The following is a 72,089-nucleotide window of genomic DNA, read 5'->3' as shown; positions in this document are numbered from 1 at the left end:
GGTTCTGTGGTTCAGGGGTTAAGATGCCGACTATGAATAACAGACATCATGGGTTTTATCACCATCACTAATCACTATCTAATAAATGCATAAAATGTCTGTGTTAAAGTTTTCTACAATGTCAGGAATAAAAAAAATCTATTAGCGCAAGAAATTTATAGCTATATTCATCATTTATCAGGCTGATAAACTGTTTGTTTGTTAGAAGCGGTTTTAATTATGTTGTATCTGCTACATAGTTTCATTCAGAGTGTTTTTATCCTCAAAGCCTTCATTAGAAACAGATGTGTGTTAAAATCCAGCCAATACAGTATCATCACTTTTCTTTCTCTTATTAAAGTTTGAACAGACAGAAACATCCAAATCAGTCACAATATACAGTGTGACATTTTTTAAAATGTTTTATTCAAATGTTTGAACAGAAATGATGAAGAACTGCCTGAAATTACATGATAACCTGCAAGTGCATCATCATTTAACATGAACATACATGAACTTTCAGTACAATCAGTTCAGTATGAAACTGTACCTGACTGATTCTGGCTGAGCACATTAAAAATACAAAGAAATAACACATGCTTGATCAAAACAAAATAAGCCACATTTTATTCAATTTTAGCTGCAAAACATTCACATTTATTCAAAGCATAACAGCAGGCTTTAGCTCAGTGAAGTCTTATATTTTTCTGTATGCCCAAGTCAGTGAGGATCTTTAAGAGCTACAAGCAGTATGATAATATTTGCTAAATCAACTGCATTTATATAGTAATTTTATGCAAATTTTTCTCTCATTCATCCATCAACACTCACAAACACACTGATGGCAGTGAGCTATCATGCAGGCTGCTGGTCTAAACATCAGCAGTAATTTGGGGTTCAGTGTTTTGCTCAAAGACACTTTGACATGATGACAGGAGCAGCAGGGATCAAACCAGACCACATTTCAACTTTATCTTTTAAAGTCCGAGTGACTACGATGGTTGTTTATTTCAGCTGAGGATCACAGATAAAATGTAGTCGATCCTGAATATAACAGTTCTCATTATTCATTGATATTTCTTAATAATGTTATAATAGTCAAGCTACAAGTGACATCATAAATGTTTTAATCTCTTCTGAGCTGCAGCCTGAAATCCTCAGTCAGGAGTCTCCTGGTTGTTTCCATCAAGTCAGCTGATTGTCCAGGATGACTGAACTTTTATTGGTCTGAGACCCTTAAAAATCAGAACATAAATCAATATGATCTTTAAAATCCCTAAAAACTCACTTTCATCACAAGACCTTCTCCTAGTTTGGTCCTTTTAATTTGGCCCATTTTAATTCTGTTGTTTCTTTTATTGTTTTATTTCAATGATTATTTGATTATCCTGCTTTGCTGCCTCATTAACACATTTTTTATTTTTCACACTGTTTATTTTTAAAGCCCAAAATGACATTTAAAGATTAGTTTTGGATATTTTCATGTCTATCCTTTAATGTCAGTGTTTGTTTTTTCATTAATTATTCGAACAAAATGTTTGTGAGGTTACTATAGTTTTAGTAAGTATGATGAAGTTAAATGTTTGGGATTGTAGTTATGAAAAAACAAGTTTATAGTTCTTGCAGCTGAAACTGTTCTGTCCTCTGTTTGAGGTATTTTAGTCTTTTATATTTGATATCATGTTGTTGCTACACTGCCTCCTCCTGGTCCTGCTGCAGTCAGACAGGAAGTTTAATCTTTCAGTTAACAGGTTTATACAGTCGTCTATTTCTATCTTTAACCCTGAAACCACCTCAACTTCAGAAACCATCCTTTGGATAAATGAGGACAAGACAAAATGACCCAACTGCTCCAAAATGTCTTCACTCTTTGGTCTAAAGCTCAAACTGGTCCTCACAAAAATAAAGATACAACAGCACACACACACTTCAGCAGCCAGCATCAAGGCACGTGTCAAGCAAGAAAACCTCCTGTTGATTATGTGGACTGGTTTCTTCTTAATGATCTCAGCCTGCAGAAGCAACAGAAACAACAGATAAGGTCATGATTTCTGATTATGAAATTATCTTTCAATCTAAAACTTCAGTCTTTGCTGGTTTAATAGTCACAATTACTACAATTATAAAATGATAAATGTTAGACATTAACATTTTTCATCATTTCACTGAAACAGGGTGAATAAGTAAAAACCTAGTTTTTAATTTAAGGTATTTTATTAACTTTGTATAAATAACAGTAATCGTATAATGTTAGTGTCACAGAAAACATTTCAAATAATAATGTTTTAAGATAATTTTGTACCAGAACAAATTATGCAAAAAGTTGAATGATGTCTAAACATTATATTTTATTCAGTGTTAATGTTAAGTGTTTCACAGAGAAACTGAGAGGTTGTTGTTTTATTTACTGGAGAAGAATCTGAGCTCAGCCAATTTACACTTCGTACTTCTGCTGAATCACATCTGACTGTAAATCACAGGTGTGTGTATCACACTAAACCTCCATTCTGTGTCCACTTTGTTTCAGCCTTATGTTTAATCAAACACTTATAAATGGTTGAATTGTACTACATGCTTTAATGAGCTGCACAGTGTTAAATATAAAATAAACCACAAGTCAAATGTTGGTAAATGTGAGACGTGAACATTTGTTAACTCCTGGTTTCAGGTCCAGACAGAGGAGGATGATTCTACTCAGATGTAAAAGTCAGAATGTAGAAAGGTTCCCTGTTGTTTTCATATTAATCTTCACTTAAATAATCACAACGTAATGCTGGATTTGAAGTTAGTTCTGCTTGTAATGAACCAACATCCAGCTGTTCCACAAGCAGTGAATGAAGCGTCAGGAAGTCACATGATCATAAACATGTTTGTCATCTACGATTCTCACTGCAATAGATGAAGATAAAGTTTTACTATTTTTAAACCCAAAACCTTTTTGTATTAAATTAAAGCTCCTTAGTGAGCGTCAGTCTGTTTTAGTTCACTTGTGGTACATTCATACTTCAGTTTCATAACCTTTTTGTATTTGTGGCATGAAAATTAAATCGGGTCTAATGAATTAAATCATAAAATTGCAACTTTAAAACATAATGAATATCTTTACTGGTAAAGTCCATATTACTGTGTTATTTATTTACCAGTAAACATCTGTAGCTGCAATCAGAAAGTCATCAACAATGTAAACACAGAAATCATTTCAGCATCACAACTTATAATCAAACTGAAAACAAGACGAAGGCTGTTTCTGACATCACTTCCTGTTTACTATGTAGTGCACTATACTGACTGTCCACCATTTTATTTGAGTGTCTGAGTTTGTACATTAATCCATTTTTAATTATATTTTATATATTAATCTATATTTTTTTTCCACTTAAATTCTCACCATGGAATAAAAAAGTAGAGTCCATGACACATTCACTACTTTATGTTACAAATTCACAACACAAAGCTCCACATTGTATAAATGTGAAAATTACCACTGTGAGACTCTACAGCTGTCAGTGATGAAGCTAAATGATGATGATGAGTGAAATCTCAGTTTATTACTATTTATTGATGTAAAGGGAATATTGAATGAGTGAATGAGGAAGTGATTTCAGACACAGACAAAGAGTCCAAGAGCTAAATGCTAAAAACGACAACGCTAACATGATCATGTTTATCAGGTTGCCATGTTAGCATGTTAGCATGTTAGCATTTGCTAATCAGTGATAAACAGCTGAGGCTGATGGGAACGTCATTAGTTTTACAGCTATTTTTGCTTGAACCAAATTATTTGACAAATTAAATTTTGACCTGATGTTGGTGATAAATGAAAACTGAAAATCATCAAATGTATTATGATTCATCCTGACGGGACATGAATGAATCCATCCAATAGTTTTTGAGATATTTCAGTTTGGACAAAGAGATGGACCAATCAGCACTGCCTTCCAAGAGCCACGACACCAGTGTGGCTAAAAATAAGCTTCAGGAGGCCAAGTGATAGAAAACTTAGCTGTTAATACTTTGTAAGATACAGTTTGTGTATTTCTTTGTTGTGTGTGTGAATAATATGTATTTATGCCATTTAAAATGAGAGGAAAATTACACAACTAATGAACATTAATGAGTAATTTATTTATTATCAATATTTAACATAAATCACACCAATGTCTTTAACATTCAGGCATATTGAACTGGAGCAGAGCTGGTTAGAATCTGTGATGATGATGATTCAGTTTATTATTATTATCACTCTTCACAGTCTGACAACAAGTGGAGCTTGTATACTGTAACTCTAAACTACAACACTTTACATTGTTGTCAGATAAATATTTTTACTGTTATTTATTACGTCTTGAACTATATTGTCCATTCTGTTGTAGGCTGGTTGTGTCATTAGGTGTAAATATTTCATAAGAACTAGTTTTTGTGGTTTAACTTCAGTGATGAATAAATCTCTACTGGAACCAGTTCTGTTCTAACTGGTCACATCAAGTCTGAACTTACAACCAGCTGCAGCAGCTGACTACAGGAAACTAATCTTAACATGACTCACTGAAAACAGACACAGTTCAAGCAGCTGGTGGATCTATTTTGAAATGTAATAAGTGAAGAGAATATTTGTGAATTTCAAGTTTACATTTTCCAGTAAACACTGCAGTTTCAAAGCCTTTATGTGTCTTCATGGTTCATGGTATCATATTATTACCAGGCTCTGTCATTGTATATATTTAGACTTTGGTCCTAGTTTTTAGTTTCAGTTCAGTTTCTAGTTAAGAAATAAAATAATAAAATCATAAATAACTAAAATCTTTGAGTCTTATGTTGTTTGTTGTGTGATTCATGTGTGACTTGGCTGCTGTAACACTGTAATTTATCATCGGGATTAATAAAACACTCTATCTCTCTATCTAGTCGATCTGTCTAATTACAGCTAATAAGAAGTTCAGTGAGCTTCAGTATATTTTGGTGACACATTAACTATCTACTAACTACTATCAATGTAAGACCCTTTTTTATTTTTATTTATAACATGAAACTTTTACTGATTCTAAGGATTTCAGTCTCTAAATCAGCCATGTTGTGACAACCATTTATAAATCTATTACAGGGTTTGTGTGTGAATTATTTAACACATTTTTAATAACGACTAATTAGTGTCAGACCAGTGATTTAACTGGGTTTTACCATTCAAGTTAAATGAATGTCTGAGTGGAGCCTTTTGTAATGTGTAAACTGGTTTTCAGGAAACATTTGTTTCACCATCAACAAACCAAATGCAGAAGTTATTACAGCATCACAAGCTGCAACATAACTTACTAAAATATGTTTTAAGATGTCAGGAGATATTAAACCTAACAGCTAATTGTAACTGTAAAGGTACATCAGGTATTAATTTGGTTTTAATCTTTCTAGATGCATTTATGGAGGAATGTTTTAGTTTAAGAATAATGTGCATCAATACAGTTTAGAGTGAGAGTGAAATATCAGATGATGCTACATAAAAAACATAACTGACTCATTTAGTTTAATGTTATTATTGTCATAACTTCTTTGAAATACAATTTAACTTAAAGTGTGTAGGAGGACAACCACTTGTTCTTTAATTCTGTTAACTAATCTTTGATTCTTAAATAAAAATAAGAGACAGACTCCCTGGATTCCTAAGTTTGTAAGAGCTGACCCTCGGCCTGCAAAACTGACCTTTGTAACCATCTAAGTGGGGATTTGATCAGTGATGCTCAACAGACTCAGAGAGACCTCCTAAGAAACCGTTTCGATAAGTTGAATTACGACATGAACTAAAAGCATGAAATGACCCTAAAGACCACTTGGACTGGAGAAAAACAACTCCCACCTTATAGATGGAAGACAGACTCTTATCAACAAAGCCATAAACTTCATGTAAATTAAATGTCTGATCATTATGCAACTTCTATCATGTTATTTGTCATGTAAATACACGACGAATGGTATAACTTTCATAGGTGTATGACTATCTACTAAAGAGATATAAGACTTAGATTTTATTATCCTTTTATATTACAGGTAACAATACTACTCCTCTATTGACCAGAGTTAAATTCCCTTATGTGAAGAGTTAATGAATGTTTGATAACCATGTATTTGTATTTTAAGTGTTTAACTTGTGATCTATTAACCTCATAGACAATCATATTCTAGTAGTTAAATTAGACAAGTAGTTATTGTGAAAGAATGAAGTTTCTAAAATAATAGGAATGTAAAGATAATATTTGAAGGATGTGAGTTTAAGGTTTTCTTTTATTGTTAAACAATAGTCACATTCAGGGCCGGCCCCTGGCATAAACACTCGGTCAACTGCGGTTGTTTAAGGCCACAACCGCCAGGGGGGGCCACGCGATCAGTGTGACTTTCTGTGTGGCTCACCACACTGCAGTGCAGGACTTTTAATCTAAATGAGCGTCCATTACATTTAAACCCTTACCAAACAAGTTCACACAATGCTGATAAAGCTTATCAATGCCAGATAAATCTCTCTGTAGATCACACCAAGAGTTTTTAAATCTGAAATCTGTGGCGACTTTCTCGTACTGGCCGGATGAATGTAGCCAGAGACGTCCGCCGGCCGAGCAGCTAACTTCCGGTTAGCCCTCTGCTAACTTGAACGGGAATAAAATAATTTAATCGTGCGGCTCTTCTAGACTTTTCAGCTGTTAACGGACTGAATGGATCAAACTCTGACGGTGAGATGGGTCATTTCGCGGGGGTTGTGTGATGCTGAAAACAATTTATCCACCGTTTTACAGCCGCGACAGTAGCAACGGACTCAGTGTGTTGCCATGGTAACTTAGCAGCATTGTAGGTAACGTTTGGTCAACCGTTTGTTGTTATGCAGCAGCGCCATCTTGTTGAGTCTGCTGCTGGTTAATGCGGCAATAAATCTCCTTTTGCAATTAATTTAGTTGAACCGAGTAACGTTGCATGAATCGCGCCTAAAAGAAAATGTAGGAGTGGCGCTCAAGGGCGAAAGAAGAGGAAATTGGAGATGGAAAAATAACACATTATAAAGGTATGTTATTGTTTATTGAATCTATTTGAATGAATTTGACAGTCGTTTTTCTTGCAACATTTAAGTCATGTTTTTGAACGAATTAAACTGAACATAGCCACAATATTTTAACTTGGCAAGCTGGCTAGAAAACAGTGAATATAGTAGTATTATTAATTTTAGCTGAAATGTTTTTCATTAGAACAAGCTTGATTTCCTGCCATTTGCTTGCTAGCTAACATGAGTAGGATTGTAAGCATCAGTTATAATTCATAAAGGCCAGCTTTCCTTGTTAACTAGCAACCAGTTTTCTTGCAACATTAGATTGGTTTTGACTTATTATTTTAATATGTAACATATTAAGTGTCCAAATTACCCTAAATTGTTTCAGGCTAACCATTAGCTTTCTAGCTATGTTAAATTGTATCTTTGTAGATCATATTTGGAAATACTTATAATAATTGGATAATTTGCATAATTGGATAAAATTGCGTTTGTTGTGTGGTTTAATAAATATGCCTGGAAGATACACGTAACATACCTATGTAATGTCTTACAGCCTATATTTTAAAAATCTTAATGATCTCATATATAATCGTTTGAGGGGCGTTATTGAAATATTTTGGAGGAATTTCCACTGCACCAGGACCATCTACCTCATCAGCTGATAGACTGCTGCTGAGGGGACATCGACAGAGACTTCAGGGGCATCTACTCCCTCTTCTGATGTGACTGCAGCTACAGAGGTCATAACAGAGGTACCACAGCCTTCTACATCCACCTCCAACATGACTGCGTCTGCAGTGTTTGAAACACTTGGGAAAGTTAAAAGCAAGTTTGGGGTACTACTAAACTTCCCAACCTTGGATGATGAAGCACTGGAGAAACAATGTGAGGAGCTTGAGAACACACTGAGTGGAGAGGAAGCCGACATTTATGGGAGAGAGCTGGCCATGGAAATCAGAAACTTTCCTCAGTTACAAACAGGATGACTGCATTTGAACTGCTGGACTTTGTCCAGAAGAAGGAACTGACAGAATTGTATCCAAATCTTTATATATCCCTGAGGATTGCCTTTACCCTGCCAGTGACTTTTGTAGCGTTCACTTTATTTAGAATTTATTTAGAATATTTTATTTCATTGCAATTTTATTTGGCAAAATATTTTTGGTTTTATTGGTTCATTTGTCATTGTCTTTTTTATAGACCTTGTTATGTGCAGGTTTGTTGCTTTTTATAGTTTAAATATATTGACTTTATTATTTAGAATACTTTGTAATTGTTAATTGTATTTTAAATTCTCAAGTTTTAATATATTTTTTATATATTTTAGTATAACATTTTTAATAGACATTGTTTTGTTCGTGTTCATTCAGTTATGAGCAGTGTGTGTGATTTGGTGGTTGCACTGGGAGTGTTTTGGGGCCACAAACAAAGTTTTGTTTAGGGCCACCAAAATCCTAGGGCCGGCCCTGGTCACACTGAATGCTTTTATATTATGAAGTAAGTTATGTCAACTTATATTTAAATATGTTTCTAAAAGTAATCTAATCATATAAGTGTTTCAGAACTTTATTTCCTTTCACTGTAGTTTTAAACTTTATTTCAGTAGATGGTTTAAGATGTGTAGATAGTTTGAGAAGGTTGAACCAGTGAAGGTTGTATGCTTAGACATCATGAAGTGTTAATATGAAGGTTAATGTTTGTTATTAGAAGAACTGACTTATCATGAATCGTGTAAACTGTTTAACTGTTTCTTGAATGGTTTTACAAATATGATACAAGCTGACAGGACTGTTAATCAGAAATATCATGAATGCTTGGACATTATGAAAAGAATGTGTTTACAGCTTTAATGTGAAATAATAAGCAACAGTGACTTGAAGTGTAAGTTTTTGCATGTAAAAACTCAGAATTTGATTCCTCCAAATTCCTTTATTTCAGGAGGCGCAGGCTGCAAACCTTTAGAATATTCATCAATAATTCGGCTCGAACCTCTTTAGAACACACCCAAAACTCCTCCTGCTTTATTCTAACTTATAAAAACAGCCTCAAAGAGATTCCTCTTTGAGCTGGTCTCCAAGAACTCAAGAAAATTCTTAGGGACATCTCTATTATCAGATGTATCCGTATCTTTTATTGCAACAAGTTAATTTGTTTCTGTTTTATTAGTAACATTAAGTCTTGTATTTCCACATATAGTAATTGAATTTGAAGTGAACACGTACAGTATTTTATTTTGAGGTAGACGCCACTGAAGGTTTGAGCGTAGTTAGACTAAACTTTATTCGAAACTCAACTTAAGTTACTACAAGCCAACTAAACGTCTGAATCTGCAACTCAAACTCCAGAAGAAAAGAAGAAGAAAAAGAAGAAGAAGAAGAACGCTTGAAACTGAACCTCTACCTGCTCTCTGAGAGCATGACTGCAACCCAGAAGTGAAGCCGGCCTAAAGACTCTTTCAGAGCAGTCTGAAGCAGCTTGATTCTTTACCGGCATTCAATGAAAAACTGACCATCAGATTAGTTGTAGTTCTTCTTTAGTAGCCGACAGCAGCTGATCAAACATTTAACTGGAGGTTTTTATTTTCTCACACAGGAAGGAGAGCATTATTGTTTTAAACTAAAAACTACAGGTTTGTTCATGTTTTATAATCTCAATTCCTCCTAAAACCTAAAATCCATTAAAATTAAGATTCAATTTTCATCAAATATTTTATATGAACCATATTAAGCTCTAATGAGACAAGAGGTAAACCTACATTTTAATACCATATTCTTCATTTCTTTGATGTAAACTCTGTTTAAAAGTGATCTGTTTATATAATAGTCTATAGACTTTACTGAACAACATATCAATAATGAATCAATAACACCACCTATATTCTGACTAACTGTTTCATCACAGTCTCAGATTGAATCCATCCATACAGATGCAATACCAATAGTTGCTCTGCAGATGTCGCTATTTTGACTGAATCAAATGCTTCACAACAGTGAACCATTTTCAACACAACTGCTTCATATTGATCCAGAGCTTCAGAAATCTGTTTCCCCGATCAATACACTAAACTAATATAAAACTGTCTCATGATGCTCAGATCTCATATTCAGGTTGTGGCTACAGGTTTGAGACACTGACTAACACTCAGATTAGCTGCAATTCTTCCATTTTAGCAAAAACAATCTGATAAACAATCACACTGTAATTTATTTAATTCTGGAAAATGTTTAAGGAGATCATGATCATTTATTTTGTTTTTCATCTTAAACTCTTGATTTCTGAATCTGAATTGATCTTACATCCTAAAATCCTTTAAGATTCCTCAGAGATCAGTGATCAGCTTTTCCTGATGACACATCTAAACAGTAAATAAGTTGAACAGTTTTCTTTATTACTTTAGTGTAACAGAAAACACTGCTGAGATCTCAGACAACATATTTCAAATAAGAGAATTTCAGGATGATTTTGTAATAAAACAAATTTTTTAAAAAGTTGAAGAATAAACAAACTTTTATAAATCACTGCTCGTTCAATAATAAACCTACCAGTGTGATTATTGTGCTGAGAGAAACAGAAAGAGAGAGGTTGTTGTTTTATTTGCTGAGAAGAATATTTACACATTAATTCTGCTGTGAGGAAGCTGCCAGACAGCACTTAGAAATATACAAACACCTGACTGTAACACAGACAAAAACTCACCAGTGCAAACACTATTTCCAGTAAACACATATAACACATATATAGTGTAAAGAAGTTTGAATTCTTGTATAAACAGTCATTATGTAAAACTTGTTATTGGTGTAGAAATGTCTCCACTCATAAGTGATGTGAAATTAGACTCAAGTAAAAATACAAGAATGATCCCTGATCTGTTTCACAGTTATACAGATTTTCTAGTTTGTGAATGATTGAGGCCTGTAGGAGTCAAAGTTACAGCAGGTGTCAGATGTAGAGACAGTGACGTCATCACAATCAGGACTCACCTGGATTTTCAGCTGTTCTGTCTCCAAACATGCCACCTAAAAGAAAACATAGTTATGTTAGAAGGTTTGTATGATATCATCAACATGGCAGACAGGTAGACTAATACTGGGAAAAACAGAACTTTGCTGCCTGTTTATTGAACAGAACTGATTGGAGGAAAAAAAGAAACCACAGTCTCAGATTTCACAAACATCCTGGTTTAAACTGGCCGCACATTCACAGACACGACTGCTTTGTGTCAGTCCCAGATGGGTTAAGGCTGGAGTTCACTTGAAATGAACTACTGTAGGTCTTACAACGTGTCATCTAAAGGTAAAAGTGTTTATAGCTGCTCTGAACTGAGTGTAAAGCCTGGTGTTATAGAGAGGGGCGAGACGTGATAATCATTTAAATGGTGATAACAGCTCACACTTTCATACAGTCTCCCCTTCAAGACATCCATGCTGTTAAAATCAGGAGTTTGAGAGAGAAGTTTCTCTTTCTTACCTCCACACACCTGGACAATCACTGCATGAAGCTGGATGTACTTAATAGGTTTAAGAAAGTTACAAAATTTGTTGGATGCAGTGACACAAACTGCAATGTGTCTCAAATATCCATCTTGTTTGATAAAGAGGGAATCTCTCCATACATGGTTGCAGCGCTGTGGGGACGAGGCCCTGCCAGATGTGTTTTCTGACTATTTGACTTGAGTCCATCTGAGACTCTTAAACCAGTCACATCAGGAAATTAGTGTTTTATAAAAACACTCACCAACATGAAGCTTAATGTGGAATATTTGTCTTGGCTGAAGTTGTGGAAATTCACAGGTGTAGTTTCCACTGTCAGCCACCTTCGTATATCAGATACACATTATTGTTCCAAGCAGAGTATTTTTACATGTCTGGAGAAGATCTTTAATTACCATAATTGATCATGATCACTATAAACTAAATAAAAAGACAATAACAACAAATCTCTGAACTCCACTCAGATAGCGAGCACACCCAGAGTTCATCTACTATACTGCAGAAATATCACTGTCCACAAATATAAAGCATGTTTGATACAGAAGATGGAGTTTCCACAGACACAGCTGCTCCACCATGAGGACGACGCCCCCACCTGTTTCTAGATCTGATGGATCATTATAGATACTGTAGAAAAGGTCCTGATGTGAACTTGATCCCAGTAAGAATGTATGGCTTCATTATAGTAGTAAAGATTTCAGTGGTTATATCAGAGGACTGTTGAGGCTAAACTGCTGTCTCGTCAGAGCTCTGAGTCTTGATTGGCTGAGACACACAAACCTGCCAGAGGTTAGTTGGACTGCAGGTTATCAGGAGGACACAGGCAGCATTAGACCTCAGCAGAGCCTCAATCAACCACAAGCTCACTGATACTGGTTTCTCTCTTGTTGGGACTCGTGTGTAAAAATTGAGGAAATAAGACTTTTCCGCTCATCAACCTTTATTTCAGTCACACTTCCGAGAGCCGTGGTGGCGCTTTCTGTTGTGGCAATACTACGTGATTTTTAACAAGCTTTGTACCGTAACGCGTGAGAACGCCGATCTTGACTTCATGGTGCATTCAAGTGCACCTTGTAAAGTCAGAAATCTATACTCGAATGGAACAGAAGGTTGCTAAAAAAAAAAAAACCGCAAAGTTGAATTTTTTTTCATATTTTTTGTTGTTGAAATACATACACCTGTCATTACTTTCTTGTTCTGTCACTACAGCATCTTTAATAATTAGATGCTAAAATCATAACAATATCCCGTTGATTTCTACATACAGATATGACAGATTTTAAAAATTCTATTTAAAAAAAATCAAATCCAGTTGTTTTCAGCAAACTCCACCATATTCTTGTACAACATGTTCAAAGTACCTCTGTGATGATTTTCAAGTTTTACTGCAGCATTTATTAACAATACATTTGATAAGGCTGGAGTCCACGGAGATCCCCTCATCTTTCTGTCTCAATTTCTTTCTTTCTGCAGAATTTTTGTTTTCCTCCAATGTGTGTCTGAGATGTAGACAGTATTTTCTATCACACTAAAGTCATATAAACATTGTGTTATAAAATATGAATCATAGGTTCTTGTAAAGTATGTTTGAGCCTTTGTGTTATCAGAGTTTAATTGTGTCAGTGAGAAACATTTGATCAACAGTCTCAAGCTGCCAGAATGAAAAACTGACCATCAGATTAGTTGTAGTTCTTCTTTAGTAGCCGACAGCAGCTGATCAAACATTTAACTGGAGGTTTTTATTTTCTCACACAGGAAGGAGAGCATTATTGTTTTAAACTAAAAACTACAGGTTTGTTCATGTTTTATAATCTGAATTCCTCCTAAAACCTAAAATCCATTAAAATTAAGATTCAATTTTCATCAAATATTTAATATGAACCAAATGAAGCTCTAATGAGACAAGAGGTAAACCTACATTTTAATACCATATTCTTCATTTCTTTGCTGTAAACTCTGTTTAAAAGTGATCTGTTTATATAATAGTCTATAGACTTTACTGAACAACATACCAATAATGAATCAATAACACCACCTATATTCTGACTAACTGTTTCATCACAGTCTCAGATTGAATCCATCCATACAGATGCAATACCAATAGTTGCTCTGCAGATGTCGCTATTTTGACTGAATCAAATGCTTCAGAACAGTGAACCATTTTCAACACAACTGCTTCATATTGATCCAGAGCTTCAGAAATCTGTTTCCCCGATCAATACACTAAACTAATATAAAACTGTCTCATGATGCTCAGATCTCATATTCAGGTTGTGGCTACAGGTTTGAGACACTGACTAACACTCAGATTAGCTGCAATTCTTCCATTTTAGCAAAAACTATCTGATAAACAATCACACTGTAATTTATTTAATTCTGGAAAATGTTTAAGGAGATCATGATCATTTATCTTGTTTTTCATCTTAAACTCTTGATTTCTGAATCTGAATTGATCTTACATCCTAAAATCCTTTAAGATTCCTCAGAGATCGGTGATCAGCTTTTCCTGATGACACATCTAAACAGTAAATAAGTTGAACAGTTTTCTTTATTACTTTAGTGTAACAGAAAACACTGCTGAGATCTCAGACAACATATTTCAAATAAGAGAATTTTAAGATGATTTTGTAGCAAAACAAACTGAGCAAAAAGTTGAAGAATAAACAAACTTTTATAAATCACTGCTTGTTCAATAATAAACCTACCAGTGTGATTATTGTGCTGAGAGAAACAGAAAGAGAGAGGTTGTTGTTTTATTTGCTGAGAAGAATATTTACACATTAATTCTGCTGTGAGGAAGCTGCCAGACAGCACTTAGAAATATACAAACACCTGACTGTAACACAGACAAAAACTCACCAGTGCAAACACTATTTCCAGTAAACACATATAACACATATATAGTGTAAAGAAGTTTGAATTCTTGTATAAACAGTCATTATGTAAAACTTGTTATTGGTGTAGAAATGTCTCCACTCATAAGTGATGTGAAATTAGATTCATATAACATCACATTCACAGACACGACTGCTTTGTGTCAGTCCCAGATGGGTTAAGGCTGGAGTTCACTTGAAATGAACTACTGTAGGTCTTACAACGTGTCATCTAAAGGTAAAAGTGTTTATAGCTGCTCTGAACTGAGTGTAAAGCCTGGCGTTATAGAGAGGGGCGAGATGTGATAATCATTTAAATGGTGATAACAGCTCACACTTTCATACAGTCTCCCCTTCAAGACATCTATGCTGTTAAAATCAGGAGTTTGAGAGAGAAGTTTCACTTTCTTACCTCCACACACCTGGACAATCACTGCATGAAGCTGGATGTACTTAATAGGTTTAAGAAAGTTACAAAATTTGTTGGATGCAGTGACACAAACTGCAATGTGTCTCAAATATCCATCATGTTTGATAAAGAGGGAATCTCTCCATACATGGTTGCAGCGCTGTGGGGACGAGGCCCTGCCAGATGTGTTTTCTGACTATTTGACTTGAGTCCATCTGAGACTCTTAAACCAGTCACATCAGGAAATAAGAGTTTTATAAAAACACTCACCAACATGAAGCTTAATGTGGAATATTTGTTTTATGTGTTGTGGAAATTCACAGGTGTAGTTTCCACTGTCAGCCACCTTCGTATATCAGATACACATTATTGTTCCAAGCAGAGTATTTTTACATCTGGAGAAGATCTTTAATTACCATAATTGATCATGATCACTATAAACTAAATAAAAAGACAATAACAACAAATTTCTGAACTCCACTCAGATAGCGAGCACACCCAGAGTTCATCTACTATACTGCAGAAATATCACTGTCCACAAATATAAAGCATGTTTGATACAGAAGATGGAGTTTCCACAGACACAGCTGCTCCACCATGAGGACGACGCCCCCACCTGTTTCTAGATCTGATGGATCATTATAGATACTGTAGAAAAGGTCCTGATGTGAACTTGATCCCAGTAAGAATGTATGGCTTCATTATAGTAGTAAAGATTTCAGTGGTTATATCAGAGGACTGTTGAGGCTAAACTGCTGTCTCGTCAGAGCTCTGAGTCCTGATTGGCTGAGACACACAAACTTGCCAGAGGTTAGTTGGACTGCAGGTTATCAGGAGGACACAGGCAGCATTAGACCTCAGCAGAGCCTCAGTCCACCACCAGCCCACTGATACTGGTTTCTCTCTTGTTGGGACTCGTGTGTAAAAATTGAGGAAATAAGACTTTTCTGCTTATCAACCTTTATTTCAGTCACACTTCCGAGAGCCGTGGTGGCGCTTTCTGTTGTGGCAATACTACGTGATTTTTAACACGCTTTGTACCGTAAAGCGTGAGAACGCCGATCTTGACTTCATGGTGCATTCAAGTGCACCTCGTAAAGTCAGAAATCTATACTCGAATGGAACAGATGGTTGCTAAAAAAAAAAAAAAAAAAAAAAAAGAAACCGGAAAGTTGAATTTTTTTTTTCATATTTTTTGTTGTTGAAATACATACACCTGTCATTACTTTCTTGTTCTGTCACTACAGCATCTTTAATAATTAGATGCTAAAATCATAACAATATCCCGTTGATTTCTACATACAGATATGACAGATTTTAAAAATTCTATTTTATTCTGTGATGATTTTCAAGTTTTACTGCAGCATTTATTAACTATACATTCAATAAGGCTGGAGTCCAGTGACATCCCCTCATCTTTCTTTCTCTCAATCTCTTTTTTTTTTTTTTTTAATTTTTGTTTTCCTCCAATGTGTGTGTGTGTGTGTGTGTGTGTGTGTGTGTGTGTGTGTGTTCAGATCCCATATAGTACATCAGTCCTCCCTGCACCAGCCCAAATCACCTGGTTTCTCTGTTTCCAGCTACCCACATGCTCCACCTCATCTGCACCTTCTTTCCACCTCTCATCAGTCTATTCTATAGAATAATACCTACTTTTCATGGGCCTGGTGAGTTTTGCAGTCGCGTAATTCTACATTAATACAAGGACAGAGTAACGAGGAGCAAGCAAGTGAAAAGCAAGAATGGTGAATGACTGTTAATTAAAATGAATAATATTTATCATAAATCAGCCAGTAAAGCAGGTTTTACTGAGAACAGTTCTGCATCTAAACAGAGACTGAACAAGGAGGAGTGATACAACAAGGACTGCAAAAATGCTAGAAAAAAATAAGACAGCAGTTCAACTTAAAACACCGTCAGCCACAAAACACAGACCTGCAACACAATTATGTTGAAACATAGAATACAAACACATAATAAAACATAAGAAAAAACAACATCATGATCAGAAACTAAGAGGAACTGAGGAATCCACTGATCAAAATCAGTTCTGGCAGAGATGGAACAACTTCAACAACTAAAAGACAACCTGGCCCTATAAAATGGAACATTTTGAAAAACTGTGTGAGCAAATTTCACCGAACAATCTCAATCATGAACCGAAACAAATTAGAGAAAAATTGACAATCCTTGAATCAGCAATCAAAAATAATCAGAACCCCCTTGATTACCTAATTACAATGAAAAAATTAGAAAATAGCATTAAAAAAAAATAGGACCTGGGAAAGCATGTTGAACTAATGGCATCAGGACAGAGATGCTGAAACACAGCAGCCCTGAGCTGAAACAGGCTCTGCTTCAGTTGTTCAATCTCATTCTTCAATCAGGTTGCTTTCCTGAGATCTGGAGCTGGAGGCTTATTTCCCCGATACATAAGAGTGGAGATAAATTGGACCCTAATGACTACTGAGGCATCTGTGTCAGCAGTAATCTGGGGAAGGTTTTTTGCAGCATTATCAATAAGCGGATGCTGGCCTTCCTTATTGAACACAATGTCCTGAGTAAAGGACAAATTGGCTTTTTACCAAATCACCGCACTACTGACCACATTTACACTCTGATTAATCATCACGTACATCAAAAAAACAAGGGGAACATTTTTGCAGGTTTCATTGATCTTTAAAAAGGCTTTTGATTCTATTTGGCAAGAGAGATCATGTTATAAAATTCTCCAAAGTGGTTTAGGGGATAAACTTTATGATATAATTAAGTTGATGTATGTCAGGAATAAATGTGGAGTAAAAACTGGCAACACAACTACAGATCTGTTCACTCAAGGAGAGGTGTCTTTCAGGGCAACAGCTGAACTGTCCAACTCTGTTTAACATCCACATTAATGACTTAGCAGTACTGTTAGAGCAGTTTGGAACACCTGGCCTAACCCTTAACAATAAGGAAGTTAACTTCCTGCTCTGTGCTGATGACCTGCTGTTGCTGTCGCCCACACAACAAGGACTACAGCAGCACCTGAACCTCCTGGAGCACAACTGTCAGAACTGGACCCTGACAGTCAACTTTAACAAATCTAACATAATATGTGGAACTGAGTGGGATATTGTTTTTATTTATTGGTTTTAGCATTTAGTGATTAAAAATGCTGCAGTGAATCAACATGGAAAATCAATTGGTTTTGCTTTGCTATGTGATTATTAAAAAATACTGTAGTGAAAGAACAAGAAAATAATGACAGATGTTTGAATTTCAACAAAGGAAAATTAATGGGAAAGAATTAACCTTCCCTGTTCTTCGTGGCCGTTCGAGTATAGATTTATGAGTTTACAAGCTGCACTTGAATGCACCATGATCAGCAGTTGCTGTGGGAAGAAAATAAAACTTCGATCTGTAATTGGTTTCTAATTTGCATAAATTTAAACTCTTGGCGCTGCCATCGCGCTGCTCGGTGATGCCAAGGCGTCTGAAGGCCTTCATCACCAGCTGGCATTAGAAATGAATGACTGTCGGCTGCTTTTGTCGCTTATGAATCTTTCCTAACTGGACGCGATGCGAACGAGCGAACATCAGATTGTCTCTGAGGTGAAGATGACGTCACCGCAGAGAAACAAAGCATTCAATAAAGTAAAAGATAAAAACATGCAAACCTGCTCACAGAATATGTGGGTTATAGAATACGGTGTAACACCTGTTTTCTACCAATTATGAGACAGTAAGTCATAATTAAGAGAAGAAGTTCTTTAGTGAAAGTAACACATTTCTGTAACTTTATAATTCAGTTTAATCATCAATTTAAATAGTTTTCTTACCGTTTTCATCACCAAACGTTACTTCAAACCCAGTCAGGAGAGAGAAAAACACGAGAAGAAGAAGCTTCATAGTTATCGATGATGTCTGAAGATTCAAAGTCACTTTAACACCACTTAACGAAGACTTCACGACTCGAGACAGAATAACGGTCTCACCCGAAATATACTTTTGGTTTCTCAACTTCCGGCAGCAGCAACACTGTCGTCGTTATACCACTGCTTCCTACTTTATTTTACACATTTGTAACTGTGTAAGACACAAAAAGGAACACAGAGCCAGGGCAACAGAAAACACCACAGAACAGTCCTGATTGATTGATTGATTGATTGATTGATTGATTGATTGATTGATTGATTTGACCTTCACTGTATCAACAGAAACTAAACCTTTTCAGTGTCTACAACACTATCAGATAGACATCTATCGAGGACATTTTTGTCTAATGGTGTGTAATCCAGTAATAGGAATTCAAAAGTTATTAAAAAATGATCTGATAAAATAGGATTTTGTGGAAAAATTATTAAATGTTCAATTTCAATCCCATAAGCCAGAACAAGGTCTAGGGTGTGGTTAAGACGGTGAGTGGGATTATTTACACACTGAGAGAAGCCAATTGAGTCTAATAATGAGAGAAATGCAGTGCTGAGACTGTCATTATCAACGTCCACATGAATATTAAAATCACCTACAATAATTACTTTATCTGTACTAAGGACTAAATATGACAAAAACTCTGAGAATTCAGATAGGAATTCAGAGTACGGGCCAGGAGGACGATACACTATAACAAATAGAACTGGCTGTAAAGTTTTCCAGGTTGGCTGAGAGAGACTAAGAACAAGGCTTTCAAATGAGTTATAATTAAATTTAGGTCTAGGGTTGATGATTAGGCTTGAGTTGAAAATGGCTGCAACTCCTCCTCCTCGGCCAGTGTCTCGAGGAATATGAGTATTAATATGACTGGGGGGAGTGGATTCATTTAGGCTGACATATTCTTCATGACACAACCAGGTTTCAGTAAGACAAAATAAATCAATATAATGATCTGAAATTAAATCGTTTACTAAAACAGTTTAAGATGACAGAGATCTAATGTTCAAGAGTCCACATTTAATTATCTTATTTTGTTGTACTATTGCAGTAGTGGTTTTAATTTTTACTAGATTTTCATGAATGACTCTTCTTTTGTTTACTTTGGATTTAATTGATTTAAGTGGTCGGGGGACAGACACAGTCTCTATGTAGTTTTGGGTGGGTAACTGCTGTAACAGAAGTGCAGAGAAGCGTGTAGGACTGCAGCTCTGCCTCCTGGTCTCAACTCTGGGTTGTCATGGTTTTGGTTTACTAATAAACTCAGCCATATTTCTAGATATGAGAGCAGCTCCATCCAAAGTGGGATGTATGCCGTCTCTCCTAATCAGACCAGGTCTTCCCCAGAAAGTCTGCCAATTATCTATGAAGCCCACATCGTTTGCTGGACACCACCTTGACAACCAGCGGTTGAATTGTGACATGCGGCTATACATGTCATCACTGGTCAGATTAGGCAGCGGTCCAGAGGAAATTACGGAGTCTGACATTGTTTTTGCAAATGTACACACTGACTCAACATTAATTTTGGTGACCTCCGATTGGCGTTATCGGGAGTCGTTGCCGCCAACATGGATGACAATCATACCATATTTACCATATTATTCTTAGCCAGCAGTTTTAAATTTGACTCAATGTCGCCCGCTCTGGCCCCAGGAATACATTTAACTATAGCTGCTGGTGTCGCTAACTTCACGTTTCTGACTATGGAGCTGCCAATAATCAGAGTTTGTTTCTCAGCGGGTGTGTTGCTGAGTGGGGAGAACCTGTTAGAAACATGAACTGGTTGGTGATGAACCATGGGCTTCTGCTTAGGGCTATGCTTCCTTCGGACAGTCACCCAGCCACCGTGGCTTCCCGGCTGCTTGGGAACTACCGGGGGAGTAGGAGCTACGCTAGGTCGGCCCGCACCGGATACTGGGGGCTGGCTAACTACATTAGCTGCTGATTGTTTTTCCATGGTGCAGAGCCGCGCTTCCAATTCACTGAGCCTCGCCTCCAGCACTGCGAATAAACTACACTTATTACACGTACCACTATCACTAACGGAGGCAGAGGAATAACTAAACATTTTACACACCGAGCAAGAGAGAGCAGGAGAACGAGAGGGAGAGAGAGAAGCCATCGCTAACTGCTTAGTTTAAGTTAGCTGCTAATGCTAGCTGCAGAGCTAAAATAACTAACAACTGTGCGATTAGCGAGAAAAGTCGCTAAGAGAAAAGCGCTGAGAGTGCTTGTGTAGAACTAGCGAAAGTTTAAATATACATCAGGTATTAATCCACAGTAATGTGATATATAGCAAAATCAACTGAGTTGAGAGCAGCAACAACGCTATCAGTAAACACAGTCGGCAACCGGAAATGACACAATACGCTTACATACACATCAGACCGTTATATGATTATTATCTCATTCTGACACCTTCATCTGCTGCTATAACAGCCTCTTCTCTTCTGGTTTCAGTCTTTCCAGCAGATGTTGGAACCTGGCTGCAGGGATTTGCTCCCATTCAGCCACAAGAGCATCAGTGAGGTCAATACTGATGTTGGTGATAAGGTCGAGTTCACAATCAGTGTTTCAGTTCATCCCAAAGGTGTCGGACGGGGTTGAGGTCAGTACTCTGAGCAGGCCAGTCCACTTCTTAAGCACCAAACTGGAGAAACCTTTTCTTTATGGAGCTTTATGCATAAAAAAAGCCTTAAAAAAAGAAAAGAATGCCTGATGATCTTTCTGACCAAAATATTGTATTTACAGTCATGTGTGAAATTGTTTTTCCTAAGAACAGGCAACATAAATAAACAAGTTTTATTCATAATCATCATCTCATTGAGTCTAAAAAGTCTCCTCATGTTGTCCTGAGTGCCAGAGATCCAATAAAACAATAAAAGCTGGGCTGCCTCTGTGGTTTAGGGGTTAAGACGTCAAATATGAACCACAACAACACCAGTTCAAACCAGACAAGGACCTGTGTTACATCTCTCTCTCCCTTGTTTCCTGTCATCTCTTCAATATCTAATTAAGGCATAAAATGTCCACAAATATATATTTTAAAAGTGTAAAAGTTGTCTACACTGTCAGGAATGAAGGAATTTCATGTATTTTCACCAGTGTTGAGATCTATAAAAGTTATCTGACTAAATTATAAACTGAGACTTGTCTTTGTTCCTCAGATTCTCCTTTTTTCCACAAACGCTGGCTCTGACAGAAGCATGTGAACGATACTTCATAATCAGTGGGATCAACAATGGAAAGACTAAACCATCTTGCTTTTAGTTCTCCACTAATGTATCTGTGCAGACTTTGACTCGTGTGCTTTGTCAACTACTCTGAGTTTTTTTAGTCCTGAAGGTTGAACATGAACCCTTAAAAATATGGAAATGCAGATGCTGAATCAGGATCAGCTGGCTGCTAAACTGTGTATTAAAAAGTGGAGTGTGGCGCCCTCTGCAGGCCCAAGGTGGAGCCTCACTGACGTTAAAACTTCTCTTACCGGAGTATCCTGGTCAAGACAGCAGCACCACATAGAACATGTGGAGTCTCACTGACATTATAATACTCTAGATGGCATCACCCTGGCCTCCAGCACCACTGTAAGGAATCTGGGAGTTATTTTTTTAATCAGTATATGTCCTTTAACTCCCACATAAAACAAATTTCAAGGACTGCCTTTTTCAGTTAAGTAAAATTGCAAAAATCAGACACATTCTTTCTCAAAAAGATGCAGAAAAAGTAGTCCACGCATGTGTTACTTTTAGGCTGGATTATTACAATTCCTTATGATCAGGCTGTCCTAACAAGTCTCTAAAGACTCTCCAGCTGGTCCAGAATGCAGCTGCACGTGTACCAACAAAAACTAGAAAAAGAGATCATATTTCTCCCATTTTAGCTTCTCTGCATTGGCTTCCAGAAAAACCCAGAATTTAATTTAAAATCCTTCTCTTCGCCTACAAAGCCCACCTAGAGTCCAGTTCTGCTTGAGATTTCTTCCCATTAAAGGGGAGTTTTTCCTTACTGTTGTCACCAAGTGTTTGCTCATGGGGGGAATCTTTGGGTCTCTGTAAATTAAAGAGAACGGTCTGGACCTGCTCTATGTGAAAAGTGCCCTGAGATCACTTTTGTTGTGATATGGCGCTATATCAATAAATTTGAATTGAATAAAATTGAATTGAATTATAGCAGCAGATTAAGCTGTCTGAGTAAAATAATAATCATATATCGGTCTGATGTGTGAGCGTTCACATACTTTTGGCCATATAGTGTATGTGAACAGGACCTAGTAATTAAATTCTAGGTCTGTCCTGCTGACAATAATCTGGATAAAGCTTTCTGAATAAACTCCATCATTCTGTTTGTTTGTCCAACAGTTAAACACAAGAGCATCAAGCTGTGTGTCTTTCTGTCTCTTTATCCCCTTTTTTATCTCCTCAGCTCTGGACTGTCTGTCGTCTCAGGACTTCCCCACATTTATGTTTATAAACTAAAAACTTGCAACAGTGTGATGACACATGTTGTGCATTAACTGTAAAAGATCACCTGTGTTGTGAACACTGCTGTGTACAATTTATAGTACAAAATTATTCATCCATTGTCTGCTTTTCCTTTTGTGAGTTTCTGGAGCCAATCCCTGCACATGTTAGGTGAGAGAGGGTCCATCCTGGACAGATGACCAGTTGTTGTTGAGTTAACACACAGACAACAACACAGCTAAGAGCTCATGTTTCATATTCAACTTGTATGTTTCTGGACTGAGAGAAAGAAGGACCCATCAATGCAAACATGGGAAGAACATGTGATGTCCACATATAAGATGACCAGCTGGTTGTAGCTTTTGAATCCAGGATGTTCTTGCTGTGAGGTGACAGTATCAACCATAAAGTCTTGTACAAAACAATCATCTTCTTTCAAGGATTTAAAAGAGTCTTTATATAAACTGAAACAGGAAAGTTACAACCACCAATTATATTATAACAACTGTGAGGCTGCATTTTGCTGTGTCCTTCCTGTAGATTTATGGAGATAATACTTTATTCTGAAGAAAGCACACTGAAAAGGTTTAGTTTCTGTTGATTCAGTGCAGGTCAAATCAATCAATCAATCAATTAATCAATTAATCAATCAATCAATCAATCAATCAATTAAGCAATCAATTAATCAATCAGGACTGTTCTGTGGTGTTTTCTATCGCCCTGGCTCTGTGTTTATTTTTTATTCTTACACAGTTACAGATTAAATGTGTAAAATAAAGTAGGAGTGGTATGAATAGAAGTAATGACGTCAGTGCCGTTGCTGCTCCCGAAAGCTGAGAAACGAAACTAGTGTTCAGATGAGACCGTTATTCCGCCACGAGTGGTTCAGTCTTCATTGAGTGTTAAAATGATGTTTAATCTTCAGACGTCCTCGACAACTATGAAGCTTCTTCTTCTCGTGTTTCCTCTCCTCTGTTTTGAAGTAACGTTTGGTGACATAAGCGGTAAGAAAACTATTTAGACCAGGGGTATTCAACTAAAATTTAAAGAGGTCCAGTTAGAGAAAATTTCTTGAAGCAAAGGTCCGGGGGATCATAATGTCTAACTATTTAGTGTGATATATATATTTAAGTAGTCTTGTAGTTGTATCTACATCTGCATGTAATCAATACCTGACTGTCAAATCAAATGAATTCAGTACAATTCAAATACTTTTTGACAATATTTATTGTCACGTAACATAGAACTGAACATGTATGTATGACTGCTGATATGTTTAATGTAATAATAATAATAATAATGATCTCATTTACTAAATAATTTTCTCTGTCTCACTCGTCTTTTTCTCAACCTTCACCGTCTCATCTGTCTTGTCTTGCCTCTCTCTCTCATCTGTCTGCACTCATACTTTATTCTGAAGAAACCACACTGAAAAGGTTTAGTGTGTTGATACGGTGCAGGTCAAATCAATCAATCAATCAATCAATCAATCAATCAATCAATCAATCAATCAGGACTGTTCTGTGGTATTTTCTATCGCCCTGGCTGTTTTTTTTATTCTTACACAGTTACAGATGAAATGTGTAAAATAAAGTAGGAGTGGTATGAATAGAAGTAATGACGTCAGTGCCGTTGCTGCTCTCGAAAGCTGAGAAACGAAACTAGTGTTCAGATGAGACCATTATTCCGCCAAATCTTAAATCTTCATTTAGTGTTAAAATGATGTTTAATCTTCAGACGTCCAACAACTATGAAGCTTCTTCTTCTCGTGTTTCCCCTCGTCTGTTTTGAAGTAACGTCTGGTGACATAAGCGGTAAGAAAACTATTTAGACTGATGATCTCCCGATGGCTCCCGGTCCACAGCTTCCGATTGGATTTTCCCGGTGCACCTTAAATGTCTCATACCGCCTGCAGATGGCGGTATTCAGTCGTTTTCAGTCTTTCAGTCTTATTGCCATCTCTGCCCTTTTTGCTGTGGTCTAAGATTTACAGTATTGCTACAACCCAGCCTTTGTTATCTGAAATTCAAAGTAGAAGTCCACATCTCTACAAGATAGGTGTTTGAGACATGGTTGGTCCCACCTAATCGGGCTTGTTGCTCCAGAAAAGTAAGCAGGACTGAGTAATTATTAATATTTGAGTGTATTTAATTCATTGTCTCTGGCGAGGAGCAGCCCCACTTTACTTTTGGGGGACGGTGGGTCCCAATCATCTTTGATGATGATACCCAGCTGGACAGGATTGTAAAATACCTGTCAGACTTCCTCTACAACTGTGACACCTTCTTTGCTGATGTCAGCAACATGGTTTCTTCTGACAGGATCAAATACATCCTGAATGTGATGCTGTCAGAGGTAGGTCGACAGCAGTTTTAACTTATATCCCTGAACAGATTTTTTTGTGGTTATGGTATTAGTGGTTAAGATTAAACTTGGTAGATATGTGTATTTTCCTGAGTATATTTTCCTTTTTTTAAAAAAAAACGTTTACTATTTAAGTATATTTACTTTGTAATTAAAACAGAAATAATACTCCACCTAGACAATAACGACAGGCAACATCTTGGTATCATTATATACACCAACCTGTCATAACATTTTTTTTTCTTACTTTCACACCGCAACTAAAAAGTAGAAAAGAAGTATTCACCATCTGGAACAATGTGCCATTGCAGGAATTGGAATAAATTGTAGAAATTTAGTTTGAGAAAAATTTGGTTTCAGGTCAGGTTGGTCGTGCTTGTTTACTTTGTAAACAAATCTAATCCACTAAATCTGTATTGTCACTGTGTTTTCTATACGGAGCATAAAGGATAAAACACAAATTTGTGAAGGAGGGGCAGAAGAAAAAAGGGAGAGAAGGAAGGACATAAAGAGTGAAGGAAAGGCAGTGAGGAATAATAGCAAAGGACAAGTAAACAGGAAAAGTACAGAGAATTGGTGGGAAAAATAAAAGAAATTAGAAGGAAGATGGAAGTATAAAGAGAAAAGTAGAATGACAGATAAAGAACAATAGGGACAGATTGTAAGCTATGTATATGACTATGAGAAACGCAGGAATATGGAAGAGAGGAGATAGAAAGAAGGACGGAAAAAAGTAAGTAAGATAGGCAGAAATGTCCAGAATGGAAGTGGGCCAGACAGTAAGACTGAAGGACACTGAGACAAAAGCAGGACATTCAAATGACAGTTGATCTGGAAAGAAGCAAGAAGATATCAGGAAGAAACAAAGACTGAGTTACATATGGAGGTTTTAGTAGTAGTTAAAGGGCTCCATAGGTACTTGAAACATTAGTAATAGTATTAGTTATATTAGGAATGCAACCAAAAGTTGTAGAAGTACTTTCAAGCAATAGTGACGGTAAGAGGATGGGAAACTGAGAAATACTACTTTTGACCCAAAGGCACACTCACAGACTCAAAAAGTAGGATGATTATGAAAAGAATTTACTTTGTCAGCAGGGACAACACAGGACACCAACAGGTTAAACAGGTAAAAGGTTAATAATAATAATGATGATAATGTATTTATTTGTTTAAATAGAACTTTTAAAAACAAATGTTACAAAGTGTTTCAAAAAGCAATAAAAAGTTAAGGCAGGCAGGAAAAAGCAAAAAATAACAAGCGTTACTTGAAAACTAGAAACTAGAAAGACTAGAAAAGGGCTGCAACGCTATGACTAGAAGACATGATAGACACTGTGGCTAATGACGAGGATACTGTGTGGGTCCACAGTATAAACTCTGGATAATAGGGTAATGAGGATCATGTCTGCAGGCAGGTGCAAGGTCAGGTGAATGGAAAAAGTAGGAACACAATAAGAACAACTGGTGGACAGGAGGAGAATAACAGGGTCTGAAATGATGGAAAATGTTAATGAACATTCAATCAAATGTTGATAACCGTAACAAAGTATTGAAAGAAAGCTCTTTATGAAAATGTCTTCATATATACATCTATATATATCTATATATCTATATACATATAGATATATAGATAGATAGATAAATGAAGAAGAAGCACACTTGAGACTGAATTATGGTACTTCTAACACAGGCCACGGTACAGGCTTTGGCAAAAGTGAGGAGACTAACATTGGCAGAAGCAGTGAGAGAGGTTGACCATGGCCAATTAGAGGAACAATGGTAATTTTGTTGAAGTAAGAATAAAAAATAACTTTTCTACTTTTGTTTTGAAGTCAGAAAGAGCAAGTCTTCATGGCAGTCTGAAATGAAACGGAGAGACATGGACTTCTGCTTTAAATTTCAGATAACAAAGGCTGGGCTGTGGCAATATTGTAAATCATTAACATTGCCATTTTCCCAAGTAGAATAAAGGTTTCATAAATCAGAAACTGATTTTAAGACACTTCAGCCACTCTGAGATAATCTAGTCCAGATTTGACAGTTCTAAAAATAATGTTTTTTGATCTGGACCTGGTCTAATGTGGTCTGGATGGGAAAAAAACAGTGAAATCGCCCCTTTTTGCACTTTCACAAATAGAATAAAGGATTCACAGATTAGAAACTGTGTTTTAATGAGTCTCTGGAGTCTCCATGATAATCTAGTCCAGATTTGACAGGTCTAAGTAACAACCGCCATCTACAGGCGTTATGCGACATTTAAGGTGGAAATTCCACTCGGAAGCTGTGATCGGAAGCCAACTTCAGCCTCCAGGTTTCAGGTTTAGATTTGCATGTTTTATCTTTTACTTTATTTAATGCTTTGTTTCGATAATTGTTAGCAAATGGCTCCACATTGTTTCGACAGAAAAGCGTTTTGACAGCTTGACACCTCTTCCTAACATTAAGCGAGCAAACTCTAGCGGACGCAGCGCGGAAAATTGTCCAGATATACTACGAGCTGTTCCCGGGTTTTATTCCTCCAAAAACTCCGGCTCTGCCCCCGGCTCTCTCCTCCAGAGCGCCCCGGTGCTCTGTCCCTGAGCAACGGCTCTGTTCCTCCGCTCCGTCCGGTCCTCCACACACACACTCAGCGCTGCGACATCGCTTCCTAGTAGAAGAAAAATATCTCTTCCCTTAATACTGTGTTTGGACAGTGTTTTGTATCTTATAGTATGTTCTGACTTTACGGTCCTCATCCCATTTTTTCTGCCAATGTTCCAATAATTTCTTTTTAATTAGTGCTTTACCTTGTCCTTTTCCAAACGGAATGTCTATTGTATATTTAGTGCTCTTTTTTTGCCGTCCTATCTGAAAATTCTTTACCCTTTAATCCCGCATGTGCAGGCATCCAACAAAATTCTACCACTATTCCCATTCTCTGAATTCTAAATAAATATTGTAAAATTTCAAACAATAGAGCTTCCCTGATTGATTTCAAGCTTTGTAAACTCAGACGCACTGCAGCAGAGTTTACACACAGGACAACCCTGTCAGGTCTTGCCTCTTCTATCCACTGCAGACCAATAATCACCACCATCATCTCAGCTGTATAAACCGTTAACTTGTCTGTTATTCTATTTGCTATATGAATCTGAAAATGAGGGATATAGACTCCTGTTCCTACATGATCTCTCTGGTGTTTTGAGCTATCAGTAAATATCTGTAAGCAGTTATAAAATTTGTTTCTTATATACTGGTTTGCACATACCGATTTTTGTATATGTAAGTTTCACGTGGCATGGGCGCTGCTTTGTTGAAATATTGTAGGGGGCGCTGTCTAGCCATTCTGCCACACCCATGCCTACCACCTATACAGTATTACAGACTTTAAGACATGTCGTGCGTGTGCAAAGTTTTGAGAGTTTTCAAGCATGTCTAGCCCCTTAAAAACATCTTTGTACTTTGGGGCGAAGAATGTGTCGCCATGGCAACAGCATTTGGTTATGGGTCATGAGCTGCTGAATGTAGCATCACCAAGGTTTTACATCTTAGCTGAGTCAATTTCAAGTGCATCGGCCAAATTTACCAGGAGTAATTAGACAAAGTATGACGCATGTTACTTCATGTCGACAGTAGGTGGAGCTATGACTGTCACTAAATATGGGCCTTTACATGTCTTCAGATCGGGACATTTAACAAGCATATGAAATTTGGAAAAGATCAGATTATGTGGAGTCAAGTTATAAGGCTTTGAAATTTCATGGCGAGACATCGAAATCAGCCGCGTTGTCATGGCAACACCTTTCAACAGAGAGTCACCAACTTCAGAATTTACAATCTCCAAGGTCTTGAGGCTATTCTGAGTAAATCTGAGGTGGATCCAATCACCGTGCTACTCACAGGGCGTCAAAATGTAAAACATGTAACTTCCTGTTGCCAGTAGGTGGCGCTATGACTCAGATCCAGTATTGACACATGGACTCTTATCAAGCACAAAAGGTTTGGGTCTCTTAGGATCATGTATACCGGAATTACGACCATTTTAATTTTCATGGCGAAGGATCAAAATTCACCGCCCGGCCACGCCCCCCTGGCAATGTCGAAAACTCACCGTTTTCATAACTTTTCATCTCCAAGGTCTTTAGATGATGCTGACTGAATTTGAAGTTTCTGAGGTCAAATCTCTAGGAGGAGTTCGTTAAAGTACGCGGGCTGGAAATGGCAAAATTCATTTGAACTTTAAATGAGTCACGAGACTTTGACTTACAAATCTTGAATTTACGTGTTTTTTCTGTCTTTTACTGTTTTTGAGATATTAGATATTATTAGATTTTCTTGCTCCTCCTGTGATTTTATAATGAGTGTGTATTGCAGAATGTTTCACAGTACTGAGGGAGTGACATCACCAGGAGCAGATGGAAAGGAGGATTTTAGAGTACGCTTCTTGTGAAATCTCCTCATAAATCCCATGACTTTGGGCAAATCTTACATTAAAAATCATATTTTAGTAGGAAATTTCGTCGTGAATCCATTGATACAGGTTTGAAAGGTTACTAGTTACTATCTTTTTATTTAGTTTATATTAATCATGATGAATTATGGTAAATTAAGTTTCACTTAAAAAATATTCCCAAGTGCAAATATATAATGTGCAGGGCAGAGCAAAGGATTTGTTGAAGACAATGTTCCAGACGACAAGGGGAAACAAGAAAAGTTTCCTGTTACAACATAAGTTGATATGTTGCTATGACAACAAACTTCCATATGTCTGTCTTAACCTGATTATTCTGCATGTAAACATACTGATTAATACATGTTTTTGTCCTCCAGAGCCAGATGTCATCAAAGTGACCGTGGAAGACGGAAGTGATGTCATTTTACCCTGTTCACTCAGCAGCAAGGAGAGCATTATGTTTCAATTGTTTGTCTGGACGAGAGATCATCAGAAGACGGTGTTCGTGCATTATCCATACTTTCATAACCGTTACGGCTATTCAACTCAAGATGAGCAGTTCATAGGACGAGTCTCACATTTTGATGATGAACTGAAGTCAGGAAACGCCTCCATAATCATCAGACATACGATGGTGGCTGACAGTGGAGACTACACCTGTGAATTTCCACAACTTCAGCCAAGACAAATATTCCACATTAAGCTTGTCGTTGGTGAGTGTTTTTATAAAATGTTTATTTACTGATGTGACTGGTTTAAGAGTCTCAGATGGACTCAAGTCAAATAGTCAGAAAACACATCTGGCAGGGCCTCGTCCCCACAGCGCTGCAACCATGTATGGAGAGATTCCTTCTTTATCAAACATGATGGATATTTGAGACACATTGCAGTTTGTGTCACTGCGTCCAATAAATTTTGTAACTTTCTTAAACCTATTAAGTACATCCAGCTTCATGCAGTGATTGTCCAGGTGTGTGGAGGTAAGAAAGAGAAACTTCTCTCTCAAACTCCTGATTTTAACAGCATGGATGTCTTGAAGGGGAGACTGTATGAAAGTGTGAGCTGTTATCACCATTTAAATGATTATCACGTCTCGTCCCTCTCTATAACGCCAGGCTTTACACTCAGTTCAGAGCAGCTATAAACACTTTTACCTTTAGATGACACATTATAAGACCTACAGTAGTTCATTTCAAGTGAACTCCAGCCTTAACCCATCTGGGACTGACACAAAGCAGTCGTGTCTGTGAATGTGCGGCCAGTTTAAACCAGGATGTTTGTGAAATCTGAGACTGTGGTTTCTTTTTTTCCTCCAATCAGTTCTGTTCAATAAACAGGCAGCAAAGTTCTGTTTTTCCCAGTATTAGTCTACCTGTCTGCCATGTTGATTATATCATACAAACCTTCTAACATAACTATGTTTTCTTTTTAGGTGGTGTCTTTAAAGACAGAACAGCTGAAAACCTAGGTGAGTCCTGATTGTGATGACGTCACTGTCTCTACATCTGACACCTGCTGTAACTTTGACTCCTACAGGCCTCAATCATTCACAAACTAGAAAATCTGTATAACTGTGAAACAGATCAGGGATCATTCTTGTATTTTTACGTGAGTCTAATTTCACATCACTTATGAGTGGAGACATTTAGACATTTTCTTTTTTTTAAATTTGTTTTGCTACAAAATCATCCTGAAATTCTTTTATTTGAAATATGTTGTCTAAGATCTCAGCAGTGTTTTCTGTTTCTATTTGTGAAGCACTGGATCAATATGAAGTAGTTGTTTTGAAAATGGTTCACTGTTTTGAAGCATTTGATTCAGTCAAAATAGCGACATCTGCAGAGCAACTATTGGTATTGCATCTGTATGGATGGATTCAATCTGAGACTGTGATGAAACAGTTAGTCAGAATATAGGTGGTGTTATTGATTCATTATTGGTATGTTGTTCAGTAAAGTCTATAGACTATTATATAAACAGATCACTTTTAAACAGAGTTTACAGCAAAGATATTGTGTCAGATTGAGAAGCACACCCTGTATCCAAAACCAGCACAACACCTCTCAGGTACGAGTGTGATGTAACGAGGCGTCTGCAGGGTGGTCACATGATTTTTGGCGTAGTGAAGCGAAGCATTGAAACGTCGTGCTGCGATACATTTGCTTTGAAAGGTTGATATGATATTGAGTCGTCTGCATCGAGTGTAACATCACTAGTTTAGTGTCGTACAGAATATTGTATGAATCTCAGACTTCATTGTTATTGTTTATTTAATAATAAACATTTGCTTTGGAAAAGTTTGGACACCACTTTAAGTTTTGCACAATTACTTTGGAGCCAAATTTCTTCACATTTATTTGCTTTCTGAGATTTATACAATATTTAAGTCCAAGCTGAGATAACACTGATGACATTACTCTGGTTATTGTTAAAGACTAAAGCTGCTCCAGAGCCTCAGAAGACATTAAACAACAGTTTAACAGGCTGAGTCGTCCTCCTCATGACCAGTAAACTCATCTTTGACATCAGTAAAGTGTCTCTTTACACACAAATGAAGAATATGGTATTAAAATGTAGGTTTACCTCTTGTCTCATCAGAGCTTCATTTGGTTCATATAAAATATTTGATGAAAATTGAATCTTAATTTTAATGGATTTTAGGTTTTAGGAGGAATTGAGATTATAAAACATGAACAAACCTGTAGTTTTTAGTTTAAAACAATAATGCTCTCCTTCCTGTGTGAGAAAATAAAAACCTCCAGTTAAATGTTTGATCAGCTGCTGTCGGCTACTAAAGAAGAACTACAACTAATCTGATGGTCAGTTTTTCATTCTGGCAGCTTGAGACTGTTGATCAAATGTTTCTCACTGACACAATTAAACTCTGATAACACAAAGGCTCAAACATGCTTTACAAGAACCTATGATTCATATTTTATAACACAATGTTTATATGACTTTAGTGTGATAGAAAATACTGTCTACATCTCAGACAACAAATTACACCTGATTTCATTTTTATTTTTGTAGCTCAAGAAACTGAACAGAAATTCAAGTTTTGTCCAAACTTCTTCACTGTATGTGTCTCTGTCATGATGTGAGTCAGAAATAGTGTTTGCAGTGGTGATAAGTTACCAAATATTTAGTTGAAACTTGTTTGAAATATGTTCTATCAAACATTCCTGAGATGTGTAGTTAAGGCTGATGTGCTTTTCTATTTCACTGTTTCTCTGTTTTTCTTCTGAAATATGATCATATACAAGCAGAGACAGGTTGAACAAAACATCCCAGTATTACAGTTCATGTCTGATCCTGTAATTGTTCTTTACAAGTTATTGTTTTATACTTTGTTCACAGGTTTAGCTACAAAGCCATATGTCACGGTAGTCGATCAAACAGCAGACTGGGCGCTGCTGCAGTGTGAAGTTCAAGGTTCTTTTCCAAAACCTAAATTACGCTGGCAGGACAGTGATGGAAAAAAACTTCCAGCTGAAGAACCAAAGGAGACAGAAAGAGGAGGCCACTACGACGTCATCCTCCAAATCAATGTGACCAAGACCGACAACTATCGCTGTGTTGCTACGCAGAAGGAAATCAGCCATCAGATTTATGCTGAAACATATGTTTATATCCATGGTGAGTTTCTTCCTAATCATATTTTAATATCCAAATGATTTTAATTGTTAGAATGTTTTTAGTTTTGAATAAATTTCAATGTGTGCTCAGACTGAACACAAAGTGAATGAACTCAAAGAACTGGAGTTAGTGATACATTCTGAGATCAGTTTGAACTGTTGTTTGAACTGAACTTTGTGTTCAGTCTGAAACTCACAGTATGAAAACACAAGTTATTCCATCTCACACTATAATATACTATATCACATCTGGTCACCACTTCTTCTCTCACTGGCTTAGAGTGAGTAGAAGAGGTAACAGGTCATTATTTGACCTGACACTGGTGTAAACTGGAGTTATAGTGGGTGAACTCCACTTGTTAAACTATGATTGAGTCACTCAGTATCACAGATTTTAATTGACAGATTAAATTGATGTGATTCACTTTAAGTTAAACTGTATTTCAAAGAAGTTATGACAATAATAACATTAAAGTAAATGACTCAGTTATGTGTGTTATGTAGCATCATCTGATATTTCACTCTCACTCTAAACTGTATTAATGCACATTATTCTTAAACTAAAACATTCCTCCATAAATGCATCTAGAAAGATTAAAACCAAATTAATACCTGATGGACCTGTAGTGACTTGATTTCGACAAACAAAAAAAAACCTAAGCCACAGTGAGGGTCTGTTACTGAGATATGTAACTGACGCATCGCCATGTGGCGGCTCCATGTAGTAAATCAAACATATGCGGGCTTGTGCTTAAGATGTATTTATTTACCACTGTGTATCAATAAAGCCTTTGCTATACACACACTTACACCTATAACTTGCATGAAAACAAACAAAAAAGGCTTAAAGATTAGCCTCCAAATGGCGGTCAAAAAAGCTTCTGTCGGTAAGCAGCACACCTGAGGAGTAATTGCCTCTTCTTCTACATATGCATTTCCATATGCTGCTGTTCAATACGCCACCTACTGTGGCAACCAGGGAATGACCTTAACACACACATAGATACAAATGGCTCTAACAGTACTTTTACAGTTACAATTAGCTGTTAGGTTTAATATCTCCTGACATCTTATAACATATTTTAGTAAGTTATGTTGCAGCTTGTGATGCTGTAATAACTTCTGCATTTGGCTTGTTGATGGTGAAACAAATGTTTCCTGAAAACCAGTTTACACATTACAAAAGGCTCCACTCAGACATTCATTTAACTTGAATGGTAAAACCCAGTTAAATCACTAGTCTGACACTAGCAAGCAAACAAAGTTTAAAAGTCAAAGAAATAAAATAAAATAAAATGCAGTCAGAATTAATAAAAAACAAAGACACCTGATAACATATACAAGGAGAGCAGATAAAATGGACAAATTAAGATAAAATAGCACATACTACCCAAATGCCTGTCTGAGCAAATGGGTTTTTAGCTGCTTTTTAAAAAAGTCTACATTATCCAAGGACCTTAAGCTTGTTGGAAGACTATTCCTATACTTAGGGGCTGCCGACTGGAAAGCATGATCTCCCCAGGTCTTAAAATGTGTACGCGGTACACTTAGAAAGCCTTGGGTGATGGATCTAAGAGTTCAACTAGTGGTGTAGGGATGCAGAAGGTCACTAACGTACTGTGGAGCCTGGCCATGTTGGACTCTATAAGTGAGCACCAATATTTTAAAATGAATTCTAAAACTTACTGGAAGCCAGTGCAGTGAGATTAAAATAGGAGTTATATGTGACCATCTGTTGGATCAGGTTAATAGCCTAGCAGCAGCATTTTCGACAGTTTGTAAGTGGTGTATGGAAGATTTATTAAGGCAGGTAAAAAGAAAGTTACAATAGTCCAAACGTGATTAAATAAAAGCATGTATTAACATCTCCATTTCCTTTCTTGATACCACAGGCCGGAATTTGGCTATATTTCTCAGGTGAAAGAAACATGATCGAGTTAGCGTCTTAACATGCACTTCAAAACTCATGGATTGGTCGAAAATTACACCAAGATTGCGCAGGCAAGACTGGGAAGATGAAGATAAGGCACTGAGGTTCTGCCTGATTGATGACTGAAGAGTATCAGGGCCAAAGATCAGGACAGTTTTGTCTGCATTTAACTGCAGAAAATTATTTGCCATCGCATTCCTAATTGCGTTTAAACAGTTGTTAAGAACAGAGAGTTTGTGAAGCTCATTAGGTTTAAATGAAAAGTAAACCTGGATGTCATCAGCATGCAATTGGTAGGAGATGTTCTTGAAACTGCTGATGATCTGTCCCAGTGGCAGCATGTATATGGAGGTCCCAAGACCGATCCCTGGGGAACACCACATGACAAAGCCGCAGTGTCTGACACAAATTCACCCACAGAGACTGACAAAGATCTGTCTGTGAGATATGAGGAGAAAAACTCCAATGCAGTCCCAGAAATGCCCCCCAGGTGATTTAGCCTGTTGATTAGAATGTACAGTATTGAACGCTGCGCTATGATCCAATAGTAGTAGAACAGAAAATTCTCCAGCATCTGCAGCCATTAAAATGTCGTTTGAGACCGAAAGGAGAGCTGTTTCAGTGGAGCACAGTTTACGGAAACCAGATTGAAATCTATCAAACACCCTGTGCAATTCCAGTGTTTGAACAAGTTGTTTCTTCACAGTCTTCTAAAATTTTGGAAAAGAATGAGAGTTTTGAAATGGTCCTGTAGTTCTCTGGCAGGGAGGGGTCCAGGTATGATTTCTTTAATAGAGGCTGATCAATAGCCTGCTTAAAGTAGCTGGGGACACACCTTGATAGAAGAGAGCGGTTTACAATATTGACTATGCAGGGGCCGATACAGTTAAAAACCGCAGAAATACTTTGAGTTTGGAGATAAGACATAAATTACTGGCAAGGCAGCTATGTAAAATAGCAAATGACTGAACCACCCACAGAATAAAATCGGAAAATGGTAACCTCCATACCTTGCATAAAGACATAAATGATAGATTCCAACAGTTTTATGAGGGGTTATATGCATTTCAGTCAAATGCTCACCCAAGTGATATGCAAGAATTTCTAGATATATGTAAATTACCGGCACTGGATCAGCATGACTGGAGTGCCCCAAATAACCAATAACCAGCGCCATAACGTAACCGTGCGGGCCCCCCACGGCTTTCCTTGAATGGGCCCTTAATAAAAATATTTAGATTTTTTTTAAGGGGGTGAGGTTGAGGCACAAATTAACACAGCAGAGCGAGTAAAGGTGTTGACCCTGCGTCTGTAAAGATACAGGACCTGTCCATGGTCCTGCGCATTAGACTCCTCCCCATTACACATTGTTGCAGAGTGCAGGATTTAATAAGCAAATACTCAATACTACTTACAGAAGTTTTTCCCTTTTTTTAAAATTTTTTTCTAACAAAACATTTCAATACAGAGCAATAAAAATTGTGTCAACTGTGTATACATGTTATATGTGTATACAGAAACGTCAGAGATGCTACATGTCCATCCACTATACCGACCTCCACAAACTTACTTTTATTAATTGGACCAAAAATCCCTGACGGATCAAACAAAGAAAACTATGGATCAGTAAAGTTTTTATTTTATTTTACAGACAATATCATGACCTGGACCCTACGTTGCGGTAAAAAAAAAAAAAAAAAGATAGTTGTTTTACAGGCGAGGGCGGGGCCCCCCTACCTCACGGGACCCTTTCGCCTTGCGGGGGCTGCAGGGGTATACTTTACGGCGCAGCCAATAACCAAACTGTAAAAGTAGTCTCATAAAGAAGTTGTTCAATTAGAGGAGCCAATACCAGAAATATCAGCACCACAAAGTGAACAGTGAAGGTGAAAGTCCGAGCTCTGACTCTCTCAATCAGCCACTTATCACAATAAAATATGCACAATAATGACAAAATACTTCTCTTTAAAGGTATAATATGTAAATATACCATATTAAAATGTCTAAAAACAATTGGACCCATGTTATATATTTTGTTGGATTGTGTACTTACATTATCCCAGATGTTTCCAACAATGTTCAAACCCAGAGAAATCTGTAATTTGGACCGTTTCATTTGGTCGCCTGTCAATGGCATCATACCCCTCTACCAAAGAGTATAGTGCATAAGATGCATGCCTCGGCATTCTGTTTGTCCGCTACAATGGTGCCTACCAAAGAGTAACTTACACATATACAAGATAATACATCAGCATTGTGGTTGTTCGACAGAAACTATTATAAATTGACTTTTATTCCATTTTAAGCCACATTTTCGTGATAAATTTTGGTCGTTTTTAACTATATCTTTTAGCCAGATGAAGGATTTCATCATTGGACGTCTAGATCTTAAGTTATCAGAGAAATAAACTGGGCAAACGTTAGTAGCAGCTCGGCTAACAGCCCCTCCAGGAAGTCACGTGCTCTCTGAACATTGTTGGAGAAACACTGATTTTTTTAGGTGAAACAGCTTTAATTAGTATTTTTTTAACGTTTTAATCTGCGTGTACGTTTGTTTTTGGAAAGGAGGAGACCGCTGCGGATAATTTGGCTCCCGGTGGAAACCTGCGGAACGTCTGAAGTTATAAGAGAAATAAACCGAACAAGTGTTAGCAGCAGCTCGGCTAACAGCCCGTACTGGACGTTTGGTGCTCTTTCGAACATCGTCGGAGAAACACTGATTTTTTAGGTGAAACTGCTTTATTCAGTGTTTTTGCCTGTAATCTCCGGGTCCCTTTGTTTTGGAGAGGAGGAGACCTCTGCGGGTAATTCGGCTCCCGGTAAAAACATCCCGAACGATGACTGGAGTAATCCTATCCCGGTGAAGCTGGTTATTTAACAACGAAGACAATAACTCCCATGATCCTTTGCTACTTCACACCGTCATCACACTCCATCTTTTATTATTGTTTTGATTGAGACCCCTAGTGGCTGAAATTACATATTGTGCGTTTAAAGCTATAAACAGTATTTATTAATCTCCACAAGGATCAACAAAGTTAACAATTGTTTCAATCAATAAACACTACACTACCAATTAATACTAAATAACACACATAAAAACAGCAGCTGTGTAAAATCAAAACAGGTAAACAAAAGCGTTTGTGTGTGTGTGTGTGTGTGTGTGTGTCACAAGATGGCTGACGTTATCGAGCCAGGTGACGATGCACGTGATTCAAGATGGTGCAGCTTCCTGGGGAAGTCGCATCATGTGAGAACCAACCAGCGGAAGGCACTGCAGAGTTCTGGTTAACAATAGCAGACAGCGCCGACCGGTGGTTGGTGGTCTTTCTGCACACACGTATCTGATGGCGGATAACAAAGGAGTAAGGCGGCGCTGTGTCCTATGCTATCTGACTATCAGATGTGTGGAAAACGTGCATGATTAGGTGGATGTGTAGTTGTGTGTGTATGTTAGTAAAAGAGAGGGGAAAGAGAAGGGGGGAAGACCAACTCTCAGTCCCACGACTGTGAGAGGAGAGCAGTGGTTGCTTTATCTATAGAGAGCGCGCATATGGACGGCAGTCTGTACGCACGACAAAGCAACTATCTTTATTTCCTCAAGGCTGACGGCGCTGGTTTCTTGGCAGGTCAGCGAAGAAATGCAGGATGGTTGACTCAGTCGGTAGACAGCGGGGCGTAGAAGTTATCCGCGTCTCTGTGGAGAAAATCCTGTCTTCCTTCTGAGGCCCAACAACTGTTTGCTTTAGGTCTGGAGCACTTGCAGAAGCTACTTGATGTCATCCTGATATACAGGGATACAATACGGAGTGTACTGTTAATAAGATATGCTTGTATGTGGATGATATTTTGTTATATGTATCCCAACCTCAAACCACCATCCCATCAATTTTATCCATAACTGATTTATTTGGCACCTTTTCTGGATATAGAGTCAATTGGAGTAAGAGCGGATTGATGCCTATAAGACTGGAAGATTATGATTGGTTTAAATCACTTCCCTTTAAAAATAACAGTAAAAAATATATAATCAATACATTTAAAAAATATAAATATAGCTCTCAATTTAAAGCAAACTTTCTTGTTGGATTTGTTGAAGACAATGTGCCAGACGACAAGAAACAAGAAAAGTTTCTTGTTACAACATAAGTTGATATGTTGTTATGACAACAAACTTCCATATGTCTGTCTTAACCTGATTATTCTGCATGTAAACATATTGATTAATACATGTTTTTGTCCTCCAGAGCCAAATGTCATCAAAGTGATCGTGGATGAAGGAAGTGACGTCATTTTACCCTGTTCACTCAGCAGCAAGGAGAACATTATGTTTCAATTGTTTGAGTGGAACAAAGATGATCAGAAGCAGGTGTTCAAGTATGATGGAGGCTTCCATAGCAATAAAGGCAATCCAGGTCAAGATGAGCAGTTCATAGAACGAGTCTCACATTTTAAAGATGGACTGATGTCAGGAAACGCCTCCATAACCATCAGAAATACGGAGGTGGCTGACAGTGGAGTCTACACCTGTGAATTTCCACGTCATCAGCCAAGACAAATATTCTACATTAAGCTTGTTGTTGGTGAGTGTTTTTATAAAATGTTTATTTACTGATGTGACTGGTTTAAGAGTCTCAGATGGACTCAAGTCAAATAGTCAGAAAACACATCTGGCAGGGCCTCGTCCCCACAGCGCTGCAACCATGTATAGAGAGATTCCCTCTTTATCAAACATGATGGATATTTGAGACACATTGCAGTTTGTGTCACTGTGTCCAATAAATTTTGTAACTTCCTTAAACCTATTAAGTACATCCAGCTTCATGCAGTGATTGTCCAGGTGTGTGGAGGTAAGAAAGAGAAACTTCTCTCTCAAACTCCTGATTTTAACAGCATGGATGTCTTGAAGGGGAGACTGTATGAAAGTGTGAGCTGTTATCACCATTTAAATGATTATCACGTCTCGCCCCTCTCTATAACGCCAGGCTTTACACTCAGTTCAGAGCAGCTATAAACACTTTTACCTTTAGATGACACGTTGTAAGACCTACAGTAGTTCATTTCAAGTGAACTCCAGCCTTAACCCATCTGGGACTGACACAAAGCAGTCGTGTCTGTGAATGTGCGGCCAGTTTAAACCAGGATGTTTGTGAAATCTGAGACTGTGGTTTCTTTTTTTCCTCCAATCAGTTCTGTTCAATAAACAGGCAGCAAAGTTCTGTTTTTCCCAGTATTAGTCTACCTGTCTGCCATGTTGATGATATCATACAAACCTTCTAACATAACTATGTTTTCTTTTTCCTTTTAGATGGTATCTTAAGAGACAGAACAGCTGAAAATCCAGGTGAGTCCTGATTGTGATGACGTCACTGTCTCTACATCTGACACCTGCTGTAACTTTGACTCCTACAGGCCTCAATCATTCACAAACTAGAAAATCTGTATAACTGTGAAACAGATCAGGGATCATTCTTGTATTTTTACGTGAATCTAAGTGCTGTCTGGCAGCTTCCTCACGGCAGAATTAATGTGTAAATATTCTTCTCAGCAATTAAAATAACAGCCTCTCTCTTTCTGTTTCTCTCAGCACAATAATCACACTGGTAGGTTTATTATTGAACAAGCAGTGATTCATAAAAGTTTGTTTATTCTTCAACTTTTTTAAAAATTTGTTTTATTACAAAATCATCCCAAAATTCCCTTATTTGAAATATGTTGTCTGAGATCTCAGCAGTGTTTTCTGTTTCTATTTGTGAAGCACTGGATCAATATGAAGCAGTTGTGTTGAAAATGGTTCACTGTTCTGAAGCATTTGATTCAGTCGAAATAGCGACATCTGCAGAGCAACTATTGGTATTGCATCTGTATGGATGGATTCAATCTGAGACATTGATGAAACAGTTAGTCAGAATATGTGTTGTAACGAGGCATCTGCAGGGTGGTCACATGATTTTTGGCGTAGTGAAGCGAAGTACTGAAACGTCGTGCTGCGATACATTTGCTTTGAAAGGTTGATATGATATTGAGTCGTCTGCATCGAGTGTAACATCACTAGTTTAGTGTCGTACAGAATATTGTATGAATCTCAGACGTCATTGTTATTGTATATTTAATGATGAATATATGCTTTGGGAGAGTTTGGACACCACTTTAAATTTTGCACAATTACTTTGGAGCTAAATTTCTTCACAATTATATTACTTTTTGAGATTTATACAATATTTTCTGTAAAACTAAACTTTATTTTTTAACTCCAAGATCTCATACGTGCAAGACACATTGTTAGTGAGGTAAGTGAGGTGATGTCTGATGGATTTATGGATAGATATATCTGTGTATCGTCTGCATAAAAATGGAAGGAAATATTGGAGTTGCGAATGGCTTGACCCGGGGGAAACATGTAAATGGAAAACAATAAAGGCCCAAGAATTGATCCTTGAGGAACACCACATGTGATATTTGAGAATTTGGGGGAGACATTTCCAATTGAAACAGAGAACATTCTGTCACTCAAATAAGACTTTAACCAGTCTAGTCCACCAGTCCCAGTCACCCCATGCAGTTTTCTAGTTGATTAATTAGTATTTCATGATTGACTGTGTCAAACGCTGCAGAAAGGTCTAAAAGTACCAGAACAGTACAGTGGCCGGCATCCAAGTTCATTCTAATGTCGTTGAAACTTTTAAAAGTGCAGTTTCTGTGCTACGATGAGTGCGGAAACCAGACTGAAACTTTTCGAAGAGAGAGTGATCATAAAAGAAATAAGCTTAGAGTAAACCACTTTCTCCAGCACCTTGGCAAGAAAGCGTAATTTGGATATGGGTCTAAAATTACTCAGATTAGTGGTGTCAAGAGTTTTTCAGAAGGGGGTGAACAACAGCAGATTTAAAAATCGGAGGAACAATCCCTGAAGATAGAGATTTGTTAAAAATTGCTAAAATATCTGAGGATGAAAAGGCAGAAACCTCCTTTAAAAATCTAGTGGGTAAGGCATCAGAGGGAGAGGTGGAAGATTTCATGCCATAGATCATCCTCAGTAAATCTGACTGGGAAATTGGATAAAAAGAATTAAAAAACTGATACACCTCACAGTGTGGTAAAATAAGCGGAGATGGTATGATTGGGGCTTTAATGTTGGAAACTTTATTGACAAAAAAGGAACGAAAACTCTCACACCTTTCAATTGAAGAGACTTCTACGGAATTGGGAGGGCAGTGGATAAGGGAGTTAATAGTCCTAAAAAGTAACTTGGGGTTGTGAGGATTTAAGGCAATCAGATAAGAGAAGAATTTTGATCTTTCGTCCTTTACAGTGTAATTAGACTCCTTTAAAAGCTCTTTCATGGCATTAAAATCACATCTTAGTTTGGAAACTTTCCATCTCCGTTCAGCACGCCTACATGCCCTTCTAATGCTTCGGACACGGCCATTAAACCATGGAGATTGTTTTGTCAAAGTAGGGCGGGCTTTGGACAATTTAACAGGTGCTACAGCATCCTGTGTAGTAGTGCAACGTTGCAAACATTTAGAAGCCAGCTCCTCTACACAGCAGGAATAATCTAAAGGGTCAAGCCGCTGAGAAGCTTGATAGGTGTTGCAGTAATTCTCACAGGTTTGCGGCGTGATGGGTCTAAAATGACAAGGGCCTCTAGGGTTAGAAAATAATAGTGTTTGCAGTGGTGATAAGTTACCAAATATTTAGTAAAACTTGTTCGAAATATGTTCTATCAAACATTCCTGAGATGTGTAGTTAAGGCTGATGTGCTTTTCTATTTCACTGTTTCTCTGTTTTTCCTCTGAAATATGATCATATACAAGCAGAGACAGGTTGAACAAAACATCCCAGTATTACAGTTCATGTCTGATCCTGTAATTGTTCTTTACAAGTTATTTTGTTTTATACTTTGTTCACAGGTGCAGCTACAAAGCCATATGTCAAGACACTTAATCAAACACAGTACTGGGCGCTGCTGCAGTGTGAAGTTCGAGGTTCTTTTCCAAAACCTAAATTACACTGGCAGGACAGTGATGGAAACATCCTTCATGCTGAAGAACCAAAGGTGACAGAAAGAGGAGGCCGCTACGACATCATCCTCAACATTACTGTGACCAAGACCGACAACTATCGCTGTGTTGCTACGCAGGAGGAAATCAACCATCAGATTTATTCTGAGATATACATGTATATCTATGGTGAGGCTCTTCCTAATCATATTTCAATATTCAAATGATTTTAATCATTAACATGTTTTTAGTTCTGAATAAGTTTCAATGTGTGCTCAGACTGAACACAAAGTGAATGAACTCAAAGCAAGTTGAAAACATTTTAAACTGAGTGAAAACTTCACACTTACACTGAAGCTCTGTAACTCCACTTCAGTAATGTGCAGAGATGAGAGGGAGAGTGAGAGAGTCTGGAGGAAATAACAAAGAACTGGAGTTAGTGTTACATTTTGAGATCAGTCTGAACAGTTACATAAGCACACACACACACATACAGTAAGTGTGTACATTCTCAGCCAGTTATAGTAAACGTCTGTATGTTCAGTACAATAAGTTTTTGTGCTGAATAAACACAGACTGTAAAAACACTCCAGCAGTCAAATGAACTTTGTGTTCAGTCTGAAACTCACAGTATCAAAACACAAGTTATTCCATCTCACACTATAATATACTATATCACATGTTGCCACCACTTCTCTCACTGGCTTAGAGTGAGTAGAAGAGGTAACAGGCCATTATTTGACATCACACTGTAGCTATTCACTTAGGACTGTATAGGTGTTGGTTGAGTAAGAGTAAAGTTCCCCTTCGGGTGTCGGTCAGAACACACAGGACGCTCAGATGCAGTTAACTCTTCTTTACTGCTTCTCATGTAACACAACAGCACAGTATTGCAACCATTTAGGCTTACAGGTGCAGAGTTGAAGGAGGTGTGGGTGCATGTAGTCTATAACAGTAACCGATACAAAGTGCTGAACATAATAAGAATCAGACAACCTAATATACTCAACTTAAATTACTTATGTCCATATTACTGCTATGGCACATATAAGCCTGATCAACACATGAACAGGTAAGCTATTAAACTAATTACACATTGACACCATAAAGAAATTATACTGGCTACTATTTCAGTAACAGTACAGACGATCTCCCCCTCCTTTACTCAATTACCAGAATACCAACAATGTCAAACTCTAACAGTCTAGCAACAGGTAGTGGCAGCTAGTATTAACATTACTGAGCCACATGCAGGGTCGTCACTAGAGAATTATGGTTAGGGGGGCTAAGCCTTTACCGGGGGGGCTGGGGGGAGGATTTTTTTTTTTTTTAAATGGCCCCAAAATGTCTGTTTGTCATGAATTTTTAGAGTAGCAATAGGTGTAAAATCAACACAATAGATCTGTCTCTTCATAGTTTGTATTAGGCACGGATTTAATATGACTTAAATGCTTTCCATCCACTTACAACAGGAACAGATCAAGTAAAGGTACTGAAGCCAAGGAATGCTATCATAAATGAAAAGAAAAAAAGGGTCTTACATTGATAGTAGTTAGTAGATAGTTAATGTGTCACCAAAATATACTGAAGCTCACTGAACTTCTTATTAGCTGTAATTAGACAGATCGACTAGATAGAGAGATATTTTATTAATCCCGATGAGAAATTACAGTGTTACAGCAGCCAAGTCACACATGAATCACACAACAAACAACATAAGACTCAAAGATTTTAGTTATTTATGATTTTATTCTTTTATTTCATAACTAGAAACTGAACTGAAACTAAAAACTAGGACCAAACTCTAAATATATACAATGACAGAGCCTGGTAATAATATGATACCATGAAGACACATATAGGATTTGAAACTGCAGTGTTTACTGGAAAATGTAAACTTGAAATTCACAAATATTCTCTTCACTTATTACATTGCAGGTATCAAGTGGATCTGCCAAAATTACAGTTGTATTAGTACAGACTCTCCTCTTTGTGTTTCCTTGCTGAGCTGCAGTGGAAGGAGAGAAACACTTTGGAAGAAATCCACTTGATTTATCAAACTCAGACTCTCAGATTTTAGCACAGAAGGAGGACTGTGGATTTTGCCCCCCATCACTTACATTGTAAATGCATTTTCCCTCCAAACAGTTCTGTTCAACAAACAGGTAGCAAAGTTCTGTTTTTCCCAGTATTAGGCTTCCTGACTGCCATGTTGATAATATCATACAAACCTTCTAACATAACTATGTTTTCTTTTTAGGTGGCATGTTGAAAGACAGAAGAGCTGAAAACATCCCAGGTGAGTCCTGATTGTGATGACGTCACTGTCTCTACATCTGACACCTGCTGTAACTTTGACTCCTACAGGCCTCAATCATTCACAAACTAGAAAATCTGTATAACTGTGAAACAGATCAGGGATCATTCTTGTATTTTTACTTGAGTTACATACACTACATAATGACTGTTTATACAAGAATTCAAACTTCTTTACACTATATATGTGTTATATGTGTTTACTGGAAATAGTGTTTGCACTGGTGAGTTTTTGTCTGTGTTACAGTCAGGTGTTTGTATATTTCTAAGTGCTGTCTGGCAGCTTCCTCACAGCAGAATTAATGTGTAAATATTCTTCTCAGCAAATAAAACAACAACCTCTCTCTTTCTGTTTCTCTCAGCACAATAATCACACTGGTAGGCTTATTATTGAACGAGCAGTGATTTATAAAAGTTTGTTTATTCTTCAACTTTTTGCTCAGTTTGTTTTGCCACAAAATCATCTTAAAATTCTCTTATTTGAAATATGTTGTCTGAGATCTCAGCAGTGTTTTCTGTTACACTAAAGTAATAAAGAAAACTGTTCAACTTATTTACTGTTTAGATGTGTCATCAGGAAAAGCTGATCACTGATCTCTGAGGAATCTTAAAGGATTTTAGGATGTAAGATCAATTCAGATTCAGAAATCAAGAGTTTAAGATGAAAAACAAAATAAATGATCATGATCTCCTTAAACATTTTCCAGAATTAAATAAATTACAGTGTGATTGTTTATCAGATTGTTTTTGCTAAAATGGAAGAATTGCAGCTAATCTGAGTGTTAGTCAGTGTCTCAAACCTGTAGCCACAACCTGAATATGAGATCTGAGCATCATGAGACAGTTTTATATTAGTTTAGTGTATTGATCGGGGATACTTTCTGAAGCACTGGATCAATATGAAGCAGTTGTGTTGAAAATGGTTCACTGTTCTGAAGCATTTGATTCAGTCAAAATAGCGACATCTGCAGAGCAACTATTGGTATTGCATCTGTATGGATGGATTCAATCTGAGACTGTGATGAAACAGTTAGTCAGAATATAGGTGGTGTTATTGATTCATTATTGGTATGTTGTTCAGTAAAGTCTATAGACTATTATATAAACAGATCACTTTTAAACAGTTTACAGCAAAGATATTGTGTCAGATTGAGAAGCACACCCTGTATCCAAAACCAGCACAACACCTCTCAGGTACGAGTGTGATGTAACGAGGCGTCTGCAGGGTGGTCACATGATTTTTGGCGTAGTGAAGCGAAGCATTGAAACGTCGTGCTGCGATACATTTGCTTTGAAAGGTTGATATGATATTGAGTCGTCTGCATCGAGTGTAACATCACTAGTTTAGTGTCGTACAGAATATTGTATGAATCTCAGACTTCATTGTTGTTGTTTATTTAATAATAAACATTTGCTTTGGAAAAGTTTGGACACCACTTTAAGTTTTGCACAATTACTTTGGAGATAAATTTCTTCACATTTATTTACTTTCTGAGATTTATACAATATTTTCTGTAAAACTAAACTTTATTTTTTAACTCCAGTTGTTCACACAGACTTTTTGTCAAAGTCTTGAAGTCCAAGCTGAGATAACACTGATGACATTACTCTGGTTATTGTTAAAGACTAAAGCTGCTCCAGAGCCTCAGAAGACATTAATTAACAGTTTAACAGGCTGAGTCGTCCTCCTCATGACCAGTAAACTCATCTTTGACATCAGTAAAGTGTCTCTTTACACACAAATGAAGAATATGGTATTAAAATGTAGGTTTACCTCTTGTCTCATTAGAGCTTCATTTGGTTCATATTAAATATTTGATGAAAATTGAATCTTAATTTTAATAGATTTTAGGTTTTAGGAGGAATTGAGATTATAAAACATGAACAAACCTGTAGTTTTTAGTTTAAAACAATAATGCTCTCCTTCCTGTGTGAGAAAATAAAAACCTCCAGTTAAATGTTTGATCAGCTGCTGTCGGCTACTAAAGAAGAACTACAACTAATCTGATGGTCAGTTTTTCATTCTGGCAGCTTGAGACTGTTGATCAAATGTTTCTCACTGACACAATTAAACTCTGATAACACAAAGGCTCAAACATGCTTTACAAGAACCTATGATTCATATTTTATACACAATGTTTATATGACTTTAGTGTGATAGAAAATACTGTCTACATCTCAGACAACAAATTACACCTGATTTCATTTTTATTTTTGTAGCTCAAGAAACTGAGCAGAAATTCAAGTTTTGTCCAAACTTCTTCACTGTATGTGTCTCTGTCATGATATGAGTCAGAAATAGTGTTTGCAGTGGTGATAAGTTACCAAATATTTAGTTGAATCTGTTTGAAATATGTTCTATCAAACATTCCTGAGATGTGTAGTTAAGGCTGATGTGCTTTTCTATTTCACTGTTTCTCTGTTTTTCCTCTGAAATATGATCATATACAAGCAGAGACAGGTTGAACAAGTTATTGTTTTATACTTTGTTCACAGGTACAGCTCCAAAGCCATCTGTCACACCACTTAAACAAACAAAGTACTGGTCACTGCTGCAGTGTGAAGTTCGAGGTGCTTTACCAAAACCTAAATTACGCTGGCAGGACAGTGATGGAAACATCCTTCATGCTGAAGAACCAAAGGTGACAGAAAGAAGAGACCGCTACAACGTCATCCTCCAAATTAATGTGACCAAGACCGACAACTATCGCTGTGTTGCTACGCAGGAGAAAATCAAACATCAGGTTGATGCTGAGATGTACATGTTTGTCTTTGGTGAGTTTCTTCTTAATCATATTTTAATATTCAAATGATTTTAATTATTAACATGTTTTTAGTTTTGAATAAATTTCAATGTGTGCTCAGACTGAACACAAAGTGAATGAACTCAAAGCAAGTTGAAAACGTTTTAAACTGAGTGAAAACTTCACACTTACACTGAAGCTCTGTGACTCCACTTCAGTAATGTGCAGAGATAAGAGGGAGAGTGAGAGAGTCTGGAGGAAATAGCAAAGACACACACACACACACACACAGACACAGACACACACACACAGTAAGTGTGTACATTCTCAGCCAGTTATAGTAAACGTCTGTATGTTCAGTACAATAAGTTTTTGTGCTGAATAAACACAGACTGTAAAAACACTCCAGCAGTCAAATGAACTTTGTGTTCAGTCTGAAACTCACAGTATCAAAACACAAGTTATTCCATCTCACACTATAATATACTATATCACATCTGGTCTCCACTTCTCTCACTGGCTTAGAGTGAGTAGAAGAGGTAACAGGTCATTATTTGACCTGACACTGGTGTAAACTGGAGTTATAGTGGGTGAACTCCACTTGCTAAACTATGATGAGCGATAACATGAATCACTCAACATCACAGATTTTAATTGACAGATTAAATTGATGTGATTCATTTTAAGTTAAACTGTATTTCAAAGAAGTTATGACAATAATAACATTAAATGACTCAGTTATGTTTTTTGTAATGGAGATATGGAGTGATGGTCATCACCTCAGTGGAGAAAGTGCACACGAGCCTTTGATGTCTAAATTCTGAAAATGTTTAATAGAAAGTACTTGGCCAAGTGGAGAACTGAAAACAGTAAACATCGAAATGTTCTGCTCCGATGCTGTCTCTTTCTGTTCTGCCCTCTGCACAGCGACGCGAATAAACACGAAATTGCGAAATAATCACCTGCGAATAGTTTGCATCTTAATTTTCCAATATGGAAAATTAGTCTAATTGGTTCACTAGTTTCTAACTGCATTTTACCTGTGTTAGTTCAGGTCATGTCAGCACATTCTGTTTTGAATGTCTGACTATGTCGTATTGTCTAATAGAATCTACGCATTCACCTATCTGTGTTGTCAAGGAAAGCCCCCCTCTGACCTTGGTAACCGACAGCTGCAAGACAGGCAGTGTCTCTCTCCGCAAGCTTACTCTGTGACCTCAAGACCCAGGCTTGACCCAATGTAACCCAAATTGTAACCCCTAAAGATGGAAAATTCCATAACATTTGTTATGTAGCATCATCTGATATTTCACTCTGACTCTAAACTGTATGAATGCACATTATTCTTAAACTAAAACATTCCTCCATAAATGCATCTAGAAAGATTAAAACCAAATTAATACCTGATGTACCTTTACAGTTACAATGAGCTGTAAGCAGTTACAATGAGCTGAGCAATATTGACATTGAGTTGGTCCAATCATAGTTTCCAGATTTCATCTTCAATTCTCTCCACTGTAAGGCAGAGTAACAGCAGTAGATAGCTCCTTGCGTTAGCCAAGCAGCTGGCTTGTTGTAACAGCCTGAAGGACTCTTTATACATCCATAGAAGGACTGTTAAGGACTGTTGTTAAGCTAACGGGAGAAATTATCTGGACTGTGCAGCGCAGTAGCAGCAGGACACCGCCAGGAAGGCTGGAGAGAGAAGCAACCGGAGAAACAACTAGGAGAGTTAGCTTGTTTGTCATTGTTGCTAATGATATCAGACTGGTTAACCAGCAGCCACAAAGTTCTGTTAACTAACATACAAGATGACCAACAGTCACAAATGCACGTTATGACATGAATACTTCATCTCCATGAAAGAAAGAAGAAGACCTCAGATAATGAGTGAGTCAGATACAGCTTCTCTCTCTCTGTCTCTTTGGTCGCTAATTTCGTCTCTGATGGTTAAATGTCTCTGTGTGGCTTTTTTGTGTTTTTTATCTCCTTATAATGTGTTGTGGGTAACGTTAGTTTGCTTGTTGAAGTTACAGTGAGCTGTCTGGACTCACTCATTCATTTGTTTTTAATTGAGTGGTTGTTCAGTCACCTGTTGATGTTGTATGATTAGTGAATGAGTGCAGGAGGTCTGGCTGCTTGCTTCTGACAGTTTCTTTAGTTCATTTTTAAACTGAGCCGTATATTGAGTAATAAGCTTAAAGTAACTAGAATAACAAGTGTTAACTAGTGGTGTAACTGATTGTAGTTGATCCGTGATCGGTATGGATTGCCCCCCACAGTTCAGCAGTCATATGAACTGCAGATTAATTCCAAAATTTAATGTCTCATTTAAGACAAAGTAAACAAACTGCTGTAAGTACAAGTCATGGGCAGACAGCGTATCGTTAACAGGGATTTTGAAGAGCAACGATCAAACCAGCATCTAACGGTCCGATGTGACATTTGAGTTATGTTTACCTGCTGTTTAATGTGCTGCAGCTGAGCAGCTTATTAGCATCTAGCTGCTAACTGACGTTAGCGGTGAATGTTTGTTATCATCAAGTTTTGATGATGTGGACAGAGGCTGTTTCATTCACTGTTTAAAAAAGAAAGGTTTCATGCCTCATATTGCAATAACTGAGAATTGCATATTTTATATATTTTATTTTATTTTATTTAAACATTGGACATCTTAAGTGTTGTTTTCATTTAAGACCATGGGCAAAAGTTCCTTGCTGTTTCTTGCTGTAAGTGTGTATAGAGTAAATGGAAAGTAAAGTTCTATTTGTCTCCCCCCTTTTTTTCCCGCTGATCCGAATAATGATCTGATCCATGACTCAAATCCGTGATACAATCCGAATCGTGAGTTTTCTGTCCATGTTAACACCCCTAATGTTAACATGTCAGCTTTGTAGACTATATTTTGTGTGTTGTGTATGTTGTATGTTTTTGATGAGAACATAAATCTGTTGTCACAATAGAACAATACTATAAATTTGAATTTCACTTTGTTGGTAAAATGACACATTTGAACCACTCCATGGCTAAAATGAGCACTTCTTTGATTAGAAACAATATGTATATGCTAAATGTCTTTAAAGAAGCAGCCTTTTCACCACTCAAGGGTTTTTGTTTTTGAAAGCAAATTGTTTTATTGGCATTTAAAATTGCCCATTCAATGTTGGTTTTCCTCCTGTCCTCCCTAATTTTTTGAGTCACCAGCCGCCACTGGTTTACACATTACTAAAGGCTCCACTCAGACATTCATTTAACTTGAATGGTAAAACCCAGTTAAATCACTGGTCTGACACTAATTAGTCGTTACTAAAAATGTGTTAAATAATTCACACACAAACCCTGTAATAGATTTATAAATGGTTGTCACAACATGGCTGATTTAGTGACTGAAATCCTTAGAATCAGTAAAAGTTTCATATTATAAATGAAAAGAAAAAAAGGGTTTTACATTGATAGTAGTTAGTAGATCGTTAATGTGTCCCCAAAATATACTGAAGCTAACTGAACTTCTTATTAGTTGTAATTAGACAGATATACTTGATAGAGAGATAGAGTGTTTTATTAATCCCAATGAGAAATTATATAAACGATGAAGACACATATAGGATTTGAAACTGCAGTGTTTACTGGAAAATGTAAACTTGAAATTCCCAAATATCCTCTTCACTTATTACATTGCAGGTATCAAGTGGATCCGCCAAAGTTACAGTTGTATTAGTACAGACTCTCCTCTTTGTGTTTCCTTGCTGAGCTGCAGTGGAAGGAGAGAAACACTTTGGAAGAAATCCACTTGATTTATCAAACTCAGACTCTCAGATTTTAGCACAGAAGGAGGACTGTGGATTTTGTCCCCCATCAATTACATTTTCCCTCCAAATGGTTCTGTTCAATTAACAGGATAACAAGTTCTGTTTATAACCAGTATTACCTGTCTTCTACGTTGATGATATCATACAAACATTCTAACATAACTATGTTTTCTTTTTCCTTTTAGGTGGTATCTCAAAAGACAACTCAGGTGAGTCCTGATTATCATGATGTTGCTGGTCTGTACATTTAACATAAATGTCCTGTTTGCTGTCGTAACTGTTATTTTTCAGTTAAATTGTACCTGATATATTCATTGTAACATTTCTGTTCATTTTTATTACTAAACTAAAGATGTTATTTTTTGTGATGTCTATAATTCAGAACAAAAACAGTATTCTAAATATTATAAATTATGAATCTTTTTAGCATCTCAGCATTTCTTTTCTTTTACTTTTTGTGTGATTTATTTAGCCTTTAACACCTAGAATATGTCTTTTAATTTTTTTTCTTATCGCACTTATAAGGTCAGGTTAGCATTCAGAAACTTTACATGAGATGAATTACAGGTCACATATAAGTGATGATATATAGACACCAGAATCTTTTAGATCTGTGCAAATTGAGATTTATTGTTCTAGAAGTATCTAGAAGTTTATGAAATTTAGTTTTAGATGATGACACAGAGCAAGAACTTCAGTGTAGATCCACCGGCTGCCTGAACTGTGTCTGTTTTCAGTCAGTCATGTTAAGATTAGTTTCCTGTAGTCGCCTGCTGCAGCTGTTTGTAAGTTCAGACTTGATGTGACCAGTTATAACAGAACTGGTTCCAGTAGAGATTTCTGCATCACTGAAGTTAAACCACAAAAACTAGTTCTTATGAAATATTTACACCTAATGACACAACCAACTCGCTATAGAATGGACAATATAGTTCAAGAGATAATAAATAACATTCTTAAACTAAAACATTCCTCCATAAATGCATCTAGAAAGATTAAAACCAATTTAATACCTGATGTACTTTTACAGTTACAATTAGCTGTTACGTTTAATATATCTCCTGGCATCTTAAAACATATTTTTGCAAGTTATTTTACAGCTTGTGATGCTGTAATAACTTCTGTATTTAGATTGTTGATGCCACAACAAATGTTTCTTTTACATTAAAAAGGGCTCCACTTGACTTTCCCTCAGCTTTAATGGCACAAACTAGTAAAATCACTGGTCTGAAACTAGTCTTAGTTACTAAGAACTTGTTAAATAATTCAAATACAAACCCTGTAATAGATTTATAAATGGTTGTCACAACATGAAAAAACAACATGTGGGCTATTTAGAGGCTAAAATCATTAGAATCAGTGAAAGTTTGATTGAAACATCCTTCCTACTGAGGATCAACACGTCTCAGAAACAGGAGGATGCTACAACAACATGACCCTCCTCACTACTGGGACCAAAACCAACCTCTGAGCTGTGTAGCCGAGCAGGAGGAAACTGCTCATAAGATCGATGCTAATATCACTGTGTCTGCTGAGAGTCATCTCACTGCTGCTTTAATCTGTCAATCATTTTAGATTTTAGGAGCATGCACACCTTTAGTTGTTCTCTTTGTGTAGGTTATGATGTCTGTACATGATTTACAGTTACATTCTGAGTCTTACATTAACTTCTTTTTATCAGTTTCAGGTTCCTGCTATCAATGGATGATTCCTTTTATAATTCTTAGTGCTCTTTGTTGTTATTTTATATGTGTTCTACTTGCTCTCATATGGAAGGGTTACATCACACTACATTGTAAGAAAGGTAAGTTTAAATAAAATATTGTATCAATATAATCATAATGAACAGATTCTTTATGAATATCTCATGTTTATTGTTTTAACATTTGTTTTTAACTTTCTGTTGGCATCCATAAAAAAATCAATCCACTGAGTCTACATTCATCTGTTATTGATTTAAATTAGAAATAAATGTAGTAAATACATGAGTCTATTTTCAGTTGTTCATTCATAAAGACTTTCAATTATCATCAGATCTATTGAATCAGTGCAAACATTTTAAACTGAGGGCTTGAATTTTACATTTCAAGGCATCTCATCTCATCTAAGTAATATTTTATTTTATTTATTATTATAACACAATAAGGCGAACAAACAAACAACAAAAAAAACAGTAACACAAGACTGTAACAAGATAATTATGTCCTACGTGTGTTTTAATTCAAACATATCAGTTTAATGGACTCAATACAGTTCATGTGACTATTAACTGGAGAACTTGTGTTTCCAAAGTCAGAATTTTCTTTCATATAATTGTGTTTTCTCTCCTGCAGACAGAGGTGCTGCTGGTCCACATAATCAACAGGAGGCTGTCCAGCTTAACACTCGCCGTGAAGCTGTTTAAATATTGTATCAACATATTCATCATAGGCAGACGACAAAAGTTCTTATCTGTCACATGTTTAGAGTTTTAACATTTGTTCTGATCCTCTCAGACAGCTTCCAAATCCACCAAGTCTACATTTATTAATTATTGAGTACGTTAAATACAAATATTTCAAAGACATGAATCTATTACCATAGGTACTTGAACAGCATTTTGAATGTCATTCAGTTCGTTCCATGTTTTCTGATTGAATCAGTTCATACATTTTAAATGTGGAGCTTGAGCAAGCTTGAGCTGGAGCAGTTGGGGCATTTTGTTTGGTCCTCATTTATTCAAAATGGTGGTTTTTAAGATGAGGGCTGGTTTTAGGGTTAAAGATAGATAGATTGACTGATTGAATTGTTTATTTCAGTGCCCAGCACCTTTTAGGTGCCCAGCCCATATGGGCTTACAAGACACTAGACAAAAATAACCAAGATGGCCACGTGACATATCATAATGTACAGTTCCACAAATTCAGAAATAAAGCATTAATTTACGTGGAAGAAATGTCCTGTTACAATGGGTACAATGTTCTCTGTCTTAGCTGCTAAGCATCTCCTATAGATCTCACTAAAACAAAAATTTCCATATTAAAAAGCCAACTCAACACATCAGCATCAGACAACCAAAACAAATCAGGGTTTTTCCATTTTATCTTTTCATACAAACAATTCCTCAAGTCACTATACAAAGGGCAGTGAAATATAAAATGAAATTCATCCTTGACAACACCAAGATCACAAAAAACACATAAACGTTCCTCTTCGGGAATACCTTTATATCTGCCTACCTCAATTGCCAGTGGTAAACTACCAGTTCTTAACTGAGCACACAGGGACCTTTGCCTTCTCTGTAAATAATAATCATCTTTGATTTGAATGTAATTTCTAAGCTTTGGCTTCTTACAAATGTCTTCCTTCCATTGTTCCTTATAAATCTTTAATAATTTTCGTTCAATTGTATTTATATTACACTGCAAGTTATTCCTGAAAATAAAATTAAAATCAGAAAGAGAAAATATTACAGCAACCTCTCTTGACCAAGGATAATTGTGTACTCGATCCCAGTTAAACATCTTTTTGTGAAGTCTAATGAATCTAAAGGAATCTAATGAAAATAAAGGAATTAATATTAAAATGTTACGCAGATACTATCCATGTGTTACGCCCATAGAGTGTAGGCTCACTCAAGGGGAGACATATTTTAAAAAGTAATTTATTCTGAAAGAACAAATTGAAATAAGTGCTTCAGTTGACTGATCCTCGGTGGCTTTACTGATTCATACGTTAACTGCCAACTTAACTTAGTTGGAACAATACAACGACAATGCAAAACAACAATACAATATCAAAATCACAGTATAATATTAAAATTTCAACATTTCAAAATACAGTAATCATGCATAAACTAAATATTTTCATTTTAAATCAACAGGCTAACGGAATCACTATATTAGTTCTCTCATTCAGCGGTTTTATTCTCACTCGCTCGCTGGTGCTCAGCTGGCTTGCGCTATCTCTCTCTTTTTCGGCTGTAGAGAAAAGAGCTTTGGTCGCTGCGTCCTCATTTGACGCTTCAAAATCGAAACAAGGTCGGAGTTGGGGCGTCAAGACAGTTTGATGCGCGTCATAACGCTTCTAGTGCGTGTTCGGCCATTAAAAACAATAGGTGTACTTAACGATATAATGTTCTACCTGATGATATGAACAGGCCTGCACTTCCATCAATACATTGAAAACCAAATTTAAAAATCTACTAAAAACCACTCAGCTCTGTAAAACTGGATCTAAATTTCATCTCACGGTCCTCTCATTACAGAAAATAATCCTGCTTTTACATTATTAATTTCTAGTTGATATTGTGGGGGTGTATGTGGTGTGCTGTTGTGTGTAGCTTTGTAATTTGTATTTTGTATAATGTGTTCTGTGTGTTTAGGGACTGCAGATGAAAATTAGCTTGAAGCTAAATCTGGTGCAGCACATCAAATGTCAACATTTTTGTTTCATACTGTACATGGTCCCATTAAATAAAATACAACTTCAAGAAAAAAATCTCTCTCATTCATCCTCTCTGTTTACATGTGACGTATGTGAGCTGCCTGGTTGCCTTGGCAACAGTAAACTACAGTTTGCTGATCAGCTGTTCGGGCTCTAACCGTCTACATTCTATTAACCGTTATAAACAAACTGACAATAAACGTTAGTAACCGTTAGAAGAAAATGAATAAAACAAAGAAAATATAAACAACAAAACACTCTAACACAGAGTTGCCAACTTTGGGTACCTGGCTGGAGTGAGATTTTGATGATGATTGTGCCTTTAAAAATATTCACCACAGTAACAGTATTTCATCTAGATACAGCTGTAAGTTCCTTACCAGTTTTCCTGCCTTGAATCTGTTCATGTCTCTCTATCAGACGACGATTCTGCAATTCTTCCTCACTTCTGTCTCCTCTCTCCTGATTCCTTCACACTCTGAAAATATAAAAAGCCTTCCTTTAAAAATTTGAGTGAGCATAAAGCAGAACTTTAACTTGTATGGTGTTAATTACAGAAATTGTGGACAAAACACACAGTGGGGATGCACCAGCAGCCGATCTATCGAGCTAACGTTACATTAACATTACAGTAAAGTAGGCTAAACCAGCAACAGACAGATAAACTGGACGGTTAAAACACTGATGTCAATTTAAAAAAAACTTTAGCGCCACTTTTTTCTGAAGAGTTTTTGCTAGCTACTTACTTTGTGGTCCTTTGTCTGACATTATTATTTGATGCTGCACGTCAGTTAATGATCCTCTGAACTCTGATTCATTCGTCTGTCTCATGAAAGCGGCTCCAGTCTACCTGCTGGCTTCAGCAAAGAGGGTTTATTTGATTAAGACACCCGCGTAGCAGGAGTGGTCGGTAGATTGTTGGTCATCGCATTTTAACGGTAACAGCTGTCTCCGTGTCTCATACAAGGATACAACGTTCAAATGGAAAACAAAACGAGCGCTCGTAGAAGATACAACAGAAGCTGCGGTAGAAGGCCGGTCTGAGCCGTTAACTGCTGTAAAGGGACGTCTGCGTAAACGCTATTTCAGAATTTAAGAGGTTGCTAAACGGCGCTCATGTGCGTGTAGTCTCCATTACAGCCCCGTATATAACTGTTAAAAAAAATTGCGTAGTTTAACCATCACTCTATACCAAAAAGACTCTGACTTCATCTCTTCATCTCTGTTCGTCTCCGCTTTCGCAATGTTTTAGCGTGAGAGCGTGTGTAACACGCCAGAGGCGTGAGAGTTGGTAACCTTGCTAACATTAAATCTTACACATACATATATATCAGTGGAGTCAGGCAAACGTTACATTTTTTGACAGGTGTAATTTGTCGATAACCATCATCGTAAACGGTAAACTAGCGCCAGCTCGTCCCAGTTTAGGACACCAAAGGTAACAAACTACACGCTACAATACATAACAGTACACTAAACAGAAAGTCTACATCACTGGAAAAACGGTATAAATACTTATATGACATTTACTCACCTGAAAGGACAAATTGAAAACTCAGTGCGAGTCTGCTGATCCTCAGTGGTTTTACTGATTATACGTTAACTGCCAACTGAAGAAAGCAGCGCAGCCTGACAGCCCATAAACCCCCAGCTGATCTCATGCCTTTCACACTCCAAACACAAGTATATGAAACTGAATGGGGGGTGTCTGTTAATGTGTAAAATAAAGTACATTCATATAAAAATAACATATTTAAGTAAGTGAACAGTTTCCTATGTGCCACGCATGCGATGAATTCATTCACAAGTTTAGACCTGATGTTTCTCCTTTATGTTCCTTCTGCAAAAAGGAAGTTGAATCATTTTCTCATTTATTTTATGTCTGTTTACATTCAAGTAACTTCTGGAGTCAAATTCCCTTAAGATTTGAAGATCGGGTAGAAAACAAAATAGGATACTGTGCAAATACTGTGCAAACCAGTATATAATGAATCATTTTCATAATTACTTACAGATATTTACTGATGGCTCAAAAGATCAGACAGATCATGTAGGAACAGGAGTCAACGTCCCGCAATTTCAGATTCATTTAGCAAATAGAATTACGGACAAGTTATCAGTGTATGCAGCTGAGATGATGGCGGTGATTATTGGTCTGCAGTGGGTAGAAGAAGAAGACCTGACAGAGTCGTCCTGTGTAATGACTCTGCTGCAGAGTTTATAAAGCTTGAAATCAATCAGGGAAGATTTATTGTTTGAAATGTTGCAATGTTTATTTAGAATTCAGAGAATGGGAATAGTGGTAGAATTTATTGTGTACCTGCACATTTGGGATTAAAGGATAATGAACTTGCAGGAAGGACGGCAAGGACGGTTGTATTTCCACTTTTGTTCCTTTCTACCGCTCTATACCTCCCTACCTTTCCTCTTCCATCTCCCACCTTCTCTTTACAAACCTGGTGCTCCAAGAAGGATCCCATCAGCTCTGGGATTTCTGATGCTGCTCCACAGAAGATCCCTCAAAGAAACTGACATCATTCTCTCTTTCTTTCTATCTTTCTTTCTCTCTCTCTCATTAATCCATGTCTTAAAGCCAACCGCACTCATTGTGAAGTTTTAATGATTTTGATACCTAGGAGTTTTATCTCACCTGCTCCGGAGGCATTGAATCGGATCCTCATTAAAGACAGCAGCAAGCATTTGATTCCAAAAAGCTCATATAAGCTCAAGCTCCATTCAAAAAAAATGTGAGTAGGGGGGGTGAAATGTCACCTAAGAGATACCTTAAGGTCTAATTCAGCTTTGAGCTTCTCAATCACATAATCTTTGTCTTTCTTCACAGGTCTCATTTGCGGTATTTCCTCCTGTGCAGGGCCATGTTCCAAGACCAAGAAGGGGGCCACTGCTACGTCGTTGCTGTTGTGAGCCAAATTTTGGCTCACAACAGAAGTGTGCAGCTGTCCATGTCTGTCACAGTGAAGTCCCCCCAGGAATGTATTCATGTGGTTGACAGTATTAGCTGCTCACTAGCTTCAGCTGATAGCACCACAGTGAGGAACAGACGGACAATGTCATGTCTTAAAACGACGCTAATAACTGTGGAGTTTTTACTTTCGTGTTTCTGTGTTCTGACTTTGTTTGGAATAACACTTGGACATGAAAACAGTAAGAAAGTAACTTTCACTACATGAGTATAAATGGGAAGGTTGAAGGGATTAATAACAGTCTGGTAAACAAACATTCCTGATGGAGAAACTTGATTATTTGGCAGTTTATAGACTTTATAGACTAGGCAGTAGTCAAGCGATATGTACAGTAAGGTAAGAAGATTACTGGTAGTTTATGTTTATTGAATCCAAAATAATAAAGTTCCAGCTCTATAAAACTATATGAATTGTCCTGGTAATATTTCAGCTGGTTTCCAAAGATAAACAGAATCCCACAGAAACATTGTGTGCTCTTTTGCTATTTTGCACCCACTAAACCCTCAGTCTGAAAGAGTTGTCAAAAACCAAAACAAACCCAAACAGGTCTTTAAGTGTCTGTGTCATGTGACATCAGGTTTCTTATATGATAAACTATAAGCTTAAAAACACTTAAATTATGTCAACATGAAAAATATCTTTAAATTAATCTAAATATTAACTGAAGTTCTTGTAAACTGTAGTTTCATAGATACAGAGGTGACATGTGAATGTGTCGTCTGTTTCCTTCATTAACCTGATTACTTTCTATTTAAACACAATAATTAAAACAAGCTTCATCTTTCATCTCCAGGTGTTGTTGAAGTGGTTGCAGCAGAAGGAAGTGATGCCATTTTACCCTGTTCACTCAGCACCAAGGAGAGAATCACATCAAAGCTGTTTGACTGGAAGAAAGATGATCAGAAAGAGGTGTTCTTCTATGATGCAGGCATTCATTACAATAACGGACATTCAGGTCAAGATGAGCAGTTCAAAGGACGAGTCTCACATTTTCCAGGAGAACTGAAGTCCGGCAACGCCTCCATCATTATCCGAAGTACAAGGATGGAGGACAGTGGAGTCTACACCTGTTTTTTTCCACGTCTTCAGCCAAGACAACTATTCCACATCAAGCTTGTTGTTGGTGGTGAGTGCTTTCATAAAACTATTAAAGGGGACATATTATGCTTTTTGTGATTTTCTGCTATTTATATACTGTTATGAGGTTCCAAAACTTGAGGTTAACGTATATAGAAATGCTGCCTGCAAGTCAAAACCCAGGGCTTCAGCCTGCTCTGTTCACTTCATTGGCAGCGTTTTTTTGTTTGTTTGTTTGTTTTTCTTGTTCTGTAGCCTTTGTTGCAAACATTGTTGCTAAAGTTTTCCAGTGTTTTCCCCCGGGAAGTGGTTAATAGTGCTGCCTAATCAATACAAATGGTTTCAACATTTATTTAAAGTGAGCCGGACGCCTCCACTATGAAATATCTCAGGGAAGCCTCAACATATTTCCTAAAATGTTGAACCTTTAATGTTGATGATGTTTTGTTCCCCCCGTTTCATTTTAGTTTAAAAACATTTACAAGATTAACAATAATTTCATAATTGATCAAGTATCTATTAGATCTACAGTGCTCTGTCCTAAAATACAGATAAGGAGAAATCAGTGGGAAGTCTTTATTTTGATGTCATTGATCTCTATATCTGCAACATTTATCAGCCATCAGACGTTGTTGGGAATGTCCAGCCCAGCCTCCATAGACTACATCACTGCTTCAAACAGAAACATGATTCATAGCTTCAAATTCATTTGCTGTTAACTCAGACTACATTGTTATTGTTTATTTAATGATAAACATTTGCTTTGGAAAAGTTTGGACACCACTTTAAGTTTTGCACAATTACTTTGGAGATAAATTTCTTCACATTTATTTACTTTCTGAGATTTATACAATATTTTCTGTAAAACTAAACTTTATTTTTTAACTCCAGTTGTTCACACAGACTTTTTGTCAAAGTCTTGAAGTCCAAGCTGAGATAACACTGATGACATTACTCTGGTTATTGTTAAAGACTAAAGCTGCTCCAGAGCCTCAGAAGACATTAAACAACAGTTTAACAGGCTGAGTCGTCCTCCTCATGACCAGTAAACTCATCTTTGACATCAGTAAAGTGTCTCTTTACACACAAATGAAGAATATGGTATTAAAATGTAGGTTCACCTCTTGTCTCATTAGAGCTTCATTTGGTTCATATAAAATATTTGATGAAAATTGAATCTTAATTTTAATGGATTTTAGGTTTTAGGAGGAATTGAGATTATAAAACATGAACAAACCTGTAGTTTTTAGTTTAAAACAATAATGCTCTCCTTCCTGTGTGAGAAAATAAAAACCTCCAGTTAAATGTTTGATCAGCTGCTGTCGGCTACTAAAGAAGAACTACAACTAATCTGATGGTCAGTTTTTCATTCTGGCAGCTTGAGACTGTTGATCAAATGTTTCTCACTGACACAATTAAACTCTGATAACACAAAGGCTCAAACATGCTTTACAAGAACCTATGATTCATATTTTATACACAATGTTTATATGACTTTAGTGTGATAGAAAATACTGTCTACATCTCAGACAACAAATTACACCTGATTTCATTTTTATTTTTGTAGCTCAAGAAACTGAACAGAAATTCAAGTTTTGTCCAAACTTCTTCACTGTATGTGTCTCTGTCATGATATGAGTCAGAAATAGTGTTTGCAGTGGTGATAAGTTACCAAATATTTAGTTGAAACTTGTTTGAAATATGTTCTATCAAACATTCCTGAGATGTGTAGTTAAGGCTGATGTGCTTTTCTATTTCACTGTTTCTCTGTTTTTCCTCTGAAATATGATCATATACAAGCAGAGACAGGTTGAACAAAACATCCCAGTATTACAGTTCATGTCTGATCCTGTAATTGTTCTTTACAAGTTATTGTTTTATACTTTGTTCACAGGTGCAGCTACAAAGCCATATGTCATGACACTTAATCAAACAAAGAACTGGTCACTGCTGCAGTGTGAAGTTCGAGGTGCTTCTCCAAAACCTAAATTACACTGGCAGGACAGTGATGGAAACATCCTTCATGCTGAAGAACCAAAGGTGACAGAAAGAGGAGGCGACTACGACGTCATCCTCCAAACTACTGTGTCAAAGACCGACAACTATCGCTGTGTTGCTACGCAGGAGGAAATCAACCATCAGATTTATGCTGAGACACACGTGTATATCCATAGTGAGTTTCTTCCTAATTATATTTTAATATTCAAATTATTTTAAATATTAACATGTTTTTAGTTTTGAATAAATTTCAATGTGTGCTCAGACTGAACACAAAGTGAATGAACTCAAAGCAAGTTGAAAACATTTTAAACTGAGTGAAAACTTCACACTTACACTGAAGCTGTGTGAGGTACACGTGTGAGGCCTTTAAGATGCTTGAAAACTCACGAAACTTTGCACCTATGTTCGAATTAGTAAATGTTTTAATTAGTATCAAAATTTGTCTTGGGCGCGGCTTTTCGGCTCTATGGTGCCCCCTAATTACTTTTACCAATTTTGAACTGCTAGGGGTGCTTGAAAACTTAAAAAAAACCTTCTTGGAGCCATTTTCTACTTATTCTTCTTCTAAATCTACTGCATTTTTTTTGCAAAGTGAAGCCATTGACAGGCATTGTACTTTAACAAACTCCTCCCAGAGATTTAAACCTAGCGACTTCAAATTTAGTAGGTTCTAAAGACCTTTGCGATGTTAAATTGCGAAGCTTTTTAGTTTTCATGGAACGCCCTTGACGTGGCGTGCCAATCAATTTTGCCCAAATCATGTTTGGGGCATCAAACAGGAAGTTGTTTTAACTTGAATTTACATCGTCCAATCTGCCACAAATTTCTCATGTTTGATAAGAGTCCAGACCTGAACACATCTACATGTCAATATTCGGTCATAGTCACCTACGCCACCTACTGACAACAGGAAGTCAGCCTTATGTGACAAACGTCATCTGAATTACATGAAATTTACATGGTGTGGTCTACACATGATATTCAGCAACATCATGTATAATTAGTGGGTGTTCTCTAGCGCCACATTGTGGATACAGGAAGTGATATTTATCTCCTACATGCAATGTCCAATATTCATGAAAATGTATATCCACGTCCGGTACCCCCTGGTAAATGTATTGCTGCATTGATTGATATTTCTCTTATATAGTATTGTCTAAGAGCAACAGGAAATGAAGCCTAAATGACACATAGTTCATCAAATGTATACACAATTTCTAAAACGTTGTCTCCAGCGCCACGTGCTGCACACAGGCAATAAAATTTTACCCATTCACACAATGTCTGATAATCCTAACAATTCAGAGCCATGTCAAAACACCTCCAATACTGATACACAGCTGCTAATCCCTCTGAGCGCGAGGTACGAGGGCCTGTTCATTGCTGCTTGCAGCTTTAATTGCACTTTGTTTTTCATTTAACCTGCATTATGTTTTGGTTTGTATTCAGTTAGTCAGAAGAACACAAGTTGATCAGAGATGGAAATAATCTACCTCCAACATAACAATGGACACTTTGGAAATCAAACTATATTTTTATGTTAATTGATTCTATTTTCATGACATTATTGATTGATTTTATTGGTGCTAATGTTGAGTTGAAAGTTTATTTAATAAAGGCTTATAAACGTAACTCAAGTACAGTATTTATTGTGTTAACACTGAGATCATTTTACCAGGTGAGATTGATCCTGTTGGTGGTTTTAATCTGCAAATAACTTTCAATGTTCAAATGTTGTAATTTCAGTTTGCATGGATACCTTAAGTTTTATAACCAATGTGCTGTACATGATATTCAGTGTATTCATTCATGATATTTATGTTCTGAGAGTCACACCAGTTTTTTGTTTGTTTCAGAGTCCTGCCGAGTAGCCGGTGTGTTCGTAGGTAGATGGTTTTCTGGAGCTCTAACTCTCGCTGCAGTTCTGGGTCTGTTTGAAGTTGCAAAGTGGATCATAAAACATTGCAAGAAAGGTAAGTTTAAATAATGTTTTCTATCAACATATCTATAATCATGCAGGCATCAACATGACAGATACTGTGAACGATCTCGTGTCCAGAGTCTAAAAAGAAGTCGTCTCAGATATGAATCATTCTGTTGGTTTTAACTTTCAATACAAACTGATACAAGTTGCAGTCTAACATGAAATCTTGTCTTTTGTTCATTCTGTTGATATTATAGAAACAAATGAACGGTGTCATTGATTGATTGGGGAACAATAGTGAATAGTGAACAGTGTTCTTGTTAAAGAGGTGTAGAGCAGAGAGGATGAGGACGTGTTTGATGGTCAACCTCAGTGTAACGAAGAGCATTAAGAGTCACCTGTCAAACTGCATTCATCAGCAAACTGAAACCATTCAGTCAAACTTATCAATGTTCACTGTTAACTGTTTGAAAACAGACTTTAGAGACAGTAAAAATATTAAATCTATTTGGATGGATCATCATAATATAGAACAGACTTAATGTAATTTATACTTTTGTTTTCTTTCTGCAGGTTCTCCTCAGAGAAATGAGCCTAATAACAGTCCTTCAAAGGAGCCACTAAATCTACCAGTTGTTGGTCTTTCAGCATCATGCAGCTGAACAACCTTCAGCCTCCTAAATGACTGAATCATCACTGAGCACTTTATTAAAAACATCTGAACAATCTGATCTAATCTAATCTAATACAACAGCTCTGTAATAAATTCTACTTTATGAAGTTTTGTTGTCAGAAAGGTGATAATTCTACTTTATGTTTATCATTGAGGTGGTGGTGGGTGGTGGTGAACTGGAGTCAATTATATTGAAAAGTGTTTCTAATATTTTGCCTCCCTCATGTTTGTTAATGCAGTGGACAAAATATTAGAAACACTTCAGGTGTCCAGTTCACCACCAACCACAACAACCTCAATGATAAACAGTACCTGAGTAAGACAGGATTCTTCTTACAATGTATTGATAATGTTGTTAATGATAATTCTGTGTTATAAACACAAGTCAGGATATATGTTTGAAAGAGTGAAGTATGGCACTTATAATCTAAAACACTGAAGATTGTTCAGCTCATTTCTCCTCAAGTTATATGAACTGTGGCCTTTTGAATGTGTTCATGTATTTGACTAACACTTATTTAATGTTAAATTTCAGACATTCAATGATTCTGTCTGTAGAGTCTCTAAAAACAAGACAGCTTTAAAGACATCTCATCTTTGAGAAACATTGTGGACAATATTGCCAGATGATTTAAGTTGATGTGCAACGTTGTTTATTCACTTTTTAAGATTGTATTCATTTTTAAAATTTTTTTTTCAGTTTTTTAAATATTTTTAAATAATTTTAATATTAATTTAATATTTTTTTAAATATTACGTATCGTTTTACATTGTCTCAAATACTTGCATATGTACTGTTATAAGTATTGCATTGTACATTACTGTTGTTAATAAAGTTATAAATAAAATAAAAAATAAAAAATATTTTTTTTAAAAAACAGGATCCAGTTGACGCTTCTATAGGAAAATTGTTTTTTTTACCAGCTTCCTGTAAAAATAAAAAAATCTGCACCTTATTCCAAGCTGATTGTGTCCCATATGTAATTGCAACCTGGAATACATTTGTTCAAGATTTCTGTTGGGAAAAATATGGTCTCTTTCTGATAGATACTTACTGGTTAACAAAGTTAAAGAAATTTCTTTTAAGATCATTTATAGCTTTTATCCTGTCAAGTCATTGTTAGTAAGATTCCATCTGTTCTTCACTGTGATGCTGTTAGCTGAAGCTGGTGAGCAGCTAACGTCAGGTTAGTTGAGATGTTAGACGTTAAATGTGACAAATAAACTGGCATCCTTCCCTGACTATTGCTACTGCTATTGCTGCTGTTATTGTTATTGTTGTGATTGTTGTTATTCTGTCTCTCAGCTCCACCTCTCTCGGCTCCACCTCTCGGCTCTCTCAGACGCACCTCCCAGCTCTCTGTGCCTCCAGAGAAAGAAGTGTTCTAACATACATTGGTAACATCTGGTGTGTTAAAGAGCTTTTAAACTGTTATTTTATTTGTCACATTTAACTTCTAACATCTGAACTAACCTGAAGTTAGCTGCTCCACAGCTTCATCTAACAGCATCACAGTGAAGAACAGACGGACAATACTGTCGTGTCTGAACATGAAGCTAACATCTGTGGAGCTTTTACTCTCGTGTCTTCTGACTTTGTTTGGAATAATACTTGGACACGAAAACGGTAAGAAAGTGACGTTCACTACATCATTTAGCAGAAAGTACCTACAGGCTAGCAAGAGCTAACAGGTTATCTAGTACTGGGGCCACCGTCTACAGGATAACAAGCTAACAGGCTAACTAGTACTGGGTCCACCGTCTACAGGCTAACAAGCTAACAGGTTAGCCAGTACTGTGTCCACTGTGTTAACCTTTCCTGCTTCAGCGTCCAGACCGTGGTCGGGAAGCACAGGGGAGACTTGTTTACTACAGGGCCGAAGTCACCGCTAACTTCGGGGTTAACTCCCTCCACTTTATCAACAGGTAGCAAGCAAGAAACGGGAACTCAGCTTCAATCTTGAGGAGTTGCAGCATTTATTCTGTCAGAACAGCTCAAACTGCACATACACTGTACTACTACTGTCACAGCTAACTGCTAACTTAACCCTCTTACTGCTCCGGTCGCCGCTAACACAGTCACACCCGCTCGCACCACACACATGCCTCATGCGCACTTCCTATGCACTGGACTATTTCTTAAAGAGACTACGCCACTCGTATAACAACTGTCTACAGGCTAACATGTTAACAGGCTAACTAACTGTGTCTTACTATGAACAGGCATCAGATCAGTATGAACATGATGTGGAGGCAGCGACACATCCTAATAACTGATCTAATAATTAGCACAGATTAAAGGTAACACCTGATTCTCCACAACAAGGTGACAAGAAGACTCTAAGAACAGAGAAAGTTACTAAACAATCATCTGTATAAAGAAAACTAAAAGAAACTAAAACAGGGACAAATAGTAAAGGAATTATTTCTCATAGAGTTTACTCAAGTTCAGTTAATTAAATGAATCAACTCAATGCTACATTTTAAAATTTCAGTTTTTATTAATTATCGATCAATGTTAATTAGTTATTACTTTTAGTCATTATTGACAGTTATTGGTCATGTTATTTGTATCTGTATTACAGCCTGTTACTCAGTACTTTTTCTTTTTCTGCATCTCTGTTAACTGTGTTTTAAAACTGCAAATGCAGTGATGTTGAGCTGCAACCAACATGATTTTCATTAGCTGATTATTTTCTCCTTAATTGTTTAGTTTATAAAATGGTAAAAAAAAAAAAATACTAAAAAAAAAAGACATTCAGGATGTGATGTCTTCAAGATGCTTGTTTTGTCTTACAGTCCAAAATCTTAGTTATGGACTAATTGTTGCAGCTCTGCAGTGATCACAACTAGATCTACAGCTATTTTTTTATAAGCGATTACACGTTTTGAATATTTTTTTTAAGAAACAATACTGAGATTCTCTGGTTCCAGCTTCTCAAACAACAATATTTTCTGTTTTCTTGACTCCTCTATGATAGTAAACTGATGTAACATCCACTGCAAGTCACTAGCATAAGATGTGACATTAAAAGGAGTTAACTTCCCAGCTATCACTACCAGGGCAGGGACTGAGTTTCACTTAAACACACCAGTGCACACTGCAATCAATAAGTCCTACACACTAGGTGAGTTAACACACTTCAAACTGGCACATGTGATTATCTTCACTGCAAACGACTAACAAACGCAGCACACCTTAAGCCTGCCCTGACTGCCTGACCGGGATTCAACCTGAGTAGTGGCGGGGACAGCAGGCAGACTGACGTTAAAAACAACAAAAAAAATAAGGAAAAAAGAACTAAAAACTAGTCCGCCCCAAGAGCAATACCCATATCTTTTTGCCCGCTACCAGCTCACTGGCCAGGACGGATTAGACAGAGAAGAAAACCCCAAAAAAACAAATAAACAAATAATAAAAACAATCCCACGGCAAGAGCAGCTAGTGGACCACTGATGCTCTGCAGGATAAAAACAATATTAACAACCTTAAAAACACTTTATTGCACAAATATTAAATTACACACTGATTAAATTTGACAAACTACATGACTGAACTTTAATACCTGGTACTGGGGTGCACGATTCAGGAAATCTCACAATTCGACTCGATTCGATTTCTTGGGGTCACGATTTGATTCACAATCGATTCAAAGCGATTTGCGATTCAAAATCAGTTCTCATAATTCAATACATTCATAGATTTGATTCTAGACTGATGTTTTGAGTTACTCTTTCCATTTGCCTGCAGAAGACACTTTTATAGGTCTCAAATAAAAAAGATCACACTGAATCAAATGTAAACATTTGCTACTCAATGTCAACCTGAGTAAGATTTATGTTCCTTTAGTTCAGTCAGTCAACAGGAAACCAAAGCAGCCCTGAGACAAAGGGTCAAATGAATACTTAATACAAAAATAAAAATGATTGCAAAGATAAAGTGCTAAGTGTAAAACCTCAAATAACTTAAATTCCTCCTTCAATTCACAAAATCAAACAAACAATAGCTGCCTGCTACATTTAGCTGCAAAGTACAAACAAGAACATTGATCACTATTATCGAGTGATTATTATAGGCTAAACAATTTTGTTTCTTTTTCTTAATTTCTCATGCAGATTACCATCTGATTGATATTTGTATATTTACTACATAAATATAAAGTAATGAAACGGGCAGCTTCACTATTTACTGAACTTTATTGACTGTTTCAAAATACAGAACAGCTGTTTAAACGTTTATTTCGCTGCTGCATCTTGTTGGTTCGTTTTTGGCAGTTTGTCATAAGGTTCAAGGAGACTACGTTTTTCATCGAGAGAGAATTAATTTCTTGTTCCCGTCCTCAGATAACCAGCTGGCAGCAGACCTGTTGTGCGTTTAGGCTGCAGGGGCCGCAGCGAGAAAGTTGAACCAGAATCCACTTTTAGAGAACCCTGCCATATGACAAAAACATTACTAGGAAGAGGAGAGGACATTTCTCTTCATTTGATAACGTTGAAAGTAAAGTTAGGCTTTGCTGAGGGCTTCCTGACTCATTTCAAAAAGATGAGAGAGAGAGGCAGTGGTCAAGCGAGCTAGAGAGTGAATGAGGAGAGGGAGCGCTGGTAACGTTAGTGAGGAAGCTGGTGAATCAGATCAATAAAACGTTATTTTCACAGCAGTTACAAATAAATAAGCCCACAATGGCACAAACCTGCGGAAGTGCGTTGCAGCGCCTGATAACAGCATTAAGCTCCTTCTTCCCTTCGAGATAAGAAAATCCAAAATATGTCCAAATGATTTCCTTCATAGCCGATGGACCAGGTTGTATATGTTTTTCTGTCAGGTACACCATTGCTTGCGGCCTCTCCATGACACACACACACACTTGGCGTCATTGCGCCATCTATGGGATTTAGCAGCTAATTCATGTCAGGAATAAATGGAAAACAGCGTCGTGGCAAAACTGAAAAATGTGAATCGATTCTTGGAATTTCTAAATCGGCAGAGATAGAATCGTGATTCTTATGTGAATCGATTTTTTTGTGCACCCCTACCTGGTATGACGATTTATTTTCGTTGTGACTACCAGCCGCCGAAGCAGGTCAATCATTCCTGTACTCTCGCCTTCCCTGCATGCCAGCATGGATTGAGGTGTGCACCTGCCTCAATCCACCAGCCTGAACCAACAGTTGCAAAAACCCCCGTTCCTCCTTCAGGTAGCCTTATATCTGCCAAACCTCAGTAATTGGTGCACCTCCCCTTCTTCACTCGCTGCCACCTGCCACACAGAATATTTTTAGGTTGTGGACTGTTGGTCGAAAAAAAAACAAGACAGCTTTGGTTGTATCTTGGGTTTTGGGAAACAGTGATCAACAGTTTTAACTATTTTTGTTGGGACTCAGCAGCAGTGTTCTGGATCAACTGGATCCAATAATCAATATGAGTCAAACTTCAATATAAATGGGAAGGTTGAAGGGATTAATAATAGTCTGGTAAACAAACATTCCTGATGGAGAAACTTGATTATTTGGCAGTTTATAGACTTTATAGACTAGGCAGTAGTCAAGCGATATGTACAGTAAGGTAAGAAGATTACTGGTAGTTTATGTTTATTGAATCCAAAATAATAAAGTTCCAGCTGTATAAAACTATATGAGTTGTCCTGGTAATATTTCAGCTGGTTTTCAAAGATAAACAGAATCCCACAGAAACATTGTTTGCTCTTTTGCTATTTTGCACCCACTAAACCCTCAGTCTGAAAGAGTTGTCAAAAACCAAAACAAACCCAAACAGGTCTTTAAGTGTCTGTGTCATGTGACATCAGGTTTCTTATATGATAAACTATAAGCTTAAAAATACTTAAATTATGTCAGTATGAAAAATATCTTTAAATTAATCTGAATATTAACTGAAGTTCTTGTAAACTGTAGTTTCATAGATACAGAGGTGACATGTGAATGTGTCGTCTGTTTCCTTCATTAACCTGATTACTTTCTATTTAAACACAATAATTAAAACATGTTTCATCTTTCATCTCCAGGTGTTGTTGAAGTGAATGCAGCAGAAGGAAGTGACGCCATTTTACCGTGTTCACTCAGCACCAAGGAGAGAATCACATCAAAGGTGTTTGACTGGAAGAAAGATCATCAGAAAGAGGTGTTCTTCTATGAAGCAGGCAAACATTACAATGACGGACGTTCAGGTCAAGATGAGCAGTTCGAAGGACGAGTCTCACATTTTCCAGAAGAACTGAAGTCCGGCAACGCCTCCATCATTATCCGAAATACAAGGATGGAGGACAGTGGAGTCTACACCTGTTTTTTTCCACATCTTCAGCCAAGTCAACTATTCCAAATCAAGCTTGTTGTTGGTGGTGAGTGCTTTCATAAAACTATTAAAGATGACATATTATGCCTTTTGTGATTTTCTGCTATTTATATACTGTTATGAGGTTCCAAAACTTGAGGTTAACATATATAGAAATGCTGCCTGCAAGTCAAAACCCAGGGCTTCAACCTGCTCTGTTCACTTCATTGGTAGCGTTTTTTTTCAAATGTTTCATATTATTTGTTGCTAACGTTGTTGCTAAAGGTTTCCAGGGTTTCCCCCAGAAAGTGGTTAATAGTGCTGCCT

General features: G+C 37.0%; 2 protein-coding genes and 1 long non-coding RNA gene across 8 annotated transcripts in view; 2 read left to right on the top strand and 1 right to left on the bottom strand.

Annotated features, from left to right (window-relative positions):
- Positions 1-23,977: 23,977 nt before the first annotated feature.
- On the top strand, positions 23,978-56,726 carry LOC121894141 (butyrophilin-like protein 2). Of its 4 annotated transcripts, none has more exons than XM_042406522.1 (12): positions 23,979-24,160; positions 30,333-30,668; positions 31,388-31,423; positions 33,313-33,591; positions 39,768-40,103; positions 40,829-40,864; positions 43,434-43,712; positions 45,784-45,822; positions 48,336-48,614; positions 52,578-52,601; positions 54,080-54,196; positions 54,726-56,726. In XM_042406522.1, the coding sequence occupies exons 1-12, from the start codon at positions 24,064-24,066 to the stop codon at positions 54,794-54,796; spliced, it is 1,929 nt and encodes a 642-aa protein (XP_042262456.1). In that variant the 5' UTR covers positions 23,979-24,063; the 3' UTR covers positions 54,797-56,726. The 4 variants fall into 4 exon arrangements, with proteins under 4 accessions (XP_042262457.1, XP_042262456.1, XP_042262458.1 ...); XM_042406521.1 differs by having other exon boundaries at positions 23,980-24,160; positions 54,074-54,196; XM_042406524.1 differs by lacking the exon at positions 54,726-56,726 and having other exon boundaries at positions 48,336-48,583; positions 54,074-54,190.
- On the bottom strand, positions 48,494-58,341 carry LOC121894149. 2 transcript variants are annotated; one of them, XR_006095490.1, is made up of 4 exons: positions 57,564-58,341; positions 57,198-57,295; positions 48,776-48,835; positions 48,494-48,557 (listed from the first exon to the last, which is right to left on the bottom strand). It is a non-coding gene; the product is annotated as an uncharacterized LOC121894149 (long non-coding RNA). The 2 variants fall into 2 exon arrangements; XR_006095489.1 differs by lacking the exon at positions 48,494-48,557 and having other exon boundaries at positions 48,621-48,835.
- Positions 58,342-66,856: 8,515 nt separating this feature from the next.
- LOC121894145 (butyrophilin subfamily 2 member A2-like) overlaps positions 66,857-72,089 on the top strand; it is a 10,185-nt gene continuing 4,952 nt past the window's right edge. For both annotated transcript variants that reach the window (XM_042406529.1, XM_042406528.1), the window contains exons 1-2: positions 66,857-67,103; positions 71,497-71,829. In XM_042406529.1, coding sequence (XP_042262463.1) covers positions 67,028-67,103; positions 71,497-71,829 — 409 coding nt within the window. In that variant the 5' untranslated portion in view covers positions 66,857-67,027. The remainder of the gene's footprint in view (positions 67,104-71,496; positions 71,830-72,089) is intronic.

This window comes from Thunnus maccoyii, chromosome 3, assembly GCF_910596095.1.
Source record: "Thunnus maccoyii chromosome 3, fThuMac1.1, whole genome shotgun sequence".
Classification (NCBI taxonomy): Eukaryota; Metazoa; Chordata; class Actinopteri; order Scombriformes; family Scombridae; genus Thunnus; species Thunnus maccoyii.
Note: the sequence above shows the minus strand (reverse complement) of the source record. Positions and strands in the feature narration are given on the sequence as shown.

What these genes read in the sequence shown, in the direction of transcription:
- LOC121894141 (XM_042406521.1), top strand. Translation starts at nt 24,064, where the DNA reads ATGATGTTTAATCTTCAGACGTCCTCGACAACTATGAAGCTTCTTCTT. An exon ending in AACGTTTGGTGACATAAGCG is followed by an intron (nt 24,161 to 30,332) that starts GTAAGAAAACTA and finishes TTTGTCCTCCAG; the next exon opens with AGCCAGATGTCATCAAAGTG. An exon ending in GATATACATGTATATCTATG is followed by an intron (nt 43,713 to 45,783) that starts GTGAGGCTCTTC and finishes TTTTCTTTTTAG; the next exon opens with GTGGCATGTTGAAAGACAGA.